Source organism: Tinamus guttatus, unplaced genomic scaffold (genome assembly GCF_059628265.1).
Source record: "Tinamus guttatus ecotype Peru unplaced genomic scaffold, ASM5962826v1 Tinamus_guttatus_pri_ptg000678l, whole genome shotgun sequence".
Lineage (NCBI taxonomy): Eukaryota > Metazoa > Chordata > Aves > Tinamiformes > Tinamidae > Tinamus > Tinamus guttatus.
Window position 1 is genome coordinate 48,441 of NW_028289212.1, and position 67,002 is coordinate 115,442.

General features: G+C 54.6%; 5 protein-coding genes and 5 non-coding genes across 12 annotated transcripts; 7 read left to right on the plus strand and 3 right to left on the minus strand.

Annotated features, from left to right (window-relative positions):
- Positions 1–5,884: 5,884 nt before the first annotated feature.
- Positions 5,885–18,375, plus strand: TRNAU1AP (tRNA selenocysteine 1 associated protein 1). Of its 2 annotated transcripts, XM_088536600.1 has the most exons (10): positions 5,885–5,976; positions 7,440–7,516; positions 7,629–7,726; positions 8,500–8,599; positions 11,212–11,264; positions 12,749–12,880; positions 15,342–15,461; positions 16,879–17,041; positions 17,568–17,601; positions 18,221–18,375. In XM_088536600.1, the coding sequence occupies exons 3-10, from the start codon at positions 7,641–7,643 to the stop codon at positions 18,355–18,357; spliced, it is 825 nt and encodes a 274-aa protein (XP_088392726.1). In that variant the 5' UTR covers positions 5,885–5,976; positions 7,440–7,516; positions 7,629–7,640; the 3' UTR covers positions 18,358–18,375. The 2 variants fall into 2 exon arrangements, with proteins under 2 accessions (XP_088392726.1, XP_088392725.1); XM_088536599.1 differs by lacking the exon at positions 7,440–7,516 and having other exon boundaries at positions 5,891–5,976.
- A 5,306-nt stretch (positions 18,376–23,681) lies between these two features.
- On the plus strand, positions 23,682–23,824 carry LOC148591888 (small nucleolar RNA SNORA16B/SNORA16A family). Its single transcript, XR_015914001.1, has one exon. It is a non-coding gene; the product is annotated as a small nucleolar RNA SNORA16B/SNORA16A family (small nucleolar RNA).
- Positions 23,825–24,121: 297 nt separating this feature from the next.
- On the plus strand, positions 24,122–24,251 carry LOC148591889 (small nucleolar RNA SNORA44). Its single transcript, XR_015914002.1, has one exon. It is a non-coding gene; the product is annotated as a small nucleolar RNA SNORA44 (small nucleolar RNA).
- Positions 24,252–24,451: 200 nt separating this feature from the next.
- On the plus strand, positions 24,452–24,587 carry LOC148591890 (small nucleolar RNA SNORA61). The gene has a single exon (XR_015914003.1). It is a non-coding gene; the product is annotated as a small nucleolar RNA SNORA61 (small nucleolar RNA).
- Positions 24,588–25,452: 865 nt separating this feature from the next.
- On the plus strand, positions 25,453–25,525 carry LOC148591891 (small nucleolar RNA SNORD99). Its single transcript, XR_015914000.1, has one exon. It is a non-coding gene; the product is annotated as a small nucleolar RNA SNORD99 (small nucleolar RNA).
- A 1,452-nt stretch (positions 25,526–26,977) lies between these two features.
- Positions 26,978–28,029, plus strand: LOC148591892 (ras-related protein Rab-39B-like). Its single transcript, XM_088536596.1, has 2 exons — positions 26,978–27,213; positions 27,621–28,029. The coding sequence occupies exons 1-2, from the start codon at positions 26,999–27,001 to the stop codon at positions 28,027–28,029; spliced, it is 624 nt and encodes a 207-aa protein (XP_088392722.1). The 5' UTR covers positions 26,978–26,998.
- Positions 28,030–28,622: 593 nt separating this feature from the next.
- TAF12 (TATA-box binding protein associated factor 12) lies at positions 28,623–33,082 on the minus strand. Of its 2 annotated transcripts, none has more exons than XM_088536595.1 (6): positions 33,064–33,082; positions 30,751–31,002; positions 30,355–30,432; positions 30,019–30,133; positions 29,831–29,919; positions 28,623–29,096 (listed from the first exon to the last, which is right to left on the minus strand). In XM_088536595.1, exons 2-6 carry the CDS (start codon positions 30,916–30,918, stop codon positions 29,061–29,063), a joined length of 486 nt encoding a protein of 161 aa, XP_088392721.1. In that variant the 5' UTR covers positions 30,919–31,002; positions 33,064–33,082; the 3' UTR covers positions 28,623–29,060. The 2 variants fall into 2 exon arrangements, with proteins under 2 accessions (XP_088392721.1, XP_088392720.1); XM_088536594.1 differs by lacking the exon at positions 33,064–33,082 and adding an exon at positions 32,286–32,423.
- A 439-nt stretch (positions 33,083–33,521) lies between these two features.
- LOC148591893 (U11 spliceosomal RNA) lies at positions 33,522–33,648 on the plus strand. The gene has a single exon (XR_015914004.1). It is a non-coding gene; the product is annotated as a U11 spliceosomal RNA (small nuclear RNA).
- Positions 33,649–34,294: 646 nt separating this feature from the next.
- LOC148591894 (discoidin, CUB and LCCL domain-containing protein 1-like) lies at positions 34,295–41,247 on the minus strand. The gene is made up of 13 exons (XM_088536597.1): positions 41,154–41,247; positions 38,584–38,805; positions 36,897–37,034; positions 36,749–36,800; positions 36,581–36,653; positions 36,386–36,519; positions 36,261–36,298; positions 35,989–36,183; positions 35,557–35,678; positions 35,257–35,455; positions 34,935–35,025; positions 34,817–34,854; positions 34,295–34,731 (listed from the first exon to the last, which is right to left on the minus strand). The coding sequence occupies exons 1-13, from the start codon at positions 41,245–41,247 to the stop codon at positions 34,295–34,297; spliced, it is 1,833 nt and encodes a 610-aa protein (XP_088392723.1).
- Positions 41,248–56,841: 15,594 nt separating this feature from the next.
- On the minus strand, positions 56,842–57,860 carry CITED4 (Cbp/p300 interacting transactivator with ED-rich tail 4). The gene has a single exon (XM_010220906.2). The coding sequence runs from the start codon at positions 57,820–57,822 to the stop codon at positions 57,208–57,210; it is 615 nt and encodes a 204-aa protein (XP_010219208.1). The 5' UTR covers positions 57,823–57,860; the 3' UTR covers positions 56,842–57,207.
- Between the last annotated feature and the right edge of the window lie 9,142 nt (positions 57,861–67,002).

Here is a 67,002-nt window from a genome sequence, read left to right on the forward strand (position 1 = left end):
AGGGGGCAGAGGGCAAGTTTTTATTCTCTTTTAAACTTAGGAGAAAACTCCTCAGGATTCCCAAGGTAATTCCTTGATCCGCGTTTCCTGGGATCAGAGAAGAAGTCTAAACGTTTGAGTGGCGGCAGCGACGTTTTCAGCACTCATCCACCACGGACGGGGCCGCTCTGGGTAAGCTGCAACCGAGAAACACAAGTGGCTACAGGTTCTCTGCTCACTCGGAGAATCCGTTCAACTAGTGTCTTTGGAGCAGAGCATCCTAGCCCCCAAATAAGTATAGCTCCACTAAATCCAAAGAATTTCAGGCATTTACAGCACTCCATATACCCAGATAGTCTCTGGTGAGCCTCACAGATTTTACACGTGGGCTGTCTGCATGCAGTGGATACTGGATAGCACAAATTCACAAATCCCCTGCTGGGAGAGGTGTAACTGTCCCCTTTCCCTTCCTCATTCACTAAGAAAGGTTTGGTTTTGAATTGTAAGGTTTAGATCCTTACAAAATGCTCTTGAAATTGTCTGTCTTAGTAATTATAACTCCGACAGTCTAATTCACAGCAATGGTCAGTTCTTTCTTTCCTTCTTTCTTTCTTTCCTTTCTCTAGAGTCAGTCCCAGTACCACATTGGAAACTTGAAATTGTTCTGGAGCCAACAGGAGGCATCAGCATTTCTGGAAGGCAGCTCACCTTTCCAATCCACTCCTATTTGCTGCCTCTCAATGTTACAGCACTTTCTTGCTGGTACCTGCTTAGTCTTCTTTAAAAGCTCCAACTGGTGACTCATATTCAGCTCGTGGTCCACGGAAGCCTCCGCATCCTCACGGCGATGCCGCTACTGAGCAATTCCCCACTGTTTTATTTGAACGCTCTTTTTCCCTGTCGTTGGGATAGCGGTCTGGGAGAGCCTAATCTCCCATCTCCACACTTGTGGGAAGAAATGTTCTAGCAGCAAGGGCTAATTCACCTACTCGCACGCTGCAGAGGGAGCGAGAAGTCGAGAGCTCTGCCGTGGTCCCTGAGGCGCCTCCTTGCTAGCTCTGCAGCAGCATCCGAGCAAGGATACGATTCAAAACTGCTCTAGAAATGAATTTTTCTGATCAGTGACAATTGTTCAAAATACTGAAGTTGCAATTGTTGGATTGCACAGCTCCCTCTCTTCCCCTCGTTCCCTGCCAGCTGCTGAGTCCATTTAAACAAGGCACTGGAAGGACCGACTGGTCCTTCCTGTACCCGAAATCAGACAGCATTGATCTAACCAGCCTGAAGCTCCTTTTTTCAGCAATATCAGAAGCATTCAGAAAGAGTCATCATCTTAACTGCTTTTAAAGTTACAAAATGAGTTTCCCAATTGATTAAAAAATAGACCTCAAGCCTATTTATTCATTTTACCTTAAAACAGCAGAGACAGTTGACTTTGTGCAGAATACAAACGTGCTGGCAGATGCCCCAAGAGCTGCTTTCAATCCAGTACCCCAAACCAGGCTTAATTCTGTCCCACGAGATGCTTATGGAGGATGTAAACAGACAAGCCCTGCCAGCTGGTGAATGATTACTGTGAACATCCGGAACACTCTTATTTGACTTATTGACATTTTCATAAATTCTCTGAGGCAGAATTCCCTGCAGTACCAAGGGAGAAAATAAGAAACAGACTTCTTGTTTTCTGACCCATTCCTGGTCGATGACATTCACAGTCCTTGATGGCCTTTGATAAATCTTGGCTTGGTGAAACTCAGTGGTCTATTATTTGATCCCTGTGTGAATGGATGAAGCCTGCAAAGAAATCCCCTCGGAGGAACGGGCAAGGACATCCCTCAGCAAAAATATGATGTGGTTACAAGCTCGGAAAGGAAAGGCATCAACTGATGGTGTGGGAACAGGAATGCAAAGCCAGCAAAGGGAGCACAGATGGGGAGAACCGACGGGCCTGGGAGTGGATTCCTCCAGGCCTGTTCACTCGTGGATGTGCCGGATTATCCAGGTTTTCTCCACGCTGGGCTCTGCACGTTGTTGCTCACCACCGTGGATGTGGGACGGCACTCAGAGCTCCACAGCTGGGAAATCCGAGCAGGACAGGCCTGCCAGAGAGCAGCCACAGACCCACGTCCCTATCACAGAATCATAGAATCACAGAATGCTTAAGGTTGGAAGGGACCTCTGGGGATCATCTAGTCCAACCCTCCTGCACACGCAGGGTCACCTAGAGCACGTGGCACAGGGCTGCGTCCAAGCGGGTTTGAAGATCTCCACAGAAGGAGACTCCACAACCTCTCTGGCCAGCCTGTTCCAGGGCTCTGGCACCCTCACTGTCAAGAAATGTTTCCTTAAGTTCCTGTGGAACTTTTGGTGCTTCAGTTTGTGGCCATTACCTCTAGTTCTGTCGGTGGCCACCAGTGAAAAGCGGCTGGCCCCATCCTCCTCACTGCCTCCCTTGACACTGCTCAGGTCCCCTCTCAGCCTTCTCTTCTCCAGCTGAACAGGCCCAGCTCCCTCAGCCTCTCCTCATAGGGCAGATGTTCCAGGCCCCTGATTATCCCACAAACAGGGTCTGGGCAAGAAGCTATTGCACACGTACATCTCCATAAGGAGCTTGTACCATCACTTCCTCCAAAAACACCAGTAATGAGAAAGTGAATTATTTTCACTTGCTGTGAGAGCAAGACAGGAACAGTAAGTTTTATCAGTAAATGAACAGAAAGTCAAGTCTACAACGATTTGTAAGTGTTAAATTGAAAAAAAAAAATCTTAGATCTATGGATCACTTCAAGCTGTGCTGTCTTCATCATATTTAAAAAAAATGGTTTTGATCAAATTCTAAGACATACCAAGTCATGCAATAATGGAAAACAGATTTCATTGCATATTTTCTCCTGGATTACTTAAATTACTTTCAGAGTCTCAGAAACCAGTCCAAGCCCAAGCTTTTGCTTTATGTATCTTCATTTTGTTATTTTATTTATTATTTTAATTATCCCTGGCCAAATTCATCCCTGATCTCAGTCCATTGGCTACAGTTGTCTTAAGACTGAAGATGGACTTGGCGCCTGCGAGCCTAACAATAGGAAAGGCTCTAACACAGTAATGCAGTATCAAAGGCAGAAAAGAGCTACTTGAATCTGTTTCAAGTGGAAGTTAAAAATAGAAATTTCAGATTAAAATCTCCCAGGCCAGATTCTCATGCTCAAATCCATTAATTTTAAACACTGAGATTGCTCAGGGCCTCCTCCTGGGAGGTTCTGAGTGACCCTTCACTCCAGTCAAAGTTCCTGAGAGTTGAAAGAGCTCTAAAGCTTGCAGGATTGGGCCAAAGGAGGAGGCAAGTCCCGGGAGGGTCCCCAGCTAGGCCCGTGCAGCAGCACTGCCACCCCTTTGGCTCTGACGCGGGGATCAGTAAGAGGTAATGGGCATTTATTCAGCGGTTTCCAGGACCAAATTGCCAAAGGAAATGGTCACTACGATTCCAGCAAAGGGGACAAGATATGCAGACATTTCAGCTGCTCAGTATTGATTGATACCTGCACACAGGACAGGGAAATTCCCACTTCTTCCCATTAAAGTTGCTGCATCTTTGCCAATATATTAATGTTTCAAAGAAAATAAACAGTTTCTCAGGTAATAATATTCTTCTGGCAGTGTTTTTGCTTTGTCACAAGGTTAGGTGCATAAACAGCAGTCATTTCAGAAATAGCACAGAACATAAAATTCTTACCTCCTGCTTGTCCAATGAGGTCCCATGATCCTGGCTTCTTTCTGCATTTTCATTGCCCAATATCCATCTCTATGGATTATCCCAGGAAAAAGCAAGTTCTGCATTACTCAGCTGGAAAGAAAAATGGAAAGGAGTTATTAAAGATGTTGGACTCGCTTCATCAAATAAGAAAGAAGAAACTACTGGCATTTAAAAGTCCTTTGAGTAGTTGCAAGGTAGTAACAGAGAGTGAGGGACAATTTTGTGGGTTCTGAAAAACAAAGTTCAGCACTAACCAGTGGACGAGTTACTAGGTTGCAAAAATCCCTCGGGAAAGGTTTCTCCCAGAAGGCAGGCTCAGTGCAATGGCCAAAGAGGGGGAGGCTACAAGGAGCCACTGACACCAAAGCACAAAAAAAAAAAAGAAGAAGAAGAAAAAAAAGCTATTTAACAGCTGCATGTCTTTGTTGTACAGTTATCAGCGGGGATTTCTCCAGCTGGGATACATCTAGGGAGAAAGTGAGAGAAAATATTGCTTTCCTGCTGCTCCAACTCTACTTCGTATATGGACAGTAGGCATCGGGTAGCAGCGTTGTCAAGTGCTCCCCTTCATCATTCTTGATCTGCAAGAACACTGGCTGCCTCACATTGCGAGCCCTGCTAACTGTCTTGATTTTATGCCAGATTTTGCAATGGTGCAGGGGAAGAGCTCAGAAACATGACCTGAGGGTGGCTTGGAGGCTCCAAAACTGGAAAGCAAACAAATCAAAGTGTAAACATGTTTTTAATCTCACGAGTCTTACATCACTCACGCTTTCTGAGGAGCAGATATCGTGGAGCACTTGATGCTGGTCAGACTGCAGGAGGAGGACAGATCCCATTCCTTCTCGGTTTGAAGATTAAGGATTTGCACAGTCTCCTGCAAAAATGTAGCAAGGGTCGATTTTCATTAGACATCTCATCTGCAGGGAAAGCCATCGAGATTAAGTTTTTCCCTATTCCTGGTTTCACATACTCCCTGGAACGAGGACGCTCTGGGGCAAGGCTGGAGGGAACAGTCACCCAGCGCTTCGCAGGGGGATCCGCTCCCCCGAGCCCCGGGGCTGCGCGGGGCGCGGAACCCGCGGCCCCGCCGCGCGGCCTCCTGCTGCCCCCTCACGGGCAGCGAGCGGCAGAGCAGCGGCACCGCGGCCCGGTTCGGCCCGGCCCCGCCACGAACGGCGCGGCTTCACGGCGCAGCCCCCGCCGCCTTGGGCAACGCCGAGGCCGCAGCGGTTTGCGGGAGCCCTGACGCCTGAGGTGGCCTCGGGGACGCCCCCTCTGCTCCGCTGGCGCCTGGAACTGTCACCTTCGCTGTCACGAACCCGGCAGAAGAAAACGGGCAAGAGGCAGAATGACACCGTGCCCGACCCACGCGTGGACGCAGTGGGGATGGGGAGGCTGCCCGGCTGCTCCTGAGCAGGATGGAGCAGAGATTATGGCTCCGTCATGGCAAATGTTGGGGATGTGCAACAAGTTTCCACTATTTCCATGCAACACCCAGTACAGCAGAGTCCTGTGTACCGCTCTGAGAATTATATAAATACGTTTATACAGGTCTTCATTTAAAAGCCTCCTGAATTTTTAAGCCAGTCCCACAGGGCGCAGGGGCCTACAGAGCCTCCAAAACCGCCGTCTCAGACAAGAAACCGACTTTTTCACTCAGGAAATCTGGGGTTTGTTTCATTTCTCTCCTCACATCTGAAGTGCCCCCGGCCTCCCTGCCCTTCACCCCTTGCCTCCTCCCCAACCCTTCCTCCTCGCCTGGGCTTCCATCCCCACTCCTGCCGCCCCATCCCTGGGGTCTCCACGCTCCTCCTGGAGCTTCAATCCCGGCTCTTGGTGTCCCCTCTCGCGGTCCCCACAACCCCCCACGGCCCCGCCTCCATCTTGTCCCCCTCTCATGCCCCGCCTCCATCTTGTCCCCCTTGTCCCCCTCCTCCATCTTGTCCCCCCTCTCCCCTCCTCCTCCATCTCGTCCCCCCGCGGGCTCCCCCGCTCCGCTCCCCTCCGCGCCGCTCGCTCCTCCCGCCGGCAGGGCGCGCTGCGGCGGCCCGGGCCCCGCCGGCGGCGGGGGCGCCGCTCTCTGCGCCCGGCCGGGCGCCGCGGAGGAGGCGGCGGGGGGAGCGCGGCGGCCGCGGCGGAGCGCGAGGCGGCGGCAGCGGCGGGGCCGAGGCGGGAGGCGAAGCCGCGGCCCCGCTGAGCCCGCCGCGGGGAGCAGCATGGCCGCCAGCCTGTGGATGGGGGACGTGAGTGTCCGGCCGGGAGCGGCGCGGGGCTTTGTGAGGCGGCGGCGGGGCGGCCTGGCCGGCGGGGCGGGAGGGCGGTGCGGCGGGGGGCGCTCCCTGACGGACGGACGGACTGACAGACTGACTGACAGGCACCCGCGCGCACCGCCTGACACCCGCACAGACACCCTCACCCGCCGCCTGACACCCTCTCACACACGTCGCGACACCCTCCGCCGCCCCGCGCCGGGTGACAGGTGCTGGCACGGGCGCCCTGGCGCTTCGCGGGCGGCTCCGCGGCTGCCGCTGCGGGCGGACACGCTCACCCGGCCGAGGGCCTCGCTGCCGCCCGCGCCCCCGGCCGCAGCCAGCGGCACCTGCACCCCAGGCTCGCACTCAGGTCCCCGTGCAGGAGCCTCCCGCCCATGGGTGCACTCACAGGAGGCACCCATGCACCCCGCAGCACCCGGGGCACGGCCGCGTGCGCCAGGCTCTTTCGCTGCCAGCCCAGGGATGCCCGTGCAGCGACGCTCCCCGGAGCATCCCCTGCTGCCTGCACGCTCGCACCGGGCTCTCTGCCCTCCGCGGCCGCACGCGGAGCACAGGACCACCCACGGCCTCGGGGGCCACCCTGCGCGTGACACATCTGCACAGAGCAGGGCCACCTGCTGCCCGTTGCACATCGCCAAAGGCAGGAGCGTTTCTGTTCTACACTCGCGCCTTTTGCACTTACTTGTGCAAAACGGTCACCTGAGCTCAGATGAATATATGTGCTGCTGCTCTACATCCTCTGACACACTGGGGGCTGTCGGTTATCACAGGGCATCTCTCCTACCTGCTGCCGGTCACACACATGTACATATACACGCGCGTGGAGCTGTTCCTGTTTCCCGCACACCTCTTCACCTGCTCCCTACCCCTCGTTCGTCCCTTTTCTCACTTGCAAACACGGCCACCCAGCCTTGCTTTGCCGACCACGTAGACACAGTGCTGCCCATCGCTCCGTGCATTGCAACTGAGCTTAATTTCAGTTCGTGCCACCCTTTGCTTTTTATTGCCTCCTTTTTCCCTCGGTGACTTCATTATCACTTTGGTCCAAGTTGCAGCGCTTTAGTCCACTTTTCAGCCCAGGAACCACAGCGTGCTGCCCTGCGCTCCACGTGCCCTGCTGCGCGCGGTGTCCCCTCCACCGGGCACACCGGGCACCACGACGCGCTCGACTGCCCGCTGACGGACTGTGGGTCGTGGTGACAGGCGCCCCCTTCCCGCGCCGCCCCGGGCTGAGCCCTGCTGAGCCCCCTCGCCCGTCCCCGGCGCTGGCCCCGGGCCCCGCTGGCGGGCGCGGGACGAGCTCGCCGGCTCTCGCCCCTGCTCCGTGTAGTGGCGCTCAGTTCGGTGCTGTTTGTCTCTGAGTGGCTTTTGTCCTTCTGTGAAAGCTCCCTGTTCTCTGAAATTCATGCTGTCTCTTGGGTTCCACTTTGCAGACTGTTGAGCCTGGTTCATGCATGCCTGCTGGTTTTGAGTGGCATCGACCCTCTTAAATGAGTCTTCTTTTTGAAGTGTAAGGGTAAAATCCTTCTCAATAATGTTTTAACTGCTTAGGGTGACATTGACACATATATTCTCCTTTTTGTAGTTGCCCAAGTCTAACTTTTTTTTTTTTGCTTTTGTAGCTGGAGCCATATATGGATGAAAACTTTGTTTCGAGAGCCTTTGCTACCATGGGAGAGCTTGTACTGAGTGTAAAAATCATTCGAAACAGGTTGACAGGGTAACTGTTTAAGTTTGTTCTGAGCTCATTCTAACCAGTGTGGCCTTGCATTTGGGTTGTTCCTTTTGCCCGTCGTTATGCTCCTGTCTGTATTAGAATGATTTTCTTTTTGAGCTTTTCATCATTGCTGCCAACAATATAGGTATATTGATGATAGCAATGGAAAGGACAGTTGCTGGCTCTTCAACCTCTCCCTCTCCACGGTTTGGCCCTCATCCTGCAGTGCTCCCGACTGGCATGTGTATGGCATACGATCCACCTGGGAATGACACGTCCTGGAGAGAGGGCTCCAGGGACGAGTCGCTGTTAATGGTTGCCTTGTGCAGCCGCGCGATGTTGGCGGAGCTGGAGTGTCTAACTTAACAAGAGCCATGTCTTTTGAGTTCATTGGGAATAAAGTGAGTGACTATATGCAGCGTAAAGTAGTTTCCTGTTCCTAAAAGTGCTGTAGTTGCAACTTTCAACTTTTAAAATTTGGGTGGGAAAATGTCTGTTTAATGAAATGGAGAATTAATGTATTTGTGAGCAGAAGTATCTTCTGTGTTCTTATGTTGACATAACTTATTGGTAAGTAGGGGTTATCACTTCAGTGGAGATCAAAGATTACTCTGCTAGCTTCTTTTTATAAGCTGATGTTTATACTTTGAAAAATAATTTGTTGTAAATGTCGCTACTGTAGAAAATTTCCTAACATTTATCTAAAAATGGAATAGTTGTTCTCAAATGTGTTTTAAATCTGAAATCCTTCTCTCTCCTCCCTTGTCTGTGTTCAGAATTCCAGCAGGCTATTGCTTTGTAGAATTTGCAGATCTAGCTACTGCAGAAAAATGTTTACACAAAATCAACGGAAAGCCTCTTCCTGGTGCTACACCGGTAAGTCCATCAGATCACCCTCTAAAGAAACCAAATTGGGAAGGGGTAGATAAAGTGAAGTCCATATTTTGCATAATGATTAAAACCAAGTTGACTAGGTAGCAAACTGAAATTCTTGTTTTCCTTAGAGTTAAGTTAATGGGCACGAAACTATTAATGATTTTCCTCAGAGTATTGTTAATTGTTAAAAAAGTATTAATTTCAATGTGAATGTACAGATGAAATCCAGATACAGATGTAAAGTATTTCTGAATCTTTCTGCTTTTACCGAAGTGGAAATGATGAGAAATGAGACAAAAACAAGGAAAAAAATGGCTTGAATATACCCATTACAGTCCATCTTGCTTCATTGCTAGTTCCATATTAATTGATTATGGATTGTATGTGAGGATATAAGTACAAGATGAACCTGATGTAAGTTCCTACTGGGCTTTGAGTGACTTGGATTTTCAAGAGAAGCTTGACCTGAAGCTTTGGATTATTCTTAGTCCTTAGCAAACAAGTTATTCAAGCCCACTTAGAGTGGAAGCAGCCCATTGTGCAACTGCCAGTACATGAGAGATGCTCTTAAATACCTAAAAAACACATGGGAATAAAAGAAGGGATAGTCATAGAGGCTAATTTTAGGGTGTTGATTTGAATGTGTAGCAGATTAAACTGGGACAGCTGACACGGCTGTGCATTGTGCACATTGACTGCAGTGGATGGGGTGACTGAGTGGGGCCAGAATGACCTTGGGGATAGTGGGACATGTGAGGGAAAAGACCCCTGCTTTTGGGGTGCTTAATACCCTGGGCTGGAAACAGGGGCTCGGGGTTGCTCCGTGAGCTGTGCAGTCACCTTTCCCACCAGGGTGGCATCCTCCATGCCCCCCAGAGGGGCAGATAAGAGGCGTGGGGGCATTTGCTTCACCTTTCAGTTTAATATGACCTTATACTGCAAGTCAGAGACCACTGTTAAGAGAAACTGCCCTCCTTAGGTGCCTTCTGTAGTCACGCAGGAGAGAGAGCAGCAGGGATGCTGTATTCACTGCAGTTAGTTTGGGGGAATAGCTGCCTTTATCCACAGCTGAATTCAAAATTCTAGATTGTGTAAAGAGCTGTTCTACATGATGCATGGAGCCACCATGAACTAGTGCACTCAGCAGGACGTTGTCCGGGTCATCCCTTACGTTCAGATACTTCTCTCTTGCTTGCAGAAAACTGGATATGGCTCACTCTTTATTTTTGAATACTGAATCAGCAAGAGGGAGGACAGAGTTGTGGTGATGTTACTGACTCTCTTTTACAGCAGTAGCTGTAAAAGTAGTCCCAGCACTCATATGAGCAGAAATGCTGTTCTCTCACTGATTTTAAATTCAAAATATTGCAGTGAAAAAAACCCAGATCCAGTAAAAGATGTGTGTGCTTCAAAGCTGAATCCAGAAACTTGTGTTAGGCGACTAAGTTTGTAAATGGTTGCAAAGCACTGAATGCAGGCATGCAAGGAGCATGGTTATAGTCTAGACTTAAGGCTTTGTTTCCCAAGAATTATTTGTGCTGTCACTGAGGGAGGAAAGTCTTCTCATCCACTGTAGTAAGGAAATTCCCCATCTCTAGGTTATGGACTCGCTGTGGTCTTGCTTTCTTTGGCCTAATTTCTCTTGAATTCTTCAGTGCTTTGTCACTACGTAACACAGAGGAAGGTTTGCTTTGGACAGCCTAGGGGAAGAGGGAGAAGTGTGAGTTTGGAGAACTCCAAACTGAGCAGGGAATCCAGTTCAGGGCTTCCACGGGCTGAAGCTTCCAGGGCTTCCAGGCTGAATGCTGAGGAGGGTGTTCTTGTAAAAGGGAGTAACCCTTTTCTTCCTCCTCTGTCATGTTTTAGAAGAAAACAGAGCTTGGCAGGGAGGCTGCTTGGGGCACTGTGTGTTATGAAATACCTGTGGGATTGAGAACCTCGGGATTTTGATGCAGAGATGAGTTGCTGCTTTGGTCCCGAGCAGACTTAGACAGGAGCTAGTGCCAGTAGCACAAGTCTGGGCTCTTGGGCAGCTTGTGAAAAATGAGGTGCAAAGTTTAGGGAGGCACCAGTGTCAAGCGACAGGAAAGTTAGTCTTCTGGGAATACTAATTTGAGATCCTAATTATGCCGAAAGTCCCACTGAGAGACACAAACTTCATTTTTGAGGATGTGACCAGATGAGTGTGTCATCCAGCACAAAGTATTCAGTGCTCTTGTAAATCACAAGTGTCCAAGTGCGTGTTCTACCATTCATTTAAAGACTTTAAAATTCGGAGAAGTCATTTAGTATTACTGATTAGAACCTCACTTCTTAAAAGTGTAGAACTTTGATGCTCTTAAGATTCACCTGTCTCCCTGGCTTTATAGACTGTTGAAGTAGAGTCCAAACCTTTTGGTGCAGGTTCTGAGCTACTTTTCATTGTTGTAGCTCTACTGAAGATACAACCGATAAAAATGTCCTTGTTTACTTTACTGCCTGGCCTGACAGCATTGGACATCTGTAAATATTAAGATATTTGTGTTAAATAAGCTCAGTATATTTTTTTTCCTAACTGCTTAGATTCACATGAGACTGTTTGAATATATGGATTCATTTTTGCCTTGTTTCAGGCAAAGCGATTTAAATTGAATTATGCAACGTATGGAAAACAGCCTGATAACAGGTAAACGCTTAATATTGACATATTAGTTTTGCCTGTTTAATGTCTGTTTATCAACTGCCTTGCCAAGAGTATTCCAAATGTGCAAACCCACAAGTGCGTCACGGCTGGATGAGCCCTGCAGCCAGCACATTGAGACAGGAGAGCTTTTAGGAGACACACGCAGCTCCAGCATGTGCCAGTTTGTCTAGCAGTGCCAAATAATCCCAGATTTAAGAAAACACATCAGGTAAATTGCCGTGGAGCACGGTGTAGGTGCTTGTGTTGCTGTAGATCTTTTTAGCCCTTCCTGAGCTCGTGGAGATGCATCCAGCCATGATACTGGGTGACACCATGGGTGTGTTTGGCCCCGTGGGTTCACCCCACGCACCTTTCCTGGCTGGAGCACACGGCAGGCAGCACAGGGGGGTGCTCTGATCGGCCTCTGGAAATGCCCAGGTTTTGCTCCTGACAGTGAAAGGTGCGTGAGGAGACAGTGGCTAAATGGAGCGCCTGGGTGGTGCGAATGCCTCTCCTAACCCTGCCCCAAAACGCTTGCACAGTTCAGTAATAACACGAGGAGGCTGGAGGCAACAAGCCCTGCAATTTGTTAGAGCAGGGTTAGTCATATCTCAACAATTACCCTTCTATTTTAGGTGATTCTTTTGTGAAACTTTTTCAAAAAACAGAAGACTGCTTTTTAGATTAGAGTCAAGGCATGACAGACAGGCCAATGTGAAGGACAGTGGAGGGTTTTGGTTTCCTGGTAGCTCATTCTTTCAGCAAGCTGTGCCCTGTGATGGTAACCAAACCCTTCCCATTTCCCCATGAGCTGTGGTGGAGCTGGGAGAAGAATTTAGACCTTCTGTCACTCTTATGCTTTGTTTTTTATGTGGCACAGCAGATTTGAGGCAGGAGTGTGTTTTAAGATATTCAAAATTTCTAGCATCGGAGTATCTAATTCTTATAATATCTTCTAAGATAACTATATTGCAGAGACCAAATCTATAAATGAGATACCAGACAGCAGACAATGCTTCTTTGTAAATTCAGAGCATTCCACATATGGAGATGCTGTCAAAGTATTTAAGTTTCACATTTATTTCTAAATATAGCGCTATTAAACTTTGCCTAAGAGAAATATATTTTTAAAATCAATTCAACTAATTTAATTTGAGAAATATTTCTTGCAACATTTGAAATACAGGTACGGTGCCATGTTCAGTATCCTGTAAGAAAAAAAAAAGAAATATCTTTAAATAAAAAGCAATATCAAACAGATTGGTATGGCTGCTTGAACTAATAGGAAAAGCAATGAAAACAGAAAACAAAAATTACCTTCATTTCAGTAACCTAAGCAATTTAACTGGAGGTGCTTTAAAGTATCCATTAAATGATCCTTTAGTGTTACTGCTATCTGAAGTCAAACGTTTGGGGTAAATGTTAGCTGTCACTCAGCACACTTTCTCTGTGATTATGCTTAAGAAGTTTTCTTTTGATTTCTTTAGTCCAGAATATTCCCTTTTTGTGGGAGACCTGACTCCTGATGTGGATGATGGCATGTTATATGAATTTTTTGTTAAAGTTTATCCATCATGTAGAGGTGGAAAAGTTGTTTTGGACCAGGCAGGAGTATCCAAGTAAGTCATCTTTTATGCCTTCCTTTCTTTCATCCCACCTGCAGCAACGTTGTTTGAGGGCAAATAAAGCATCTGTTACAAATGTGAGATTTTATCCCTTTCAAAGGACCATGTAATGCAGCAGGGGAAAAGTATTTTTCTCAGCTTACCGTTTTGTGGAACCTGTGGCCTCTAAATGCAACCTTCCTAGATACACATTATTTGGGGGTTTCAGTAGTTACTGTAGCATTCTGTTGCTTCCCTGACAGATTTATGGTCTTGATGGCTTCAGGACTGGTGAAAATGGTGGAAAGTGTCTTAAGTAATTTAGAAACGCTGGATCTCTGCACTTCCAGATAGTGCTGTGCTTTTACAATCTTTAGGCTATCGAGTATATTACCCTGTCAAAGTTTTATTACTTTTGGTTTCAGAGTAGTGCAAACAAAGCTGTGATTTGCTGTCAAGTGTTTACTAGCTGTCTTTTTCATCCACTGGAAATAGCTCACCAAAAACAGATATTAAAAGCTAGTCGTCTTGATGGCAAAACATTTTCTAAGCACAATAACAGAAAATGAAACTGCCTTTTCTCTGGAGAAGGACCAGTGGGTCAGCATCCTGGTTTTCAAAACAAAACATGCTTTCAGTGAAGCACAGTATTCCGATTTAATGCCTGCGTTGTGCTAAGACTGAAAATACGGCTGCAGATCTCCCTGCTTTCGCTAAGTCTCATCCTCCCCATGGCCCTGTCTGCTCAGGCTGGAGCCCAGCAGTGCCTGTTTTCATGGAGCTGCTTCAGCGCCGGCTGGTGGGTGACGAGGCTGGGCCATCGCGTGAGCCGTGGGGACAGGGCCTAAACACACAGCTAGGGAGAAAGCAATCTGGTGGCTCCGAATGCAGGGAGGGGACAGGGACTTCCAATCCTCTTGCTGGCACGGGCACAAGTGTCTTCTCTGGCGAGGCCAAGACATGTTGCAGGGATGTTTTTGTGGCTTGTGCAGTTACTCAGAGCAGAAGCAACTGCAGGTGTCTGTGCTGGTGCTCGTGGACGTGTCTAGCAAAGCCCTGCTCGAAGGGCCGCATGGCTCAGGTGGTGGCTCCAGAAGGGCTCCACCAGCCCCTTCTGCCTAGGCCCATGAGGCTGGTGCCTCATGCTGTGGTACTCCCAGGCTTGGAAGCTGCTGTAATCCTGCGTGCAGAAACGTAAAGCTGATCTACAAGTTGGCTGGCATTGGTTTAATTTGTCACTGTGCTCTTGCAGAGGCAAGTTAAACTGCCATAACAGTGTCCAGCCATGCAGAGTTTGGTTCTTGCTTAGTTGCTCCAGTTTATATATAGTTCACATATAGACAAATCTGAATTTTGATTTGGGCTTGCATATAGCTGGAATATATAATCTATATCAGTATATATTTTATATATACATACATAAATACAGACTCGACTAGCTTGCCGTGCAGCGCGTTACATTTCAAGGGCAGCAGCTGCTCTGCTCATGGACCTCCTCCGGTCCTGGGTGATTCCAGTTCCCAAAGAGCGTCTCTGTGCTGAAGAGTTCCCACAGAATAGATAATATGCTGTCAATTTACACCCTCGCTCTCGGCTCCCTCGCTTCCCCGCGTAGACAAGCCCTTTCCATCCCGTATTCCCTCGCCGTGCGGATTCCTTTTTCCCTCCCACACCTCAGCCTTTGATCTTTCTGCTGCGGGAGGCAGCCCATCCCATCCCGGGATCCTGGCACTGCTCTCTTGGATGCTCTGACTCACTGCAGCACCAAAATCCCACGCAAAGGACCTTTGGGGATGGGGGAAGCAACGTTAACTGCTGGATAACACGCGCCGCTGCTGGCACTGCTGGGAAGGATCCCCAAGCTGTGCAGGGCTTGTGGCACTGCAGTGCAGGTGCTGCTGTCCCAGCAAGCGGGAGCAGTTTCCAGGGTCGCTGCTGGGAAAGCTGCACGTGTTAGGTGTGACAGAAAGCCTGCTGGAATATCCTCCTGTTGAGAAAAGGATTTGTTTGGCAAGTTTTTCTCAGGTGATCTGCAGAAAAGCAGCGTTTCTTTTCGCAGGGGGACAGTTCTAGGTATAAATGATGGCCCCTCTCTTTTCAACCCTGTGCTGACTTGCAACTATTTAGCTTATCCTCCCAGTAGAGATTGAAGTTTTGTTTCAACCTCTTTCAGCATGTTTCGACCTGTCTTGTGCCAGCTCACCTAAGAGTTCCCTGGAACCCACTGGCACAAGATCTATTTTGCATTTCTGAAGCCCTTGAGAAGTAAGACTGACATGTAGACCTACATTATTCCAATGAAATAATGTCACTCCATCAGGGAATCATTTAAACTCCAGTAAAAGCTTGGACATGCCTGAAAATGTTTCATTTGTGGTAGAGCATTTTCAAAATAAGTTTCACTGTAAATATTTGGAAATAAAAAGATGGCATGGCTTTGGTGTTTGTTTGATAAAATGGTTCTGGATCTCTGCAGAGGTTACGGGTTCGTGAAATTCACGGATGAACTGGAACAGAAACGAGCCCTGACGGAGTGTCAAGGAGCCGTGGGCTTGGGCGCCAAACCCGTGCGCTTGAGTGTGGCTATACCGAAAGCGTGAGTATAAGAGCAGCCAGGTGTTCAAATCCCACGTGTTTCTAAGTATCTTGTTGTGGTTTGGATGCGTATCCTGGATGTTTCCATCACAGAGTGAGGGAACACCCACGAATATAATGGAATAGCCACAGTATCAGAATGCGGAGGAATCAAAAATTGATAACTTTAAATCAAGACCGTTTTACATTGTTTTAGTTATGCACAATGGTAAATGCACACAGCTGTACACACACTGTATTGAAATAAGATTACTTTTGAAGTGTATGTGCCTTTGCATTAAATTGGAATTGTCTAAATCTGCTTATTGACTTTTGGATAGCAACCTCAATTACCTTGCTAATACTATTACAATGTCTACTAAATATAAATCTTTTGGGGCAGGGATTAACTTTTTTTTCTGTGTTTGTTCAGAACCTGATACAATGAGATCCTGGTGTGACTTGGGGCTCGTAGCACTAGGGTAATACGAATAATAGAAATTACTCCCTATTTAATAATATTTAGAATTTCAGTGACCTCAGAAGGTGCGGGGGGAGGTTAAGGGAGAGAAAAGCAGGAAGAGGGGGTGTATTGTGGGGAGCAGACTGATGTGCCTCTCTTCCTGCTTCTCTTTAATTTCATCATTAGGTATAGCTTTGTGTATGAAATATTTTCATTTTCAAGCGATATTTGTCACCTCATTTCAAATCTAGATAATCAGGTGGGATTCCTAATCCTTTGGGAATGCTGCCGCTCTATGTCAATGAATGAGAATTTCACCAACTTACAGACGATTTAAAATCTTTTTTTTTATTTTTGATTTGTTGCTTTTGGCCTCAGAAGCCCTGTAAATTATGTGCACTGAAGGTTATCCAGTTCTGTGCAAATGGGGATGACAACTTGTTGCCTAGGCTGCTGTATAGTAATGGCAAAAGGGAGGAGATTTTGCCCATTATTAGTAACCCCCCATTCTTTTACAAGGCTCTAAGTCTATCTCTTCACATAAAGCAAAACTCAGCACCTTGTCTCGGGAGGCTGCAGAATACTTTCTTCATCTTAATTATCAGAAGGAAGAAAAGGCCCTAGAAGCCGGATCACTGGTTCAGGATTTTCTTAATTGAGGCTCGTACTGCCTAACTCTTTCCTACCCAAAGCCAGAAAATGATCCTATATTGCTCCTAAAGAGTGAAATAAGTTTTATTAATGACGAGGAAAGTGAATACAGGGAAAGGGTTTAAAATTAAAGCACCTCTTTCTTTCTGCAAATTATGCAAATGTTAAGAACAGCAGCAATAAACAGTTATTTTGAAGACTGAAATTTGCATGTTGGAATAAGCCTTGTTTATGTGCCATATAGAACCTTAAGCTATTTCATTTCACTGCTTTTTTGTAAGTGTTCTGCAGTATGTGTAACCTACTCTTGTTTTATTTTTTGAAGTAATCGTATGAAACCAGTGGAGTACAATCAGATGTACAACTATAATTATAACCAGTATTACCAACAATATCACAATTACTATGCCCAGTGGGGCTATGACCACAACACGGGCAGTTACAGCTACAGTTATCCCCAGTACGGATACACGCAGAGCACAATGCAGGTAGGACAGCACCGAGTGCTCCCACCTCAGGCCTATTTGCACAGAAACACAAAACGGGGTGTAAAAGGTGCTCGGCATATTCTGTGATATCTTATTTTTCGAGTTGTGAGGTTTTAATGTAGCTGCTTGCTGAGGAAGCAAAGCTGCTCTGCAGCCCCTGGCCTGTTTTGTTGCCTTTTCCATGGGCTGTTGCAGGGCCGGGGTGGGTGAGAGGCCTCCGGGCAGAGGGATCCTCTCCATGCAGGTAGCTGGGCAATGAACCTGCCTGCCAGGGAGGCTCCTGATCCCGAGCGTAGGGCAGAGCAGTCACTGCCTCCTGCCCCACAGGAATATCAAGATGTGCCTCTGTTGGCAGCTGGGTGGGATCTCCCCCTTGGAGTGTGGGCAGCGGCGCTCCGGGTTCAGTGTGAGGGCTGCTCTTGCCATCACGAGATGCAGAAGGCAGAGTGACAGGAGTCCTCAGCGGGTGATGCTCTGGGGAAAGACAAGTGTCTGTAGTCCTAAGGGGTTATTTTTTGTCTTGCAGCCGTATGAAGAAGTTGGTGAGGATGCATTGGAAGGTAGTTTTCTCCAACTACTTACTGCATTTGTCAATTCCCTTGCACCGATTAGAGCTGTTCTCAAATTGACCCTTAAATTCGATACAAAATATGTGTTTATCTTTAAATAAATCTAAGGCCGGAAAAAAAATGCAGGGCAGTATCACACTGCATCCGAACTGGGCACTTGCTGGGGCTGGTCTAAGCCTTGCTCAACCTGAAGCTAACTGCTTCACGAGCATTAGAGGATCTGGGGGCTTGTATTCATATGTCCTTAGCTCTGAAAATACAGATTTTAATCCTGTGGAGCACTCCAGCTATTCTCCTTTTTCTTTTTTCTTTTTCTCCCTTTTTTTTTCTGCTACAAAACCCAAGAATTCTGTGATTGCGCTAATCTGATAACCTAATCTTCAGATCATGGGGGTTATTAGGGGAGCTTTAAATCCTGCGCGTGGTTTGGTGAAGGAAACAAGTTGATTTTGCAGAGTGTGGGCCGGTAGTGGCACAATGTGCTCCGTGGCTGTTGCTGCCAGGCCCCGGGCTCCGCTTTTGTCTTAGGAAAACCCACGCGTTTGGGGGGATTCGGTTTTCCTGAAGCTCATTTGACCCGCGCCCCATTTGTCCCTCATCTTCCCTCTAGACCCGACGCCCCAGTTGGACATCCACGAAGCAAACAAGCAGTTTATGGAGCAGAGCGAAGAGCTCTACGACGCGCTCATGGAGTGTCACTGGCAGCCCCTGGACAGCGTTTCCTCAGAGATCCCGGCCGTGTTGTAGCCCCGCTGCTGCGGCCCTGCCTGGTGACGAGCCCGCCGGGGCGGCCGCTGGCCTGGCCCCGCGCTGCCCGCGGCGGCCCCTTCCACCCAGCCCTGCTCCTCGGAGCGCAGGAGGACCGGGGCGCTTCCTGGCCGCGACGGGTGTCGGAGGAGCATCATGGTAACCGATTCGTGGTGGAAGTTAGAACTGCAGCAGTTTTATTCCTTTTGTCTTGAACGAACTCTTAATACTCCTTGGGAATTGTAATTTATAGACTTTCAGCAAGATGGCACAGGGGAAAGACTCTACTCCAACGTACAATAAAAAAGTTGGTCTTTTGAGCAAAGTTACCCTTTGCATTTTGGTTCCTGCCCATCTCTCTGTTTTCCTGCCCATTTAACTGGCTTCAGCCATTTGATCCAACTCTCGTAAATGTGATTTTTTAAAAGTCAATGTCAGATACCACTAAAATGTCTCAAGCTTTCTAGTGACCGGGTAAGGTTGCTGTAACTTGAGCATGGGAATCATGTAGATAAAAGCTTGTGTTGGCTTAATCTAAGCTGTGATCTTGAGCTGGCAAGTTTATAGCTTGGTGTTTTTAAGCAATCTACTGGAAAAGCACTTTGGAGACAAGAAAGTGTTATAAATCTACAAAAGACCAATGCCTTCTGCATGGTGGTCTCTAGCACAGGCTGGTGTGCCTCCCATCTGTGGATGAGGAAATATTTCCCCATTGGTTAAGCAGTTTAAAACACTTTTACCAGCAACCTTGTCTGAATATGATTCTGTATATCTTACCTTTCCGTTGTGGGCAATTCTTGATGGTCTCATTAAGATACCAAGATTTCACAGTGTCTTCCACTGTCTTGTCAGAGTGAATATGGTGAAAATGAAGATTTTGCAGAAAAAAAAAAAAAAACGGGTCAGAGCAATCTAATCAATATATTGTGCAACAAATTGTTGCGAATCTGAAAAGCGGTTTTCTACTGGATGTTGTATAAGCTGGACGGACAAGCAATATATTTAAGCTAATATTATGTTGCATTAAAAGTGACAGCAAAAATAATAGCACTTATGTACATGTTATAAGCCCTTTTCAGGCTTTTGTGCCTTAAACTCTTTGAGAAATAGGAGCAGACAAAACTACCTGTAATAAATGTCTATCCAAGAAATAGTCTGGTAACTGAAATTGCTGCTGCAGAGCATTTAGTTGCCTCCCTGCCCATGTTGATGCAGAGATTTGCCACAAAGTTGGAATACTTTCATAAAGCCTACTTCTGTATGCCTTTGTTTGTGTCCGTAATTACGATCTGTTTGTCAGTCCGTGCTCTTTGTTATCAGCTGCGGTGATAAATGTGCTGGGAGTGTGAAGGCAACGGTGATCTCCGCGCGGGCTTAGCCCAGGGCTGGGCGAGCGGCAGGATAAATGCGGCTCCTGCGGTGTCGCCGGCGGGGACGGTTCCCTCCGGCCGCTCTTCGGGCCTTGCTGGCGCCCTGAGCAGCACCCTGGGCCCCGGTGACTCTGGCTCTCAGCGCGGGAGCGTTCGCTGCCGGGGCCGGCGGCGCCTCCAAGGCAGCAGAGAGCTGGCAGAGGGCACGGGTTTGGCCTCTCACGCGGCTGGGCAGGGGTGCTGAGCACTGAAACGATGCCCTGCTGCTTCACAAGCACCTGCTCAGCAGAGCTTTGCTTTGGAGCTGGTGTGAACTTTTTCTCCTGTTCTCTTGCTCAAGGCTCTATAGCTCGTCCTGTCGCGCTGCTGCAGCGTGCAGAGCAGTAAACCCTTCATCCTCCTTTCTTTCACATGCGTTTCCCTAACCCTCCCAATTTAGCTTGTAGCACAGCCCTCAGAGGAGGTGCCCTGGGGCTGTTTTACCTTCAGGAACGCAGCTGCTCTGGGAGCCCGGGCAGCCCTGCGGCCCGGTCGATGCCCACGCGCGCAGGGTGCCGGCGCAGAGGCTGGCACAGGGGACGTGCTGGTGCTGGCATCCAGGAGCCCCATGTAACCCGTGCATTTGCTTGCAGGAGAGGAGCTGCCGGAGGCGCCGGGCCGCGTTCCCGTTAGCCCGCGAGGCCGGTGACGATGGCGAGGAAGAGACAGCAGCTCCCTGCAGCAGCGCCGCGGATGCAGGGTAAGGACAGCTCCGGGCACTGGGAGAAGAAACGCGTTTCCCCAAAGCTGTTGGTCACATGGCGAGTTATTTTGGAGGGAAACGGGGTCACATACCTTCCTTCCACCCCCCCAAAAAAAATCAGGGAGTGAAAAAAGGTTCCACCCTACCAAGCTTAGTGAGAGAAGAAGCTTCCTCCTCAACATCACTCTGTAGAGGTCAATTTCCAGCCATCTTTACCACCTTTTGAGGCCGCTTTCTTAGAATCTGAGCCAAGGTTCTGTTGTTCATCTCTTGGCATTTTTTTTTTTTTGTATTACTTGTTTATTCGTCTTAATGTTCATTTTCAGCTCCTGGCCACTATTGCAGCACCTGGACTACAGAGGAGCCTTTTATGTGGAGCTGCAAAACATCCACTCACCTGGATCGGTAGGTTTTGTGTGTTGGAAGCCAAGTTAAACCAAGTGTGGGATTTTGTTTCTCTTGGATGGCTACAGGAAAGCCCTGATTAATTAGCATTTAGTGTAATGCAAGATGAAAGCCGAGGACTCTATGTAGTAAGGTAAATAATACTTTTATCTTTACAGGCTAAAGGCAAGAAATTTCAGGGCAGATGATATCACAATTACGTGCTGCTTGGAAAACTGCATCAAAATCTGTAATTTAGATTATGAAGTGCTCTGCCTCTCAGCATGCAACGCTTGCTAGTGATTACAAAACATCTTAAAGAGTCTCACTATTATCCTTGACTGTGATGTGATGATTCAATTTAGATTATTGTGTTTGAATTGCATGGACTCTCAGATTGCAATTTGAGCTATAGAGACTGAAAATGATTAGCCAGCGATGGGGTTGAAAATAAGTAGGCATTACGTGGCGATTTCCAAACTAGTCTGCAAGACTGTGTGGTGCCCTGTTGCCATTAATCTCTGTTTAATTAACAGTTTGTTGGTTTGGGTGAGTAGTGGCCTGGGAAAAACTCTGAAAACTGCCAGTGGGCTAAGGAAGGAATTGGAAAAACACGTTTTTGAAAACAAAAAATGGGCTGGAGCAGTGCAGCCCCGTGTGGGAGGTAAGGGCTGTGATGGGGGCCTGCAGTGATGTTCTTCGTGCCCCTGTACAGGGAGTTTCTCTCGTCTCCCACACTTGGACCAGATAAGTTTGGAGCCTCCCTAGATGCCACCCCGCACGCTCCAAGCTCTGCTTGGAGCCTTTGGGTTTTCCTCTGAAGCCCTTTTGAGGAACCGAGATGTTTTGTTCTGATTCTGCATACTCAGTTTCTCATTAGCAGCTTGTTAATCCTCAGCTTCTGCTAAACAAGATTTGAGAGGAACTTTTAACTTCCAGGCTTGCTATCTCCAAAACATCTTGTTACAGCCTACTGGATGCTCCAGTTTCTGCGTTTAACTTGGGATTTGCTTTGACGTGGAGCTAATTCTACAACAGCATAGGATGTGAACTGCAAATGCAACAGCTACACTGACAAAAAAAAGCAATAAAGTTAGTTCAGGAAAAGTCACCCTGACAAACTTCCTTTACCTTTTTTCTGGCCCCAGACTTCTCTTTGGAAGGTAGCTCCGTCTGCTTCCAGGCTGCTATGCTTTTCTGCCTTAGCAGCTCTTCTCAGACAAAATGGTTTTCACAAGAGCAATGAGATTTGGTAGGAAGGGTTTTGTGGTAGCACATTCTCAGCTTTGCTCCGCTAACAGGAGGCTTCTCCTGGTAGATAAGGCGGCGAAAACGACGCCAGGAGCATCGGCGTCGGGAGCCGTGGGGATCAGCGGAGGCGGCGGCTCAGGGTGTTGCCTTTTTGTTTCTTTCTCTTCACAAATCGGTTTTATCGAGCGCTTCCCTGTGGTGCCACCGTCAGAGCCGCTGCCTCCTCCCCCCTGTCCTGGGCCGGGATCGGGCGCCGGCAGCGCTCTGCGTCCTGCCTTGCCGTGCGGGAGCCTGGCTGCGAGGCTGCGCTCTGCTCACGCACCGCACACGCACTGCGGGGTTTTCCTTGCTTCCTTACGGAGCTCTGGGGCTCTCCCTCATTGGCGCTGGGATGAGCTTTGGTTTTCAGGATTGTCATTGTGGGGTTTCCCCATTTATCACTTAGAAGATTCTCTTCCCAAACGCTTGGTGTTATCAAGGTCTTCAGAATCTTTTTTTTTCTTTTTCCTCTTTTGCTGCAATAAGCTCACAGGTCCTGTGATGCTCTGGGGTCTGGCGGGGAGGTTTCTGTGCTCACTCTGACGGTGGTACCATGCCAGGGAGAATTAGTCCATCTGGGAATGGCACAGGAATGGCGCGGCAGCTGCAGAGCTCACGCAGCAGGCGGACGAGCCGTCCCCGCCACGTTTGCCAAGGACTGTTTTTAGAAGAGGTTGGTCATGCAAGATTTGAGACTCGTTTTCAGACTTGTTGCTGCTTTAAATGAGCGCCAGGTTTTTCTTCATAGGTGATCTGGCAACTTTGTGGTGGAATAACCAGATGAGAGGGGGATTCCTAAGCAGGAGCACCCAAGACTTGCTGGTATTGCTTGGCACAGGTTAAAGTTAACTGTTGTTTTCTCCTTTGGCCCCTTCTCCAGGGCAGGAAGCAGACATTTGTGCTTGAGTCTCAGATCCAGGATTTCATCCTCACTTCTCCTTGTGGCCACGGCTTCAGCGTTGGTATCTGCTTCAGGAGCCCCTTCCCATTGGCCAGCAGGTGCTCTCCTTTTAACTGCTCTCCCCTAATTAATTAGACTGGGGTATGACAGAGATATTGTTCGGGCAGGGAGGGCAGGGCAGGGTCTCCTGCTGTGATGGGGGAACAACTAAAGAGGGGAACAACCAGGGAAAACCTGGGGTGCTTTGGAGGGAGATCCCAGCTCTTCCTGCTGCAGGGGAGGGTGGCGCGTGGGGGGTGTCTTTGGGATTGGGATCACTCCGATCCCGTGGCTGGGGGCGGCGAACTACAACTCCCAGAAGGCTCTGCGGGAGGGCGCCTCCACGGGAGCCAATCAGCGCCCGCGCTGCCGGGCTATAAAGAGGCGGCGGGCGGGTAGCCTCGCCCTCTGCTCGTGATGGCGGCGGCGGCGCGGGTGGGTAACGGCGGCGCGGGGAATCCGCCGCCATCCGCCGAGCCCGGGGGTCCCGCCGCCGCCCGGCCCCGCCGCATCGCTGCCCGGGCGGCCCCGCGGGCGGGCGGCGGCGCTTTCGGGAGGCCCCGATGGGCCGCGAGGGGGCGGCGGGGGCGGTTGGCGGGGGAGGCCCTGTCGAAGCTGCGCCCGCTCCGCCGCGTAGCTGGCGCAGTCAAAGAGGAGCCGAGAGCGAGCGGTTTTCCCTGACGGTCGCCGCGCAGTTTGTGCTGCCGTAACTGCCTGGCAACATCCCGGGAAAAGACACGGCGCTGGGAAGGGGCGGCCGCGCCGCTGTCCCGTCCCCCTACCCGTGTCTAAAACGTTCTTCTCTCTGGAAGCAGCTGCATCGCGGTGAAGCCGCCCGGGCTCCTGTCGGCGAGGACGGCGATCCCGACCAGCCAGGGCCACAGCAGGTGAGCGCTGCGATGGAGGCGCCTCGTTTGTCCCCCCTGTCCCCAGCGTCGTTAGCCCAGGGCATAGCTGGGGGTCGGATCTCCCTCCACGCCAACAAACAGCCCTGCAGCTGCCCTGCTCCCCGGGCAGCCCCAGTGCGGCGGGCTCAGCCCGCGTGTTCATCCAAGAGCGGCGGCTCCCGAAGCAGCCCCCGCTCTCCAACAACACGCGAGAGCAACCGGAGGGTCTTTGACTGCCGGGCCGCTTCTGCCCGTCACTGTCACTCGCCCCTCCTATATGTTTGCAGGGACATAAATTACTGTGTTGGCCCTTTAGAGCGCTGGTTTGTGCAGGGGGGTGCTGGGGATGTGTCCGTGCAGGCTGTTGTGACCGTGTTGCTGTGACATGTTGCAGGTTTGCTTGACTGTGAGGTGCTTGCCTAGTGCTGCGATGCCGCCTGCAAGGTGAGAACGGAGGCGCTTGCCGGAGCAGAGGCGCTTTCCCCTCCAGATCCCTTTCCCATCAGATCTGAATACCGATCTCGTGGTCGAAAAAGGAGGAAGAGCAAAACGCAGCCTGGCCCGGGCCTCTCTGCTCGTGCGGCCGTGCTCTGAGGAGGGCCAGGTTGCAGACACGGCGCGTTAGGTCTGAGCGTGCGGCTTTGAGGAGGCTGGAGCGGGAGGGAAAACCTGCTAGCTGGGAAGGAGCCGAGTGCGTTTGGGAACTGTGGCTTGGCAATGGAAGTGTGCAGGTGGAGACTGAAAAAAATAATGAGAAATGTGCATGTACCCAAGGGAAAAATAACAATATTGATCAGTGTGTAAGTCCGGGGGCTCACCAAGATCCTAGCGAGTGGGTTTTATTCAGAGACCAGGAGCAAGAAGGCAAAGCAGGTTTAACGCATAGATTAGCTGGGAGGGAGGAACGAAGGGTTGGGATTAGAACTGCTGCGTGCCCGCAGCTTTTAAGAAAGGGGGAATGGGGAGGAAACAAGGATGGTGTGTGGCTTGGCAATTTTGCTAAAACGAGATGAATTGTACAAAACGAAAACCATCCTCTTGTGAGTTTTGTTACATCGATTGCTCCTTCAGGTCACCTGGAGTGACTGTGTGTGATTTCTCTTTCAGGAGCCACTTGCTTAGTGGAGAAGGCTGAGAGCTCAAGACATTGATCCCCTGCTTCTGTGGAGAGAATCAAGTTGATGCTCCAAAAGGCCCGGATTGCACGTGGGAAAACTGCGGCTCAAACTGTGAGTGCCCCTGGAAAGAGCCCTGAGGTTGGTTCCTTGTCTTGGTGGGTGGCATCTTGGCTGTCCCTGAGCACAAGGAGCGGTGTCAGGAGCTCCTGTTCAGCACTTTCCTAAGCAGCCACTGGCTGATCCTTAGCTGGAATTTGCAGTGGGACAGGGCTCTCCGGGTGGGAATGATGAAGGTCCCTAGTAGGGTTTGTAGCTGGGCTGCCTGGTATCCCCTGGTTGGTGGGAGGAGTCACAGCACAGCCAGCCTGGTCAGTGATGACACCTCTTTCCTTGGAGACTGCTGGATGAATCCTGCGGATATGGGGCTGAGGCCAGGCAGCAGAAATCTGAAATCAGGGAGAATCCCTGGGAGTGGGAATGCCAGGGAATTACCCCTTAGTGTGGGTGAAAATGGGCGCCGTTCAAGTCAAACTGCTCTTCATTCAGACTCTCCTTTTTCCTTTCAGGTCGAACGGGAAGGTGGAGCTGAGATGAGCAGCTCCTGGGTAACCAGTTCCTAGGGGAGGCCACGGGCAGGCCCTGGTGCTCCAGGGCCCCCGAGCCCTTCTCCTGCGGTTCTGCAGCAGCAGCGCGGAAGCAGCGCCCCTGTTGTGGAGCTCGGGGAAGAGGCTGCACTTAAAATGTTCGGAGGATGAATAAAGCGCTTGACACTGGCTGCGGCCCCTCTGTCGTGGTCTTTGTTGGGATGAGCCCTGGCTTTGCCCTCATTAACGGGAGCAGTTGGGCTGGGCTGGAGCTGCCACTTGGGCTGGTTCCCCACGGGGTGGAGCCGGTTGCTCGTGGCTCAAGGCTGCCCCCAGGGACTGACAAACTTGTTACGTGGGTGATGTGCAGAGCTAGGGCTGGTGTGGGGAGGGAGATGGGAGCGGCCTGGCAAAGCCGGCGGGGCGAGGGGAAAACGAACCAGGGATGGAAAGAGGGAGGCTGTGAGAGCAGCTGCATCTACAGGAGACTGGGAGCAGCTGTGTCTTCCCCCTTTGCTTCCTGGGAGAGCGGAAGGCTTGGGAATCACTTTCCTGCATGGGCGAGGAGAGGAGGGAGATGTCGCGTCCTGCAGTGTGGGGACATGCAGGGGCCACAGGCGAGGGGACAGCGGTGCTTGCAGAGGGACAGGGTGGCCGTGGGGGCCTGGGGCTTTTCCTCCCTGATGGCATCAGGCTCCATCTGGGGAACATGGAGGATGAAAGAGGCTCCAAGGGGCAGCTCCGTTGCCTGGTCCCAGCAGAGCGTGGCCATGTTCCCCCGTGTCTTCACTGTCACCAAGGGCACCTCCTCCAAGGACGTCCCTGTGCAGCACCGCGAGGCGGCTCCTGGCCACGTGCCCTTTGTGCTGGTGGCCATGAGCGCGACGAGGCGGCCACCCCGCTGGCCGCAGCCATGGCAGAGACGTCGGCGCTGCCCTGGGAGACATGGCCAGTGCTGGGCTCAGCGGGAGCCCCGAGCGCTGCCGGTGTGGGTGGGATGAGCAGCCGGGACACGGATAGGGGTGACCAAGCTGGAGGGATTCGTTTCGCTCCGGGGCTCTTCCTCACCCATGCTGGACGAGGCTGCTCCAAAGCCCATCTGCCACCCAGGGGGAGACAGGTGCAAACTCAGCCTCGACCCTCAAATATAGAAAAAAAAAAAAAAAAACAGCAACAAAAAAACCGCATCTATTTAACAAACCCGACGGGTTCCCGCCCCGAATCAAGGCTGTGCCCGCGAGATGCCGCCGCGCGGCGCCCTGCTGCGCCCAGCGCCCGCGGCAGCACCGCCCCGGCGTGCCGGGACGCGCGGCGCCGGCCGGGCCCATGGAGGCCGCCTGGCACTACCAGTTCCGTGTGATCATGCTGGGGGACTCCACGGTGGGCAAGTCCTCGCTGCTGCGGCGCTACACGCAGGGCGTCTTCCTGGAGGCCCCCGACCAGACGGTGGGGGTGGATTTCTACGTGCGCCACGTGCAGCTCCAGCCGGGGCTCCGCGTCAAGCTGCAGTTCTGGGACACGGCCGGGCAGGAGCGTTTCAGGTGGGTCCGGAGCCCACGGCAGCGGGCGGAGACGGGGTGTCGGGGCGGCTGCTCCGAGGGCTCCACGCGAGTTAGGGGTGGGTAGTGGGATCCCAACCCGAGGGGCATCCAGAGCCGTGATCCTCCTCCTCCATGTGAGCCCAGCACCCTCAGTCTCAGCCCTCCTCCTGGAGGGGCTGCAGGACCCTAACCACCCTCCTTGGGTCTGTGCTGGATTGGGGGGGGGACCCGGGATGTGCCCATGGGACCTGGGGTGTCCTCATGGGAGCCGAGTGGAGCCGCCTCCCGCCTGGGGCTGCCAGCAGACCCGAGCCACCTGCAGCCGCCACCACCCCAGGGACAGCGCCGGTCCCCTGGGAGCCCCCGCCGTGCGCTGCTCACCGGCCTCTACCCCCACGGCTGCCCAGGTCGGTGACTCGCTCCTATTACCGCAACGCGGCCGGCGCGATGCTGCTCTTCGACATCACCAACCGCGCGTCCTTCGAGAGCGTGCGGCACTGGCACCGCGACGTCACGGACACCGTGCGGCCGGCCCGCCTCGTCTTCCTGCTCGTGGGGCACAAGAGCGACCTGGCGGGCGAGCGGCGCGTGGCCCGCGCCGAGGCCGAGCGGCTGGCGGCCGCGCTGGGCACGTCCTACGTGGAGACGTCGGCCAAGGACGCCAGCAACGTGGCGTCGGCCTTCCGCATGCTGGCGCTCGCCATCCTCGAGGCGCTGCGCGCGGCGCGGCCGGGCGCCGCCGGGGCCGGCGTCAAGGGCAGCCTCCCGCTGCCGCCGCCCGCGGAGGAGCAGCCGCCCAAGCGCTGCGCGTGCTAGCGCGGCCGGGGGCGCGGGGAGCGACAGCGGCGCCGCATTAAAGAGCCTGCGCTCACCGTGCCCGGCCCGCGTCTTCCTGGGGCGGCAGCGGCAGGGAAGGGGCGTCGCGGCCGTCGGGACGGGCGCTTGGGAGCTCCCCCGCTGCAAGGGGGCCCGCGGGGCCCTGCGGCCGTGCCAGGAGGTGCCCCCCGCGCCCAGCCCCACCGCTCCATGCGGCAGCGCCGCTCCTGGCTCCTCGGGGAAGGAGAGGCCGCGCGGGTTCCTAAACCGCTTCCGCGGTGTCTCACTGGCTGTGGCAGCCCCGGGGATCTGAGAGCCCCGAGCAGACAGGGTGGAGGAGCGGGCGCCCGCTGCCCCCATTAACTCCCCCGGGCACGGAGCCGCCCGCGCCTCCTCCCCACGCAGCTCCCAGCAACGTCGCCCCTTCTCACCCGCTTGAGCCCTGTTAGTGCGGCCGGGAAGCCGCCAAACCCTCCCGCTCCCTCCCGGAGCCCTCCGACGCGATGCACAAAACCCCAGGTCTCCCCCGGCTGCTCCTCTCCCTCGCGGCTTCTCTCCCTGTCCCTTGCACAGCACGAGACCAGGCCCTATCCTTAGCTTAATAATTTCTTTATTCATGTAAAACAAACTCAAGTATTTATATAAACACTGACATTACAAAGTACTGGAACAGGTAGGGGCGGGAAGGAGGAAACAAAAACCTCTACAGATGCTGCTAATACTGTCCCACACAAGATCAAATGCTCTGTCCCTTGGATAATCACTGATACGATAAACCACTTCCAAGTCACAAATAAAAAGTCTTTGTTTTGAGATACGTTGCACTCTTAGTGAGGATGAGGAAAGGGGCGTAGAACGTTTTTGGCAGATCTCCCCATTAAGTCAGATATTGCTGCACCATTAATAAAAAATATATGCTTCTCTGTAAGCATTAAAAAAAAATATCCCATGGATGGCATCGCGGAGGCGTCGGCGGAGAGGCAGATAGATCCCAAAATGCACTGGCGTCATCTCCCGGCTCTTCCCAGCGCTTATTTCTTGGTAGTTTTGCGGATCAACGCCATTCTCTGCGACAAGAAAAACACGGGAAGCCAAGAGCCTCGGCAAGGGAACTGTGAAACGAGCTTGGAAACCCCCCCTGCGGGAACAGGGCTGAGGAGACGGGATCTCGGCTCCCCTCGGGATGCTGCCTGACTCGCTCCAACACCGGCCCTTCGAGTTCATTGAAATCCCAGTGCGCTTGGAGCCAGCCAAGCAGCACCTGGAGTCTCCCTGGCACCTCCAGCCTGCAGCGACCGCGTAAAACTCCAGCTGCAGGTGAGGGGCACGAGGACTGAACCGTGCGTCGAATCCAGCCCGCCCCACGGCCTTCGCCGCTGACTTCATGTTCGAGTAGCAGCAGCCCAACACACTGGAAGAAAAACTAAGGGAAAACAGAGCTGCTCTGCTCCAGTCTCCAGCTGAAATTCCAGGACAGCTGTCTCTCTCCCTGCACCTTCCCAGGCCTCTAAGCCTCTTGCAGCTGTTTCTCTTCCTAGGGTGGCAAGGGCGGCGTGGAGGCCCCCGGTTCCTGGCGCGCGCCCCCACTGAACCCAGCGTTCCTGGACACGGCTCTCCCGCTGCGCCGGGATCTGCACAACCGCAGCCCCCTGCGGGGACGTGCGAGGGGACCCTCAAAGGGGATTCAATTCCAAAGCCCCGGGAAGAGAGCATGCAAATTCATGTGGTGCCAGCAGCACCAGAACCTCTGCCCCTGTTATCCTTCTACCTACTCTAGGTGTTACTCCCAAGGGCTCCTTACCTGTTTGTGAGCTTCTGTAGTGCAGGCTTTTTTGTAGGGCCTGATTTCTTCAGAACCGAAGCCCGGGATCCACATGTTCCACTGGCGCTCTGGGAGGGAGGGCAGCAGTGAGGGAAGCTCCCCGGCCGCGTTCGCCCTGGCTGCACGGGGGGGTCCCGGCTCTCCCCGGAGGGGAAGTGGCCACTCACCGAGATGCAGCTGGACGTCTTTCACTTCCAGAGTGTTGGACTTGCGGTGCCGCGCGAGCTGGCACGCCGCCGTCACCACGCTCTCGATGAAGTCGTCGGCGATCTGCAGCAGCATCTGCCACGGGGCGAGGACGGGCGGCAGCGCCGTGAGCAGCGAGCACCGCCCCGCGCCCCGCGCCGCGCTCGGGGCCGGCGCGCAGCGGCGCCGGCTGCGCTTTGAAGCCCCTCCTGAACAGCGGGTGTCCGAGGGCGGCAGCAGGGCAGGAACCAACCCCTCCTGCTTTGCCAAGGGGGCCCTGCTCCGGGAAGCCCTGCGGCAGCTCCTGGGGTACCTACTTCCTCCACGTCCTCATCCAGCTGCTCGTTCGGATCCACCTCGCGCACCAGGTCCTGCAGTTTCTTCTTGGTTAACACCTGTGTGCGGGGAAGGAAAGAAGAACTCACAGCCCTGCCTCAGCAAAGCAGCTGCCCCAGCAGAGCTGCAGGAGAGCCCGGACCTCTGCCGAGCCCACGTGGCACAGGTGAGCACAGCAGGTCACGTTGCAGTGGGATCAGCTCTCGAGCGGCTATTTCCAAGCATCCCTGGCAGCTTTGACCGGAGAGCAGATCCCAGCTACTCCATGAAGACGATGGCTCGCTCAGAACAGAGCTCGACCCTCTGTTATTAAGTATTTCCCAACGATTCCAAGGAGAGGAGTCAACCCAGAGGCCCCGCAGGAGGGATGGGGTTACCTGGTTGCTCTCGGGGCTGAGCCGCCCTCCTCCGCTCGGCGTCCCCGGCATCTTGGCCACCACGGTGCTGTTGGCCATGGAGCTCTGCGGCGGAGTGCTGGCTGGTTCCGGCTTTATGGAGGAGAAGTTGGAGAGGTTGATCAAGGTAGAGGGGCCAAACTGGTTCATAATCTGTTGGGCTTTAGCTTTTAGATCATAAAGCTTCTCTAGGTCTTGCTTCTTCTTGGGGTTGTGGGGACCCAAGCCAATCAACTGGAAAAGAAAGCCACGGTCAGCAACGGGAGAAGGGAACTCCAAGGGATGAGAGAGGACACGGAGCTTTGTATGGATCAGGTCTCTCCGGACACAGCAGGAGGGGAGGAGGATTGTTTAGGAAAGGGGAAACATTCCCTGGAAAACGGAGTTTGCCATAAGAAGCGCAAGGGCCGCGCACGGCGCCCACAGGCAGCGGCCGCCCCTTCCTCCTGCCCCTTCCTCCTGCTGCGGAGCGAAGCCCCCGCGCGTCCCTCTCCCCGGCGCTGCCCGGCTGAGCCTTCGCTTCGGGCAGCGCCGCATTCCCAGCCCGGCTCCATTGCGGAGCAGCGTCTGCCCCGGCGCCGCCGCGGGGCTCCCAGCCTGGAGACAGCACCACGAGGCGGCGGCGGCCCCGGGACAGCCCCGTGCGCTGGAAGCCGCAGCGGGCGCAGGGGGCTGCGGCCGCCCTGCCCATGGCGGGACCCTCCGCGTTCCCGGGCAGCCCGCGGCACCGTGCGAATCCCGCGGCGCCCGGCAGAGGCTCCAGAGCCGCATTCGGGCGGGCTCTGCTGCTCCGTGCGCTGCAGCCGGCTCGGGGAAGGGCAGCCGCCCCAGCCCGGGCCGCGCTCCATCCCTGGCCAGCCCAGCGCCAAGGACAGGACGGGCAGCGCCAGCCACGGCCTCGAGGGACAACCCCCTCCGGCAGCCCCTCCGCAGCGCAGCCGCCTCCTCCTCGCACCGACCCGGCCCCGTCCCGCACGGGAGAGCCCGGCGGGTTCAACCCGACCCGCAGAGCGTCTGTCGCCGCTGGGACAAGCGGCCGTGTTCCCCTCACGGAGCAAACTTGTTAGTCTGGATTAATCCACAGCAAAAGCAACGAGCCAGGAACCACACGGACACACTCAGCACGGGGCCGTTTTAGTGCTTGGTTCCAACGTGAGCCCACGCGCCAACGCGGGAAGGTTTTCTACGCGGGATGCCCTTCAAGTTGACCAGATGCTATGCTGGAAAATGCTCCTGCTGGCCCCAGGCCCCCTCGGTTTCGTGCTGAAGCACTGCCTGACCTGCAGCCGCTCCCCTGCTCCCAACCCTGGAGCGCAGGGACTCCCACTGCCATGCAGGGCTGCCAACGCCAGGCGACGCTCCGGAACCTCGTGCACTTCGTTAGCACGACACAGTTTTGCTCGTTTATTTGGCCATCTTATCGCATCCTGGCAGGTGCTTTTAAGATCGCCAGGCACAAAACTAACGGGATCTGCAGGATCCCAGGCCGCTCCTGGCAAGGTCACTCATTTACTTACTGCTATCTGAGTGTCTAGATCTTTAATTACAGCAGTGACCGCCGTGGGCCCGGCGAGCGGAGAGGCCATTTCCCGGGAGCTTCCAGCAAGCCAGCGTTAACCTACTCTCTCCTCCTCCTCTTCCGAGCAGCTCCCATTCCTACAGGAATACCAGATATTTCACATGTGACCCAGTAAATCACAGGGGTGGTTTCACCGGGTGCCACATCACATGGGGGACATAAGAGGCCACTACCACTATTTTAAGCCTAGGCGGGAACCCAGTGTGTGTTGCCAGAGGATCCCTCAGGGGATCCCAACGGGGGATTTTGGCAAAACGTCGTTTTGACGCCAGAAGACGGAGGGTTTCTTGGTACCGGCCACAAGCGCTGGCGTTTGCGCTAAGCTGCTCCCTTCCACGGCGGCAACGGCTCCGGTGGCCTCGGTTAGTGCCGCCGGCTCTCGGTGCCGCCGCTTCGTTTCGGCGCTGGCGGCCCTCGGGCGCGGGGCTGCTCGAACGAGCCCTCCCTTTCCCGCCGAGCCCCGCCGGGAACCGGCCCCGGCGCCAAGAGCCCCCCGCGGAGCGGAGCGGGGCCCGGCGGGACCCCAACGCGCCCGGGGCCTCCGCGGGAGCAGCCGCCTCCGCTCGCCCCGCTGCCCAAACGGCCCCGCGGGCTCCCGCGCGCCGGGCGGCTCCGCCCCGGGCCCGCGTCCCCGACAGCCCCTGCGGGCCGCGGCTCCCGGGCGGGCAGCGGTTCCGGTTCCGGTCCCGCCCGGTGCCGGTTCCGGCCGCTCGCACCTCGCCATGTCCCGCAGGGTCCCCGACCGCCGCCCCGCTGTCTCCGCGCGCGGCACGAGCCCTTCCGGGGCACCGTCCCGCCCCAGCCCCGCCCCGGAAGCGGGGGCCTCCGCGCAACGGCCGCGCATGCGCCTGGGCCCTCCGGCCCTCCCCCCCCCCGCGCGTTCCCGCCCACGCTGGGAGGTTCTGCGCGTGCGCAGGCGGGACCACGGGGGGCGGTGCTGCGGGGAGGGTGTCCCAGTATGCCCCGCGTGATTTGCATATCGCTGCAGTGGGAGAAAAAATGGTATTTGGGGGCAAAAAGCGGCAGAAACGGCGGAGGAGACGGGGGGAGCGCGGGTGGGGGGAAGCGCCCAGGGCGAGCGGGACGACAGCGGCGGGGGCAGGGCGGCGGGCCTCGCCGTGAGCTGGGCAGCGGATGGCGGCGGGGCGGCGGCGGCGGCGCGAGCGGAGCGTTTAAAAAGGGCTTCTGCCGTGCGTGGCACGGGGGGGCTGCGGCCGCCCCCGCGGAATCGACATCAAGAGATTTCGGAAGCACAATTTTTGCGGCGAGGGCCGCCGGTAACCGCTTGTTCTGGCGCCCCACACCCCGGTTCAACGATAACGTAGGAAGCGGCGCCCGAAGCTCCCATGGGAACGTGGGCACCGCCGGCGCCTCCCGCTGCGGGGAGTTCGTGCTGGGGCCGGTCATAGCTGCGGAGAGTACCCCCTACTGGGAGGCCGTAGGCGCCGCAGATAAACCCACTGGTGCGGATCTATAGACACCACAGGGATGCCACAAATGCCTACTGGTGTGGAGGTATCGTTGTCACAGATACTCGCGGATGTGGATCTATAGGTGCCGCAAATACCTACTGATGTGGATCTATAGATGTGGCAAATACCCACTGATAGGGATCTATAGATGCTGTGAATACCCACCAATGGGGATCGATAGATGCTGCAAATCCCTACTGGTGTATATGTATAGGTGCCACATAGATGCCACAAATACCTGCTGATGGCTGCCCAGAGTTCCATCACAAGCCAAACCTCCTGCGTGTTCCCAGCGCTCGGCTGCCGCCAGGGTGTTTGCAGCACCGGCGTGTGCTGAGTGATGGAAAGCCGTGAGGGAAACGCTATATACATACATAATATATATTTAAATAGGGTTGCTCTGTAGAAACCTTCCTTCGAGACGCTGGGGAAGGCGAGGGCCGGGGCGCAGGCGCGTCCCCGCGCCGGGGCAGCCTCACGACACCTCGTGGTAGACGTGCGCGAGGGCCTTGTCCCCGCGCGGCGCGGGCGCCTCGTAGCCGGGCGGCACCGCGGGGCCCTCGGGCCGGCGCTCGGCGTCGCCGAAGGGCATTGCGTACTCGGGCTCGGGCGGCAGCGGCTCCGCGTACTCGTGCGCCCGGCCCGGCACAGCGTAGTGACCCGCGGGCAGCGCGTAGCCCTCGTCCGGCGGCGGCACCGCAAAGGCGCATGGGGCCGCCCGGGCGCTGCCCGGCCGCGCGTCGGGCTCTGCGTACTCTGCAAGGCGGCTGTCGGGCTCCGTGCGGGGCTCGCGGCACCGCTGCCCGCGCACAGGGCCCCCTTTACCTGGGGATGGATCCGGGTTGGCACCAGGGAAGGCGGCGGGCAGGTTCCGCAGGGAACACGCTGGGCTCGGCTGCGCCTGGGGGAGCCCTGCGCCACGGGGACGCTGCTGTCACCCGCCCTGTCCCACCATGGGGTCCCCTCGAGGCGCGGGTGGCACCGAGCCCTCGGTTACCTTTCAGCGGGCCGCAGCCCGGCTCGGCCGGCGCCTTCCTGCCTCGGAGAGAGCGACGCGGAGCTGCAGCAGCCGCTGGCTCCGCGCGGCCACGGCGGCCCCCCGCGCCGGCACCCACCTTCTGCAGCGGCACAGGAGCGCCAGCAGCAGCAGCCCCGAGGAGAGCAGCACGGCGCCGCCGAGGAGCAGCATGAGCAGCAGCGCGGAGCCTGCGCGGGCGACGCGGCGGTGTCGGCACCAGCACCGGCCCCGCGGGCGGCCCGGCCCCCTGCGGCCCCGCGCACCCACCTGCCTTCTGTGGGTCCACGGTGATGCCAGGGCCGGGCACGCGCGTGGCCGGGCCGCCCGCGGGGCCGGGGGTGCCGGGCGCTGCGGGCAGAGCGGGCGCCGTGAGCGGGCGGCGGTGGCGCCACGCGGAGTCCCCGCACCGCGGGTCTCACCGTAGGGCCGCGGGGTCCCCGCGCTGCGGGTCTCACCGTAGGGCCGCGGTGCCCGCGTCACCTCGCAGCCCAGCAGGGCCACCTTGAGGGCGGCGCGCCCGTGCCAGCGCCGCGGCGTCACGCGCACGTAGCGCGCCACCACGGCCGGGATGAGGGCGTTGGACACCTCCTGCACGCCGTCCGAGTTGCCCTCGAAGAGCTGCCGGCGACGGGGTGACACAGCGCATGGCAGGACGGGGCCACGCGGTGCCACCACCACCACCGGGGCGTCCCCTGGGGCTGTCCCCCCCCGGCACCCACCTTGTCCTCCTGCCCGCCGCTGCCCCGGTACCCCCGCCAGTTCTTTCCGTCCCGGCTGGAGGAGACGCTGTAGGACGTCACGTAGTAGTCATGGCCCTCCGAGGAGCCCGTGGTGACGATCCCTGCCGGGGAGGGGGGACACAGCACCATGAGCCAGAGTGCACCCGCTGGGGGGGACACTGGGCACCCAGCGGAGCCGATGGCCCCCGGCGCATCCTGCGTCCCTCCTCCCCGCTCCGGCCGCACAAAGTGCCCATTTTCCTGGCCGCAATTAGCCGGCGCCGCAGGGACAAAGCTCCCCTTTCCGGCGCGCTGCAGCCCAACAAAGGCGCTCGCTGGCCCCGGCGCCCGCTCCTTCCTCCCGGGACGCTGCCAACGCGCGAGGAGCAGCCGGGGCGGTGGAGCGGGGCCGCTCGCCCGTGTCCCCTCTACCTGTGACGTTGCGGCGGGCGCCCAGGTCCAGCTGTAGCCAAGCGGCCGCAGCGCCCGGCTCGGCGGCCCACGAGCGCCCGGGGGTGCCCAGAGCCGCCCGCGCCGCCCCCCAGGCCCGGCGCTGCCCCAGCGCGTCCTCCTCGAGCCACGAGGACGAGGCGTCGAAGGCTGCCACGTCCAGGACGTCAGCGCAGGCTGCGGGGACAGGGGGGTCAGCGCTGCCGACGGCCACCGCGGCGCCGGGCACGATCTGGGGGGGGACAGGGCGCTACCTCTGTGGAAGACCAGGCGCTTCTCGGAGAGGGAGCCCCTGCGGAAGGGGGTGCGGACGGTGTCACCTGCTGTCCCCCCCCGCGGTGTCCCCCCGCCGCGGTGCCCCCCCCGCAGCCCCGCGCACCTCTTGGAGCGGAGCCCGTTGGCGACGGCCGCCTCGTAGAGCGTGACGCCCTTGCGCCGCCACAGGGCCACCTGGCCGCCCCGCTCGTCGGCGATGACGCCGGCGTGCACGGCCGCCTTGCACAGCGCCGACGTCTGCGGGCGGCCGTGAGGGCGCGGGCGGCACCCGGGGGTGCCCCCGTCCCCCGTCACTCACATCTCGGTAGCCCTGGCGCGCGTTGCCCCAGATGTCCCCGGCGATGTCCTTGCAGCCCGCGGGGCAGTACACGCTGCACGGGACACCGCGACGGGGCAGGGGACATGGGGGGGCGGTCAGATGGGTGCTGTCCCCCTTGGCACCGTGTCCCCACGTGGCCGGCCTCACCTGACGTGCTCCTGCGTGTAGTGGGTGCCCTTCACCAAGCAGGAGACCAGGTCTGCAGGGCAGGGACACGGCGGGGGGTCAGGGACCGCATGGGACCCGGCGCCCCGGTGGCCCCGGGGGGTCCCAGCTGCCGCAGGGGGTCCCTCACCCGGGTGCTCGGAGGTGGCGTAGGACAGCAGGACGCCCCGGCCCGAGCGGTGGCTGCTGCTGTTGAACAGGACGGTCATGGCGCTCGCGTTGGTGACGAGGAGCGGGGCCGCGGGCCCAGCGCCGCGGCAGTACGGCCCTGCGGGGACAGGGACACGGTGACAGCCTGGGGGATGGGGACATGGCACACAGTGATGGCCCTGCGGGACAGGGACATGGTGACAGCGACACAGTGACAGCCCTGTGGGGACGGGGACGGGGACAGGGACATGGCATGTGGTGATGACCCTGCGGGACAGGGACACCATGACAGCCCTGCAGGGATGGGGACACAGTGACAGCCCTGCAGGGAGGGGGACACAGCACGCGGCACCCCCATCCGCCCCCCCCCCCCCTTTTCTGGGAGCCACCGAAGCTGCTCTCAATCCCCCGGCGCCACGATCCGTTTAATCCAAATTAATTTGTGGTCTCCATCTCCCTGATTAAGGCATGAGCTTAGCAGGCTGGCGGGGGGGCCTGGGGACAGGCCTGTCCCCACGGGGCGCTAGAGGGTGTCCCTGGCTCCGTGGCACGGCCGTCACCGAGGCCTCTGGGCTTCCAGCAAACACCACAGGGCCCTGGGACGGGGAGCAGCCACGGGGCCCCTCGTCCCTGTCACCCCATCTCAGCACCCCCCAAATCCTGCTCAGCCCCCCGAGGTCACCCAGAGCAGCGTCTCCTTATCCCCAGCCTTGTCCTTGTCTGTGCCAGTGTCCCTAGCCTGGCCCCAGGTTGTCCCCATGTCCCCAGACCAGGCCCCATGTCCCTGTGTCCCCAACCTGGTCTCCATGTCCCCAGCTTATTCCCCATATCCCTGTATCCTCAGACTTGTTGCAGTTTGTCCCTGCGTCTCCAGCCTGGTCCCAGTGTCCCCATGTCCCTAGACTGGTCCCAGGTGTCCCCAGGTGTCCCCAGGTGTCCCAGAGCATCCCCCATGTGTGGGTCCTCACGTCCCCATGTCCCCAGCCTCGTGTCCCAGCCCCAGCCCTGGGGGCGAGCGGGGCCTGCCCAGACATGGAGGCCTCGGGAATGCGCTGGCTGCAGGAGCCCCTGGCGCGGCCCCGGCACGGCGGGACACAGGCCGGGAACGGGAAAAAGCGACATCCTGGAGAGGGGGCTGCCCCCCGCGCCCTCCAGACAAGCGCTGCCGAGCAGCCCCCGCGCACATTCCTGCCCCCCGGAGCCGCGCGGGCGCCGTGGGTGAGTCAGAGGCGGCGAATCCCCTCGGAGAGCAGCTGGGATCCCTCAAGGGCTGGGAGGGAGCGGGACCCTCGGCACGTCACCGCGCAGGGGACGGCAGCGCCGGCCGTGCCGGAGCCGGGGGTGACGCTGGCGGCGCTCCCGGCACAGCCGGAGTCCCGGCGCAAAGCCGCCTGCTCTGCCGGGAACGTGCTCCGTGTCCTGAGCGCCGCTCCACGTCCCCCCAGCACCCGGCTCCTTCCGCTCCCCCACACTCCCAGGGCTGCCAAATCCCTCCGGAGTCCAGTTCAACCGCTGCGGGAAAATCCCAGGGCAGCAACTTGCTTAATCAACAGCTGCATCTGCTCCCATCTGGGATGCCCCGGCGCACGATATCCCCCCCCACCTCGGCTCCGCAGCGGCTACAAAGTGGGATTTTCCCGCTCTTCTGCCTTGGTTTTCCCCCTTACCGTAGGTGATGCCGCGGTCGGGCTCGGAGAGCAGCAGGGAGCCGGCGGCGCAGCCCTCGGCCGCCTCCAGGTCCACGTCTCCGAAGGCCAGGAGCAGCGCGGCGCCCAGCGGCGCGCGCAGCCGCCAGCGGCACCGCGTGTGGTTGGGGTAGGTGCCCGGGTAGTTCTTGGAGCTCAGGGTGCCGCTCTGCGGTGTCAGCACCGTGTGGCCGCAGCCGTCGCCTGCCGGGAAAGGAGCGGGGATGAGGGGCAGCCGGGATGCGGGAAGATCCCGGCGGCGCCGCTCGCCCGAGCTGTGCCTTGCTTTCTCCAATGTGGTTTCCCTAGTGGAAAAGCATCAGCATGGGTGGATGGGGATGTTCCCCCTGATCCGTCCCCCTTGGGCATCCCGGCACCCATGAGTCCTCCCTCCACATCCCGCCACCGATAAGACCCTGGAAAGTCATTGCAGAGTGCCAGGCTGTGGGGAGCAGCAGGGATTTCCCACCGGATCCAGTTAACCAAAAGCAGCAATTTGGCCCCAAAGAGGCCTTTGTGCCAGCGGCGATTCAGTATCCGAGTGCTTTCTCTCTGCCGCCTCCTCCCTGGCTCTCCCGCGGCCGGAAAGAAAAAAGTCATGGAAGGCCGTTGCTCCGCGCTGCCCGCCCCTGCCTTGGCTCCCTCGCTGTCTCCGGGAGACGGCACACAAAAAATCCCAGCATGGAAAATCCGGCCGGGAGAAGAAGGGAGGCCGGAGGTGGAAAATCCCGGCCCCCCGCATTGCTGGCAGCCGCTGCCTCATGGGGTGGCCGAGGGCCGGTTTGCACGTTGGGGAGGAGAAACTGAGACAGGGACCCTGGAGCAGCCTGGCCGCATCTGCACTGGGAACCGGAGCAGCCGGGAAAATCTGCCCCCCAGGTGCTGCTGCCCGAGGAGGGGAGAGGTGGGAGCGTTTTGAGGTTGATCTTCTGGCCAGGGCAGCTGGAGCCGGCGGGATCTGCAAGGAAACCCAGCAGGGAAGCCAACCTGCCCCCCAGAGCCCCAGCACTGCCATTCCCGGGGCTCCTCCAAAAAGCCAAGGGCATTGAAGGGCCTGAACCCCTTTTCCTGGCATTCCTTGCCCAGCATGGGATGGAGTCGTCTCTGCTCCGAGCTGCAAACAGGGCTGAGATCCCCACTCAGCACCCGAGCTGGACACTCGGGATCTCATCCATCCCCTGAGGATGGGGATCCCTGTCCCCCTCCATGCACAAAGGGGGTTGGCAGAGGGAACGTCCCGCTCGGCTCCTCTTGCGGCCGTGCCGAGCGGCATCCACATCCGCTCTGCACATCGCGCGGGTGATTCCGGACAGAGGATTGTTTGTTTTCTCACAGGAAGCAGGAAAGACAAAACAGGGCAGATGCTCCGGGAGAAGCCCAGTGCGCCGGCACGCTCCCGCCCTGTGGATCTCTGGTGGAAAAACTGCAAGAAGTCTCCTGGTAGCTCCTGATAGACGCTGTTCAGCGGAGCAGCTGCTCCCAAAAACGTGACGGGAGAACGTGGTACTATCCCATGGGTGTTCCCCCGTGCCTCAGTTTCCCCTGCCAGGAAGCACAGCGAGGCTTTTCCCCTCCCCCGTCCCAGCCTCCTCTCTCTGGGATGAGAAACCCCAGGGAAGAGCCGGTCCCGGTTGGCGACATGACCTTCCCACGTCTCGGAGGCGAGATTTGGCTGAACATCCACATGTTGCTCCAGGCTTGCAGCATTCCCAAGCCCAGCACGGCCGGCGGGTGCAGAGGGCTCGTGCAAATCTCCACAGACAGAGCCCGCTGTGGGATTGTTCCAGCCGGGACGGAGCCGACCCCAGGGCGGGTGTCCATATTCAAGCCTGGAGCCGGCGACTGGAGTCCGCCCGGGACCGTGGGAGCAGCTGGAGGGGCCGGGGTCGCTGCCTGGGACGGACGGCAGGAAAGCGGCCAGGCCAGCGACGCCTTCACTTCCTTCCCGGTGACTGATCCCAGGGTCATCACCATTTCCCTGTTTCACTTCCAATTCCCGCTTTCCTTCAGGAACATCACCGGCAGCCCCGGGGCAGTGGCCTGGGGGTGCTGGGGCAGCTAGTGGTGGTGTCCCCGTCCCCACGCTGCTATCGCGGAGGAGAGGGGATGGGGACACATGTCCTCGCTCTTCCATCTCCCGGCCCTGCTCGAAGCCCACGGGGACGTGTCCCCCAGCGCGACTGTCCCCTCCCGCGGGGCGGAGGGCACCGGGACGCGGCTGGGAGGGGGAACTGGCGCCAGGACTGGGGCAAGACACGGTGCTGGGACCGGGGGACGGCGGGGACAGCGGGGAGCCCGTCCCGGGGCGATCCCGATCCGGGGCGATCCCGGGGACAGCGGGGAGCCCGTCCAAGAGGATCCCGGTCCGGGGCGAACCCGGGGACAGCGGGGAGCCCGTCCCGGGGCGATCCCGATCCGGGGCGATCCCCGGCGCAGCGGGCAGAGCTCCCGGCGCGGTCCCAGCCCATCCCGGGCTGGGGAGAAGGGAGCAGGGTGCCCGCGGGGACCCTGCGGAGCTCCCGGTGTCCCGGGCCAGGGGCTGCCGCACTCACCGTCCTGTCCGCCGGCCGCCCGCAGCGCCAGCGGGCCCAGCAGGAGGCAGCGGCGGAGCAGGACGAGCACGAGCGGCGCCGCCGCCGCCCGCATCCTCCCGCCGCGCCGCCGCCGCCGGCCCCGCCGCGCCCGCCCCCGCCCGCCCCGCCGCCGCCATTGGCTGCCCGCGCCCGGCCCTGCGCCGCCATTGGCCCGCCGCGCTGTCACTCAGGCGCCGCGAGGGTCGCGGGCTGCAGCCGCTGCCCGGGGGCCCCGCGGGTCCCTCCCGCGGGCTCGGGGACACGGAGCCCCCGAGACGCGGCTGGGGACAGACCCCCCCTCTCCCCCCCCGCCGTGTCCCCTCTCGTGGCGCGGGGACACGGGGGGAGGCGGGGGGCGCAGATCCACCCCCCTCCCGTGTCCCCTCTCCACGTAGGGCCATGGGCGGGACGCAAGTGTCCGCCCCCCATGTCCCACCCCGCCCCAAGGGACCCTGGGGACTGTGGCCCCCGGTGACATCTGTCACCCTCAGTATCTCCCAGCGCCACCGTGTGGCACTAACTTTTCCCGGGATGGGGATTCCTGCTCACGTGGGGATGTCCACGCGCTCCCGTGGCTCCTCCGAACATGCCAGGGCGATGCCAGCGTGGCCGCTAGGAGGGAGAAGCAGTTGCCCAGCCGAGGGTGGACAAGGGATCTGGATCTGAATCCGGAATCAGCGATGAGAAACAAATTTTAGTAAACCTGAGCGAAAACCCAACCCCACAGCAGCTCTGTGCATCTCTGGGATGCTGGCCCTGCTAGAGCCACGGGCTTGGGGTGCTGCATCGTGCCCTGGGGGTGCAGCAAATGTCACCATGCTGGGCACTGACCATGCAGTCGGCGAAGATGTGGCACTGCAGTGACACGAAGCCTGTGGCCTCACAGCAGAGTCCATGGTGGAGGAAGGGGCTGGTGGGGACCTCAGGAGCTCTGTGGCCTTGGACACAGGCTGGGTACTGTCCTGAGCGCTCCCCATGGTGCTGGCGGCAGCTTGGGGCTGCACTTCCAGGCCTGGCACCCGCAGGATGGGCTGGGATCGGAGGTCGGGTGCCCTCTGACATGGACACCCGTCACTTGTGCATCACCAGTGCCACTTGTGGGTCACAGCGGCCTGGGCACTGATATCAGCCAGGAGCTCCAGGCCAGGTCCCACATCTCCTTAGGTGATGGAGAAGGTAGAAGGTGCCGAGTGCGTCTGCTCCATGGTTGCAGCCCGTGACCTGGAGCAGCCCTTTGGCATCTTCAAGTTTTGTGGTGGTGACAGCTCAGAGTCTGTGCTTTGAGCCCTGTCGCAGCCATGCACCACCAGAGACAGACAAGCGCCAATGCCCCCCCAGGAGCATCCGGCTCCAGTTGCCCAGGGGACACTGGCGGGTGGAGATGGAGCTGGAGAGGCGCCAGGCGCTGCTGCTCACTGGGCAGCCGGGCTTCCCTGGAGCTGCCCCGGTGGCTGGTGGGGCTACCTGAGCACATGGAGCTGGACTGGGTGCCAGGCAAGACACCAGCCCAGCAGCTCCAGGGGACATGGCAGAGGGGCCTGAATCATAGAATCATAGAATCATAGAATGCTTAGGGTTGGAAGGGACCTCTAGAGATCATCTAGTCCAACCCCCCTGCATACGCAGGGACACCTAGAGCATGTGGCACAGGACTGCATCCAAGCGGGTTTTGAAGATCTCCAGAGAAGGAGACTCCACAACCTCTCTGGGCAGCCTGTTCCAGTGCTCTGTCACCCTCACTGTTAAGAAATTTTTCCTTAAGTTCCTATGGAATTTTTGGTGTTTCAGTTTCTGGCCATTTCCTCTAGTCCTATCAGTGGCCACCACTGAAAAGAGACCATCCCCGTCCTCTGCACTCCCTCCCTTGAGGTATTTATATACACTGATTAGATCCCCTCTCAGCCTTCTCTTCTCCAGGCTGAACAGGCCCAGCTCCCTCAGCCTCTCCTCATAGGGCAGATGTTCCAGGCCCCTGATCATCCTCGTAGCCCTGCACTGGACTCTCTCCAGCAGCTCCACATCCCTCTTGTCCTGTGGAGCCCAGAACTGGACACAATACTCCAGATGTGGCCTCACCAGGGCTGAGTAGAGGGGCAGGATCACCTCCCTCGACCTGCTGGAGACGCTCTTCTTAATGCAGCCCAGGATTCCAGTGGCCTTCTTGGCCACGAGGGCACACTGCTGCCTCATGGTCAACTTGTCATCCACCATGACACCCAGGTCTTTCTCTGCAGAGCTGCTCTCCAGAAGGTCGGTCCCCAGCCTGTACTGGTGTCTGGGGTTATTCCTCCCCAGGTGCAGGACCTTGCACTTGGCCTTGTTGAATTGCATGAGGTTTTTCACCGCCCAGTTGTCCAGTCTGTCCAGGTCCCTCTGGATGGCAGCGCAGCCCTCTGGGGTATCGGCTACTCCTCCCAGTTTTGTGTCATCAGCAAACTTGCTGAGGGAGCACTCTGTGCTGAGGGAGCACTCCGTGAATGGCGGCTGTGGGACCTGGGCACATTCCGCGTGGCTGAGAAAGTGTCCCCGGCCGCAGAGCCTCCCAGCAAGCGCAGCCTGTGCCGGGCAGCGGCACCACTGCTTGCGGCTGGGCCTTGCACGTTCCGTGCAGCGCCGGCTTTCCGCTCCTGCTCCAGCAAGAGGAGGTGCCGGGACACCAGGACACCCGAGGAGGCTGTGGATGAGACGGCCGTGGAGCAGGAGCAGGACGAGAGTGGCACCAGTGCCTGCAGCCCGGCCGGCGCCTGGGACCTGGTGAGCGAGGGCAGCCCCGGCACGAGCTCTCAGAGGCCGCAGCCAGGACACCCTCCCGCAGCCGCTGTCCACATCCCTTCCCTCCACGGCCGCTCTCCGGCCTCCCTCACACATTCCCTTTCCCACCTCGTTCCCCAAGGTCGAGGAGAGTCTCAATGCGGGGGTCCCCAGTGCGAAGGCACCCAAGGCGCATCCTCAGGACGAAGAGGAGCCCTAGACGGGTAAGCGCCGAGTTGCCCAGATCGCAGGGACGGGGCTGGCAGGACAGGATGTGCCGGGGTTGGGCTGAGCACTCACTCGCTCTCTCCTCTCCCCCATCTTGTGCCCGGTCGCTGTGATGCAGCAGAGCCTCTCGCAGCAGAAGGGCAGCCCCACAAGCCCAGTTATGACAAGGTCGTCTAGGCGGCTGCTGCTACACGTGCAAATACGTGTGGGACTTGGCCACTTACACAGACCTGGCCATCTCTTGGGGTAGGCAGGGCAGGGCCAGGGTGAGGGCTGGAGCCCAGTGGGAGCGGGACAGGCAACAGGGGCTCTCGGGGGGAAAGAGGGGCTGCACGAGCAGGGCCCACGTCGGAGCCCTCTGTGTCCTGCAGGGCTGTGTCAGGGGCGCCCCAACCAGCAGGGCTGTCCTGGGGGTTGGAGCTCTCTTCTCACCATCTACCTTTTCCTTCCAGAAATGGAGCGCGCCAGGAGCTCCACGCGTTTGCTGGTCGCCTCAGGAGGAGCAGCGGTGCAGGGGTGAGCGGCTGGAGACATTCGGGGAGCCCCTGAGCGCAGCTCTCGCCGGCGCGTTCGCTCTCAGCAGGGGGAGGTTTCTCGTCTCCAGCCCCCCGAGCTGCCTGCAGAGCTGGGGGTGGCCATGAAGGAAGGCCCCGGAGCCCAGGCCGCGCAGCTGGAGAGCCCGCAGGGAGGAGAGCCGCCCGGGCAGCCTCTCGCCCGCAGCCGCCGCGTGGGGCTCCTGCTCGCATGGGGACCAGCGCAGCCTCCGCGGCGCCGGGGGCAGCGGCGCTGGGCACAGGCGGCAGCGCCACCATCGCCCCCTCCCCGAGCCTCTGCTCCAGCTGCGCGCAGCCTCACGCTCCGTCCCTCGCCCTGCGCCAGGCCCTGGGCCAGGGGCTGCTCATGGACCAGCAGCTGCTGGGGAAGAGGGAGCCGCAGTGCCAGGAGGCCGGGAGGCAGCTGGCAAAGACCAGGGATTCCCTGTGTTTGGGGGCTGGGCGCTCCCCCAGTTCCGGCTCTTCCTTTCCTCACCGTCCTTGCTCTTCCTGGGGAATCCTCACTGAGCTCCTCACTCTTGTGCTCTGGCAGCAGAGGGAGAAGGCCGAGCTCTTCCTGCGCTCTGAGGAGGAGGAAGAGCCCATGGAGGAAGGGGCTCCCGATGCCTCTGGCCCTGGTGGCCGCGACCACTGGGGAATGGCACAGGGCAGAGGGAGAGAGCAGAGCTGTTCTGCCCGGCGCTGCGCAGCCCTGCGGGACCAGGGCTGGCCTGGGTGGCCGCCAAGCCCGTGGCAGATCCTGCCGTTTGCAGTGCCGAGGGCTGGGGCAGCGCAGGGCACGTGGGCAGAGCGCTCGTCCTGCTGCCCCCTGAGCTCTTCTCCTCTGCTCCTCTCCCTCCTCGCAGCCTGTGGAGCAAGTGGCAGCATCTGTGCGGGTGGCCAGGAGGAGGTTTCCTGCCCGGTGGCAGGAACCATCAAGCTGAACCTCCCAGTGAAGCTCCAGGCGGGAGGGAAGGGGAGATGGCGACCTGACCAGAAGCCCAGTGCCAGTCTGGCCAGCAAACCAAGCCTTGGAAAGAAGCCTGGGGCCGATGGCTGAGGTGGAGGCACAAGGGCAGGTCGCCTTGAGGGCTGTGCCCTGGTCTTCCCCCTTCTCCATGGACCGTGTGAGAAGTTGGAGCAATAAAGACATAAAGAAGTGCATAACCCAACGCAGGGCTCTGCATGTCCTGTATCCATCCTCACTCCTTCCCTGCTGGCACCTCTCATGGTGGCACTGCCACCTGGTGGCACTATCAATGGGGACCTGAGGGGACCAAGCCAGCTGGGGAGGCGCTGGACAGCCCTGGTCTCCCTGCCCTCTCCCCGGTGCAGCCGAATTCCGGCGCCGGCAGGAGCTCTGCTCCCTGCACAGCTAAGAGTTCAGCTCCCTATGGGAATGGGTGACAGGCCACGGTGACATCAGCGAGCAACACGGGGGCACTGAGCTCTTCTACCGCAGCGCTGAGCCCAGCTGGCAGCCTCGGGGAGCCCATTGGAGCCCTGCTTTCATTCGTGCCAGCTGGGGCTCTGAGGCCAAACAGTTGGCTTTTCCGAAGACTCTGGAGCAAGGGAATGTGGCAGCCTCCTCTACCACAAAGACACAGCACAGCTGCATATCCATGTGCTCTGCCCCCCACTTGGCACCAGCCACAAGATGCTAAGAAAATGGAGCGAGGGCAGCCAGGATGGTGGCTGCAAGGCAGATTTGGACATGTCCCCAGCAGGTCCAGCCTCAACGGTGGTCCGCAACCTCTGGGGAATAGCCCAGACTGTTTCTGCTCCTTGTTCAGTCCTATTTTCATGCCTTGGTGGCTATTTCACAGCCCCGAGGGCTGGCTGGGCTGCAGCTCAGCACGCTCTGCTCCAACTGGGAAGGCTGCAGAAATGCTGCTGAGCTGCTCAGGGTGTCTTTCCTCAACACGTGGAGTGCTGGTGTGGAAGCAGAGCTGAGGGGATGCAAATGGGACATGGGGAACTCAAGGGACTGCTGGGGGCCTTAACCCCACTCCGGTGTCGGTAGAAATCGTAGAGATGTCACCACTGTTACACCAAGCCTCTGCATTTGGAGAAAATGACAGGGCCCTGGCACAGGCTGCCCGGAGAGGCTGTGGAGGCTCCTTCTCTGGAGATCTTCACACCCGCCTGGATGCCACCCTGTGCCCCTGCTCTGGGTGTCCCTGTTGGAGCAGGGGGTTGGACTGGATGATCCCTAGAGGTTCCTGCCATCCTCGACCATTCTGGGATTCTGCGGACGTGGCTCCCGGGTGGTGAACGGACCAGCACCAACTTCCTAGAAGTACCCCCGTATCCACCCCGTCCGCACCTCGTGCCCCGGTGCCGCGGCCGGACCGGGCTGTGATCCCGGCCCGGGGCCGCCGGGGGGCAGCAGCTCCCCGCTGCAGGCCCGGGGCTCCGGGACCTTCCCGCCTCGGCCCTGCTCGGAGCAGGAGCTGCGGGATCCCTCCCTTTGCTCCGAGCTCCGTTGTTGCTGCCTGCACGCTACAGAACAGACTGTTTTCAAGTGCGCGTTTTCGCCAGCTCAGGCGACTTGTGAAAGTGCTGTGAGGTCCTTTAATGGAAGGCCATTGCTCTGGGAACAGCAGCCCTGTTACATCTCTTCATGGACCACACGTAACTTAAGTCAGCAGAGCAGAAACGAAGCAACAGATTGAACACTCTGTTGTGACAAGTCTCCCTTCTGCTGGTGGCCTTGTGGCAACTGCAGCAAATGCTTCTGTGCAGGGCACGGAGCGGGGTCCCCTGCCTGCCTTCCTGCTCCGAATGCACGAGGTTACCGAGCACACGGAGGCAGATGCAGGGGACTGCACACTGCAAGGATGAGGAGCATTTTTTTTTTTCCAGCATCGAAAGCTGTTTATTCTTTACAATGTCCTGACACTAGAACGGAAAGTGCCTTTTCCTGAAACCAGCTATTTATAAACAGGCTGCTGCTGACGAGCCTCGCCTTGCGAGGGGGCAGGGATGCTCACAGCTTTCCTTTCGTTGCCTTGAATTCACCCACAAATCCTTTGGCCAGGAGAGAATAGAGCGGATCCTGCTGACCATCTGCTGGGGCATGCTAAAGCAGCAACAGCTTTTAATAACTCCTTGGAGTTACCAGGCTCCGCTGAATATCTAATTCAGCACTTCTGTTCTGCAGAAGGTGCTGTTCCCAGCACTTGATTGTTGCAAAGGCTTTTCTTGTGTTTAGGAGAAATGAGTTGAGTCCTGCTTTTAGTGCACGAAACACAGTTACGCAGGGCCTGATCTTTGGGGTGTGAGGACGCAACGGAGCAGCAGCTTTAGCAGTGTCCTTCCGAGCTGCTCAACAGCATGGAGCTTTTTTTGTTTTTTTTTTGGCCTCACACATTTGAGGTGGGATTGATGTGCTCTGAGATGTCTAAAACATCGCCTTCAAGCTAGCCCTCCTTACCTGGCCTTCCTATCCCTTCAAAGCAGAGAAATAGGCACCTTCAGATATGCCCTTGATGAACTGCCTCTGAGGATGTTGCTGATGTGCTGGTATGCTGGGCAGCACGCTGCCTACCTCCTGCTGTCCCGCTGCAGCAGGGCCAGTGGCTCTGCCCCAGCTCTTTGCCTCCTCTTCCTCTGGGGACACCAAGACCATCATTTGAACCCCATCAGAAACTCCCAGGAAGCGGAGCATGGTTTGCTCTTGGCACTGCTTACAGCATTGTAGCGTCAGCCAGATTTTACCATTGGTAGTGATGGTGCTTGTGGCTTTTGGTATGCATCTTCTGCAGGAGCAGTATGGAAGAATAGAAGTATGAAATAAAACCCTCTGTCCCCTTCTAATGTTTCTCTTGGTCCCACCTTAAAGAAGGAAAGTTTTGCAGGGCGATCTGGTAAGGATGGGGCACAGAGCGCACAGCTCCCAGCCGTGCTGAGACAGACATCAGGTTGTAACTCCATGCACCAAACACAGCTGGAGCAGCGAGGACAGACACACATTGCTAGGACTAAATAGAAGACCCTAGAAATAGAAAAAAAAATCAGGGAAAAAAATGGAAAGATTAGAAAACTCTTGAGGTTTCTTCATCACCTCAGTATTTCTCTGGTCACAGGCTAGTCATGGGCTCAGCTTGCAGAATTCCCTGGAAATGGGAACTCAAGAGATATTTCTGGCAAATTGGAAAATAAATAATCTCCCACCCAGAGGCTGCAGTGTGCAACACTGCCCTTTGCACGCTGAAAGGCCCCCGCGCTTCTGAACTGCGCACACGTAAGTGACAACAGAATTTGGCTGACTTGTCCAGACTTTTCTCAACTCACTTCAACGTCCTGCAACCGTCTTTGGTATTTACAGTTGAAACAGGAAAAGCGGGACTTGGTCCATACCTTGGTGGCAATTATGAAGCAACCCAACGGCAGCCTGTGTGTAACCAGCATCTGAACAGCACCAGCCACTTCTTAAGTGTTGTAATATGCCATGTACTGCTACGCGACTCAGAACAGACCTTCAATATAGAAATATTGCAGAGAGGAAGACCACAGAAAAGCTTACTGGGTTTTCTAATCCCCACTCTTATTAAAAGCATGAGGACCAGATCCCCTCAGTGTCTCCAGCAGGTCGAGGGAGGGGATCCTGCCCCTCTACTCAGCCCTGGTGAGGCCGCATCTGGAGTATTGTGTCCAGTTCTGGGCTCCACAGTACAAGAGGGATGTGGAGCTGCTGGAGAGAGTCCAGCGCAGGGCTACGAGGATGATCAGGGGCCTGGAACATGTGCCCTATGAGGAGAGGCTGAGGGAGCTGGGCCTGTTCAGCCTGGAGAAGAGAAGGCTGAGAGGGGACCTGAGCAGTGTCTAGAAGTACCTCAAGGGAGGCAGTGAGGAGGATGGTGCTGGCCTCTTTTCACTGGTGGCCACCGACAGCACTAGAGGAAACGGCCAGAAACTGAAGCATCCAATGTTCCACAGAAACTTAAGGAAACATTTCTTACCAGTGAGGGTGACAGAGCCCTGGAACAGGCTGCCCAGAGAGGTTGTGGAGTCTCCTTCTCTGGAGATCTTCAAACCCGCTTGGACGCAGTCCTGTGCCACGTGCTCTAGGTGTCCCTGCGTGTGCAGGGGGGTTGGACTAGATGATCTCTAGAGGTCCCTTCCAATGATTCTATGATTCCCCCCTTCTTTCCCCTCTTCAGGGCCAAGGCTGGTCTAGGATCAGATGCTTGCAAAAGTAGTCACTTGCAAAACTTTTACTATGAGCTTAGTCCTTTGCTTCTGCAATATAACTGGGATTTGGCAAACAACCCCTTTCCCTAATCCTCATTCATCCAGGTACACATGGAAGCTCCTGGGAATACCTACTTTACAAGGGGTTTCAGCAAGCTGGGACTATTCCCCATGAGTGTTGCACAGTGGCACCTGGGAGTCTCCAGCTGCTTGTTCTGCTTTGGAGACAGGTGCTCAACCAGCCCAGTTGCTCTTCTTCAGTGTGATGTCCTTCCTTGTGGTCCAGAGACCTGAGAACAGACAGAAGCACGGACACAAAAGAGAAATGAAACAGCGAGGCGGTGGTTAGTGCTTTCAGAGCCTCATCCGCGTGCCCGGCACTGAGCCCTGGGCTGGCTCCTGTGGATCCAACAGGACACGCAGATGAGCTCTGGCAGACTATGACCAAGCTCCCCCCCATCTAAGGCACTCCTGCCCTGCACAAACACTGCTGGAGATGGGGCAGATGGAGTGCACTGCACTTGGCCCCGGGTCCTGGGTGGCACGGGGATACTTGCTATGCTGTATCAGTGACGTATGTCACCTCTTCTCTATGTCACCCAGGGACACTGCCATTTACATAGTAGCTCCTACCTGGAGGGCCCACGTTCTGCCAAGTGCCTGATCTCCTCTGTTGCAACTCCAAATTTATTTTAGTACATGGTTAATCATGAAGAGGTAAATCCAAACCTATTTCTCACACTGTTTACCCAGGACAGTTCTATTCCTGGCTCTTTGCCCTGCCCCTGGGCATCGCAACTTAAATCCAGCCATGGCCACTCAGAGAGGCAGCCAGGAGGAGGGAAGAAATGGAGCAGGTTGCTTTGGAAGGCAATATTAAGTGCTGAGACTTGTTTGAGTATAGAAAAAACCTTCACTTGTGGCACTTCCATCAATGGAAGAGGTCATGAAAGGGAAGAGAATGTCATTGTCCTGAGGTTACCACTGGATGATGGCAGCTGAGCCTGAAGGAAGATATTCCTGGGTGCCCAGGGATCAAAAACTCTGTGCCAGGGTCTTTCTCTCCACAGGGTGAGGGGAAGTGATACTTTATGGTTTGATTGTAGGAAATTCTCCCTTTTCATTAGCAGAGAACTCTGCTATGAGTCTGTTCATTCATAGGTGATTTGCTCACTTGTTCATGTTGGCATGTTGAACATGTGGTTTCATCTCTGTTCTCTTACAGAGAGAGTAAGATGATGAGCTGGGCAATTTAGGATAGAAAATACTGTTTGAAATTCCTAATGTTTGGAAATTTAGTGTTGAAACTGGACTCACTGTATAAATCTGTTACACAGACTTATTGAATGTGTTAAAAAATATTCCTGATGGACCAGAAAGTCCACAGCTGGAAATACCCTACCTGATCCAGGTGTGCTCTGGAAAGAGACTGAACATTACAATGCAAAATAAATGGAAAAGGAGTTACCATTGCAGATGATCTGTTAATGGCAGTATCTGTGGCTGAGGTTGCAGGCCTCTGTGTTGGGTTAGTGTTAAAGAACTTTCTTTATCCTTCTTCCTGGGGCACAAAGGTCAGGGTGAGCTGGGCTCGAACCTCACTCTGAAACTGCCACTCAGCAAGTTCGCCTGCAGACAAAGTTGGGGGACTTCTGAGCTGATCCTGAGTAATCTGCAAGAGATTCTGTATGTTTAAACTGCCAAGGCTCTCTGACGAATGGGACGAAGCGTTACGTGTCTCCTCTTACACTGGTTGGCAGCACCAGGAGGAGGACAGAATTGTAGCTCCCCACTGGGGCCTTCTCCATCACAGATGGAGTGGGGGCCCATCCCTGTGGGCATCTGGAAGCAGAGTTTTGTTATCCTCTATTCTAATCTCAGTATCAAGCCCAGAATATCCGATGTTCAGAGGTTCATGGACTACATGGCTAAAGAAGCATAGACCAAAAAAGGACTTCTGCGGCTGCTTGGAAACCAGCCTTCTTGGGAACTGCTTCTGGCCTCGGAAGCTGTTTCTTATCCATGTCTTGGAGCAGGATATTGACTCTTCTACCAGGCTGGTAACAATCTCCTTCCCAGAGACGCCCTCACAGAGGAGCAGTTTGTGACCTGAGGATCCAGACCAGGGAATAATGCAGATGCTTTCAGCATTCACATAAACAGGCTTAATCCAGGTTGCTGCTTTGGGCAACCAAAGAAAACATTCACTTTGGCACATCAGATGACCACTAGTCCCCTTGGGGACAGGGTGCAACCTTACACTGAGCCAAAGCAATTCTGTCCTGCTGCAGCAGTCATGAGGTTCTGTCTCATTTGATTGCCACTAGCAGCTTTCATCCTATTCAGTGATATTTCCCAGGTTTACTCTCCAGTATTGAGGGATCTGTAGATTAAAAAAAACCTTCCTGAGTCAGAAATAGGACCTTTTTTGATGGATTTTTTTTCTCCATGACTTTATGTGCTGTTTGAAGCAATGTATCTCTAGCACATCTTATTTCACGAGAGCACAGCCGAGACCTGTACTGGGTCAGGCTAATACTGTGTAGAGTCATACCCTACCACCAACACTGCCCCCAGAGGATAAATGTGGAAGAATATAGTCACAGGATAACCATGCATGCTATTTCCTTGCCCATTTTTCCAGCCCTTATTCATTTGTTGCTCTGGGACCTCCTAAGCCATGCATAATTTCCATGTACTTACAAACCTTTCATGGATTTCTTTTGCAGGGACTCACCTGGCCTTGCTTTGAATCCACTGCAACCTTATGTATCAACAGCATCCTGAAGAGGAGAGTCCTACAGCTCAACTATCCAGTGTAGGAAAACCCACCTCCTTTAATAACCTTTGTACCTGCAACTTGATGGCTTCCTTTGATGTGAAGAGCAGTGAACAATCATATCCCTTCTCAACTTCTTTCTGACCAAAAAGTTCTGGTCTGCCATGCCTCGTACAGATGCTGCCCAGGCCTTTGATCATCCTTCTTGCTCTGCTCTGAACCTTTTCCAGTTCCATCCTGTCCTTTCTGAGCCAGGGAGACTGCAAGACCGGCAGAGCACACAGTGTGCAAGTTGCAGGTGAACCAGTCATAGCAATGACACACACAACGATGGTCTCCGCTATTGAGTTCCCTACTCAATTTTTAACAGTAAATTCACTTTTTGATCATAGAGGAGAGTTTATATAATCCCCAAGAGGACTCGTCATGAGAAAGCTCACACAGTGAGCTCACACATATTGGATAAAGAAATGCCTCTATTCACATGGGTTTGAAAGTGGCCCCTGCTACGTACCTTACAGAGATGGATGTCTTCCATTGCCCCGGGGGGAAAAAAAAAATCATTTGTTATTTCTCTTCCCCTTTCACTTATTTTGTAAACCTCTACTACTTCATCTTTTCTCTTCCCGACTGAAGATTCCTAGTCTGTTTTGTGTCTTTTTAATAGACATTTATCTGCCTCAGTTATTCCAATTTTCTCTATAGGTTCTCTATATTTTCATTATTACTTTCTCCTTCTTTTTTTTTTTTTTTTTTTTTTTTAAGATGAACAGAACAGTTTGAGAGTTCTCTACTATTGGAGGTACACAAGATGAAGCTCATGTGGGATTTATACTAGTACTCATGGTTTGATTCCATTTACCATTTCTCTCCTAATAATTCTTAATCTTCCCTTTGTTTTTTTGGCTCCTGATGAACAGCAAGTTGTATTTTCATAGGGAAACAAAACTCATATTAAAATTCACTATGACTCTAAAAATCTTTCCTGAGTGCTAGTAACTTAGAGAACCTCATAGCTGTGTAGAGAACACCATAGCTATGTAGAGAACACTCTGCCTTTCAGTACTTTCCTCAATCACATACTTTCAGAGACTGCCCCAAGAGCCATTTTCCCAAGTGAAAATACCAAACAAATCAACAAACAGCAACCCCCCCTCAAACATTCGGATTATAGCAGAGGGTCACCTGTGTCGGGGACCGGGTGGTTGCATCCCAACCATCCTATCTGGACTAGGCAGTAGAGTGGATGAATCCTCCTTCCTCCCCAATACATGAATCACACTCCTGTTATGCCAAAGGAAAGATGCTTTCTAGCAGCCCCACACTAAAAGCAGCTGTCTGTAAAACTCTCCATATGACAAATTCACACAATGCTGGAAGAGCACACCCTGCATAGAGGATGTTTTTGTCCTCAAAACCACCATACCAACTGGCTCTGTCATTCTGCATCATTTGCAGTTGTGCAACACCAGCTGCTTTGGAGCAGCCCCTTGCCTGTTGCTGGATGAAGAGGTCAGTGTCAACTAGATGTGAAAAGCAGAGCTCAGCACTGTTGTCTCTTTGGTCTCTTGGATGACTTCAATCAACTAATTTGTAGACAGGGCCTCCCTGTTGTGCCCCCTTACACTTCTGTGGGCTTAGCAGCACCAGCCACCTTCCCAGAGAACCTGGATGAGCAGATTCCACTGCAAAGCAGAGGGGAGAGGGAGAACTAGAGCAATCCAAGCTACCCATACTACCAGCTCATACTGCAGTGACAGGTCCTCTCTTCCTATTGCAAGGCATACAGAGAAGAAAACAGGGAGAGGGGTAGCCCAAGCAGAGTTTAAATCAAGAAGCCATCAGAAAGCTGATGAAAACAGGGACTCAGTCTAACTTAGCCAGAAGCAGCAGCGCCACAGCAGAATAAGAGCTTCTGCTCTGGCTTATCTAAGTAGTCATACAGGCTGACCAGTTTATGTGTATTCTGGAAAATGCACAGGTAACTAACATACTTTAGGAGATCATTCCTGCTCTGATGTTTTAGTTTGTATGAAAGTTGACATTGAAATAATCTTAACTGAGACTGTTAAGACACATCCTCAAGACAGCTCTGATAGAGAGCCTCCTGTTAGTCTAAATCTGGTTTGACTTAAACTGAAAGTACTTTCCCTGGGTGCTCCACAGCCCTCCAAGCACAAATGCCAAGAGCTTACAGAGAAATGTGCTCCTGCTTCAGGAAACTACTTGAAACTGAAAGTTGGGTTGGACACAGGATTCTCCACTGATAACTGGGACACTGTAGGCCATAGTGGTGTTATCACACACTCTACCCACAACTGTAACTAATAGAGCAATTGCTCCCATTATTTTGGGTTTCAGCTACTTTTACTGAGAAATAAATCCAGTTGTTGACTCCTAAATGCTTATCCAACCCTCCAATATTCTGCTTGTTCTCTGCCTCTTCCACTTCTCAAACAGCCCATCACCAAAGAGCCAACAGCCCCAGCAGGGCTCTCCCATTAATGGGCAGCACAAATCCTGTAAGAAAAAAACATTTATTTTCAATCACCTGTCCAGAAGGCACAAGCATAGCCACTAGAAAAAACTTTCTGCAAGGATGGGGCAGGCCTTTAACACTTGCTACCAAGCTGTGCAAGGAACAAGGTACCATCAAGTAATCCAAAACAAGAAGTTATTCAGCCACCTCAACAGCAGCATCCAGAGCCCCATTGCTTCTGACAGGATACAGGAGAGTTTCTTAACCACGCAGGAGTTCATTGCTGGGAACCTTCTGGAAAAGAGAAGAGGCCAAGCTCCAAAAGTAGAGGATCCTAAATGGAGATTGATTTGATCTCTGGCACATTTGAGGTACAGAAGGCTGCAGTGAAGCACCCCTAGCAGGGCTGCAACTCAACTGTCAGAGCACTTGGCCAGATAGAAGCATAATTCACCAGCCACTTTTCTGAGAGTCTCGAGTTGCTCGCATGAAGGTTGTGCATCCTGCCAGCAGCTGCAGCCACTCTGCAATAGGGCAGCACCATCAGAATCAGGAATTCACCCTTGGTTCAGGGAAGTCTCATTCTCCCAGTCACATACTTTGTGGAATTTCATATGCTCCTATACTGCAGTCATACTCTTCAGTCCAAGCATTAAGCAACAAGCACAACGTTTACAGTCTAGATGAGAAGGAAGGCACTAGTGCCTGGATCCACAGCCCGCTGATGGGAATGAAGCCACTTCTCCCTAGTGTTTGACACCACACTGCACCTGTGCCAGATACAAGCACTAGACACATGCACACGGGAGATGTTTCAGCTTTTATTTGAAAATTCATCTGTACATTCTTACTTGGTTGTGGAGTGACAGCTGTCGGGAGCTGTCAGCAGCAGGGGGCAGCAGCAACTAGAAGTTAACAGGAGCTTTCCACAGAGCCTGGAAACAAGAGACAGCGGAGGAAACAAAACCCCACCAGCTTCTGCATTCAACCTTTTCCGAGTAGGAGAAATTAGGAATCGAGTCATCTTTATCACATTCCGAAGGGTGTTGGATTTACACAGTCTTATGTATTCAGCATAAAGATCTTGGGTTGAAGTGACTATCTGCCGAGCAGCTTGAAAACTATCCCAGGCTCTTTTTAAAGCCAGTATCTTAAAGCTGCAGTACTCTCCATGCATCATTCCCAGCAATCCCAAAGCCAAATAACAAAAGGAGCCCTTGCAAATAAATAATCATAGGAAAAAATAAATAAGATTAGATCTGGAATATACAGTTACATAGTCTTTATTTGGTTTCAGAGGTGGAAAAAAAGTGGAGCTAGACTGCAGCTTTAAGCCTTGTGCCGGAATCACTCTCATACTCATATTTTACAGGTGATTTGCTGTACAAGTTGGAAATTCAAAGTTGTACAGAGATGAACATTTAGGCACCTATGTACACCCTTCCTCAAGGCATACTTCATTTTTCTCATCTAGTAGAAAACAGCCAACTGGAGGGGAAGTGCCCCCTTTCCAAGCTGAACAGACAAGACTGAGGACCTATTTACTGTCACAGTAAAGAGTCCCAACAAATATGTAACCCCACCCGTGTTTGCAAGGGGGGAAAGTAGTTCAAACCATGCACCAGGGAGACAATCCTCTCAGGGAATCCTTTAGCTTTGCTGGCAACACAGAAGCCTTGAGCAAATCCAGCTATTGGCAGGGCTGAAGGCTGCCCGTCACCTGGTGCACCCAAAGCAGGGTCATGGAAAGTTACAAGTCCATTTTTTTCTACTTAAGCCAGAAGTCCTGTTAATGTAATTTAAAGGCAGCTCTGCAGGAAGAGCTCTTGATCTGCACTGCTTGGGGTACACATCCCCTCCCCAGGAAATCCCCAATTAAAAAACAAACAAAACAAAAAACACACAGAAGAAAAGCAATCCAGTGCAAGCCAGTGTCCGATGATTGTCTCTTTGGGGAAGGTCAGGAATCCAGGACAGGGCAAGACAGGGGAAGGGAGGACGGCAGATGGAGAAGGAAGTTAAAACAAACTCAAAACCACCGAGACACAAGGAGGAGCCCAAAGCACCTCAACAGCTGATGGCACTGGGCTGCTGTTTGCTAACAAAGTCTGAAATGAAGTCAAACTCATTCTGTCCCAAGAAGAGCTCTGGCAACTCCTGAATCCGGTCCAACCCCAGTTCCAGAACAAGGGATGTCAAGACTTCCTCATCTATGAGATCTGTGTCCATAACGTTCAAGGTCAGCGCTGGCGAGGGCATATGCTGCATGCCCGGGTGCTGGCTCGGCCCCACTCTGTATTGCTGGGCACTGGCTCCCATGGGCCCATTGCTCATACCCAGCGGGTGGCCCTGGTACTGGGTGTTGAGTTTTTGTAGATGCATGCTGGCCATGAGCTGCTGGGTGCCCACCGGCCCCATGTACTGCTGCTGCTGACTTGGGCCATTGAACATCATCGCGTTCTGCATCTGGTGGTGACCCATCTGTCCACTGAGGTTGGGTCTTGGCCTCATCGTGCCATCCATGCCAGCCCCTCCATAGGGCATCATCTGGCCGGCAGTAGGCAGTGTCCTCAGCACATGCTGCCCGTGCTGCGGGGGTCCCTGCAGCCCGCTCACCCCCATGCGGTAGCTCTGCAGCCCGGTACCACCGTGGCTCATGGACATCATCATGTGCTCAGCCATGGCTCCAGGCCCCTGCAAGGCGACACACGGCTCAGGGCAAGGCAAGCAGCGCTTTCCCGCTCCATCCCGAGGGAGTTCCCATAGGGCGCCCCGGCGCCGCCCGCCCCGCGGCCCCAAGCGCCGCGCAGCAGCCGCGGCTCCGGGCGGCCGCGCGCCCGCCCCGCTCTCGCGGACAAAGCTCGTCGCGGCGCGCAGCGCGGCGCCCCAGCGCGCCCCCCCGGGGCCGCGGCAGGGAGCCGGGCTCTGCCCGCGCGGCTACGCACCGATCCGGGGCTCCGCGGGCAGCGGCTCCTGCGGCTCCGCGCTGCCTCCCGCTCCGCTCCGCTCGCCGAGCGCGGGGCCCCGCGCCCCGGCCTTATAGCGGCGCGGGCAGGGGCGGGCACCGCGCCCGGCCCCCGCCGCCCATTGGAGCCCGGCGCGGCCCGGCCCGGCCCCGCCGCTCTTGCCCGGCCCCCGACGGGGCGGGCGGGCGGCACAATGGACTGCACGTTTCCTCGCCGTACGGCCCGGCCCGGCTCGGCTCGGCCCGGCTGCTGTCTGGGCTCTCACATCGCGACATCCCTCGTTGTCACCACGAGGCGCGATTTCAGAGATCGAGCGGGGCAAGTTGCCCCCACCGCTTCTTTCGGCACTGAAGTGGACTAAGCCCCATTGACTGGGCTTTTTGGGCTGGGTGTTCTGCCCTTGCATTGGGGATGGCAGCTCTTCCAATAGGCGGCTGGGAAAGGTGGGTGTGCTGCAGAGCCCCCAGCACAGCAACCCCCAGGTGCTTGCAAACACTCCTGCCAGGAGCCATTCAGAGCAAACCCTGCTCGTGTGCATGATGCCAAGGTCCTGCTGCCTGGCACCACCATCCAGCCATCCACCAAAGCCATGTGCACACAGTCCTGCTTTTGCAGAGCGGTGTTGATGGGGACATGAAGGGGCTGAGTAGATGTTGGAAGCAAGGCACAGCAGGTGGCCAGCGATGAGATGCTGCCTGCTGCTCAGTAAAACCCTACCAGCTGAAATAACCGCGGTTAGTTACTTAGTGGCATCAGCTAGATGTTCTAGTTATTCTCCTGGTGGCATCCTCCTAGCAGGGATGTGCTGACATTGTCTGAAACCAGCTGGCAGCAATGTGAATGCTACAGACAGAAATGTGCTGTTATACTGTTAGAATTTTGTTTGTAGCAATATCTCTCTTCTGGGCATGCAGTTTTGGCTCAGTGGGTCACAGCACAACCCAAATGCTCACCCACTGAGCCATGCTAGTAGAATTATTTAACTGTAGGCCTAGACTATAACAAAATGTTAGTGGTCTCTACAGGGCATGGTACTTTCCAATAGCATTCAAGAGCACAAAGGTAATTTTCCCCCTTTATTTCTTGTTTTGAAAAAACATCAAGATTTTTTTCTTTCCTAATGATATTAGTTTTGCATGGTTACCCTCTTGGAAGATGGGTGATGGCAAATTTAAACTCGCCTCCCCAACTTCACCTTTGTGTGCTTTCCTATGACACCTTTAACTTCAGTGTTACAGATCATGGCTCCGATAATAACAGACAGATCTTTTCTGGATTCTTGGAACGGGCTAGATATGGAGCTAGCATGGAGCATGGAGCTAGGAAGTGCCAAGAGAGTGTTTCAAAGGTTGCCAGAAGTTGTTTGTTGCTAACTGTATTACCTGAGAAATAAACAGGTAATACAGTAAATACCATCACAAAGAGATAAAAGCTAGACACAAGCATCCTGTGTGAACACGTAACCACACAGCACTGCCCTGCAGGGTTATGTATATGGAATATCTCCCTGTCAAAACACCTTAAACCATAAGTTCAGAGCAGATAATGTCTAAAAGCCACCAGCTCCTAGATGCAGGCAGCCAGGAATGGAAAGTGGCTTCTCTGAAGTAGGACAGAGCACAGAGATATTAACTTCCAGGACGTGTTGGGAGCTGCTGTGTTTGTGCCACCTTCTGCTTTGTTAAGTGGCTGGGGTTGTTTTCAGGTGTTGGTGAGCCTCTAACTGATGAATCAGTTGGTTAATTGTTCGGAGTAATTACGTAATGATTGTTTTTTAACTCTAGAGATTTTGACAAATACATTTTTTACTGCTAATAAACACATGCTCACGTACATATGAGAGCCTGTCTGAGAATTCACATGTAGATGCACGCCCAGATGAGGAACAAATACTAAGGGGAGTGACTGCCATCGTCTTTATAGATGCATCCAGGTATAGCAGTAGTGACATTTGATTTATCAGGGATCAGCAAAGACTTGTTTTCTGTTTTTTGTGATGCTCATGTGGAAGGGGAGCAGGACTGGGAAAGCATTGACCAGACCTGGTAGCATCACTCTTGATGGCTTTTCTGGCCCAGACCATGCCATGGTACCCTGTTATGCTCAATATATAACCTCAAATATTAAGGATTCAAACTGCTGCTTTTGTATTTACAAAGCACTTTGCATGTCTTAACCTAACTTCAAGTTTGGAAAGCCTCTCCTCTATCTCCCCATGCACTGTCATTCCTAATCGTCCTACAGATAAACTGGCCTTTTTGGGAAACAGATAATCTGCCTGTGTATCAGATCCAGTCTTACGGTTGCCAGCTGGTCATTCGTAACTTAAGTCACCGCACAAGCCACCTCCAGGAGTGTGTGTCATTCACAGCTTCCTGACATGGGACTTCCCTAGCCTGGTGGTATTGGTATCATCAGCACTGTGTTATCAGGGGTGGGTTATACAGGCTGGGAATTAATCAGATTGTTCCTCCAGAGACGCCAGTTTGGCTCCACAAGAGTAGGATCTGGTAACACCATCTGAGTGTCTCTCACAGGTCAACACACCCTTGTGGTGGTCATCAGCTTGGGGATCTGATTGCCAGCACCTCACAAACCTTTCTTTTCCCTCCTTGGTGGATGCTTGCAGCCTGATTTACAGCTCACCTGTGTTATCTATATTTTTGTTTATGCAGAATGTTCCCTCCCCGTATTTTATCCCGGATCATCATCCATAGCTCCTGTGGTGTTACTGTGGTAATTCTGCATGTCCCCAAGGCCTTTCAGGGACAAGAGGTGGCACACAAAGGAGCATTTTGTAGGCAGAAAGGAGAACACTGTCATCCTGGAACATTTTGCATATACTGGTTCTTGCCAACTCCAGTAGCTGATCTACAGTCCAATAAGTCTTTGTGTTATTTTTTTTTAACAATCTGAGAGCTTTAATTTTGGAAAAAGACTGAGCATATTTATACAGACCTTGGTAGATCATGGAGGGTAGTGATGGATAGAGATGGGTGGAGGATATTTTGGGGAATTTCCTCTGACCAAGTGGTTCCTCCTGTGCATTCCAGGCTACAACCCACCCACTGTTGTGAGTTGTAATGTACCTTTGCATGGGGATTACAGAACAATTTCAGTAGCCATAAGGACTATGTATTTTGGTGCAGCAGGGGAAGATCTGAGTAGTCCCTTGATTCAAAGACTTAGAGGAGCCTTCCTTTGCGGGACAAATGTCTAAAAGAAGCCTTGATCTTGAAGGTCTTTTCCAACCATTATGATTCCGAGGTCCCCTTCAATTCCCAACTCACTGAAAGACAAAAGCAGAGAGTAGAAATGCATAGTGGAAGGCTGGAAGTCTGCAAAAGTGTGACCTAAATTGGGATTCACATACAGCTGTATTCACTTTGCCACAATTCCATCTCTAACTGTGGCCTGATGCAGGGCAGCAGTGTATACAGAGCACCTCCGTATCAGCTTGAATTTCTTGTCACTCTCATCTGAATCACAAACACTATCTGAGAGATAATTTCTCCTAAAAAATGGTGAATCCTAGGCACCTGGCAAGCTGTATTGCACCTCTCCCTGCACTGATCAAGTGTCGGAGTTTTTCTACCTAATATTTGACTACACTGGGATATCAAATTTAATCAAATATTCACTGTTCATTGTTAGAATTCTCTATTCTGTATCTTGAAAGGATCCTAGTGAATCTCTTCAGCACATGTAACGCTTTCAAGCAGATTCATTTATTGGCAATCTGGAGGTGAGAAAGGGATGCAGTCTGCTGTCATTTTTCTGTTAGTTTAAGGACAATCATAGTGGTTTGAAAAACCCTGCTTAAAGGCTGAGAAGTCCAGCAGAGGCAATGATGCTATAAAATTGAACCAGGAGCAAATTCTGATGGAGTGTCTCCAATTTGGCTTTGAATAACTGTCAACAAGCCAAGCTGTGGAAGTTAAATTACATATTAAGCTCCTTGACACATAGTGCAACTCTGTCTTACATGAATCTGTGACAAAGCGTGGGAGGGAATACAAGCCAACATCTTAGACACTTGTTACCAAACCTATTTATTGTCCAGATGGATCAGAGGAAGACAAGCACTATTCCCTGGACAGGACATGGGGAATCTGAGACCACATGCAAACTCTGCATGACTGTGACAATCCTGAAAGCACTCAAAAATGTCTTTAAAACATCTTAATTTCAATTAGTATAAAGTTAAGACTAATCAGATTTTAAAAAATGATGAAAGGCATTTCTCCCTCTCCCCCACCTGCACCTGTGCTATCAGCAGGGCACGAGCTGAGCATAACCTGCTCTGGGACCTGTCACAGCAGCACGTGGTTGATCCAGGCGCCCAGGGCTTTGCAGCAGGAGATGTAAGCTTCTCCAGGGAAGATGTCCAGGTAGGGTGAATGCTGCTCTTGCCCCACATACAGTTTGCAGGGGAGGACTTAGCCTGGCAGGTACAGCCACTGCTTTGTTCCTTCTCTCTGTGGTGTGGTGCATTTCACATTATTTCTTTAAATTTGAAAGAAAAACAGAAAAGAAGATTGGACAAAAGTGGAGAGCCTAAGAGAGAGCACTGGTTCCTCTCCATTACAAGTTGCATTAACAGTGTCTGTCTGTCAGGTGGGTGAGCAAACATGCAGCAAGATGGAACTTGGAACCATGGTCCTCTCCCAGCTCCTCTGTGATACAAGAGTCCTTCGGGAGAGCTGGGTTATCCTGTGACTCCTCACTGGCATTTAGATGGAGATGCTTCATAAGAAGTGAGAGGTGTAAACCAGAGATTAGCAGTGCAAATGGCCCAGGAAAGTGGGGAGACGAGCAAATTGCTCTCTGACGAGCCTGGCTGGATGCGGCTTAGCTGAGGTTGTGACTGTTCTGCAGCTGGTGTCCAGCTCTGGGAGAGCAGGGCTCTTCTTTAATCCTGGTGGGATTTAGGAACAAAGATGCCAAGGCGGAAGGTGGTGCCTTCGCTCAGCTCTGCTGGGGATGGAGACCTGCTGGGGATGGAGACCTGCGCACACATCCAGGAGGGATTCCTGCCTGCACCGCCGCTCGTGCAGGACCCCTCAGCAGGGCATCTCGCCACGAGGGCTGCTCGGCAAGGCAAAGATGCCAAAGATGCCGGAGACTGGAGGAGGGTACAGCAGGGTTCAGTGCTCCTTCTGAAGAGGCAGCTGTAGAGCAGGCCAGCAGCTGACCCCAGCACCAGAGCGCTCTAACCGCCCTGTTGCCTTTCCCAGCTTATAAACAACATCTTATTTTTTTCCTCTTGGGTAATTCACTGTGGGGGCAGATAACATCGCTGGAATTTTTCCAGTGTCCTTTGCAAGCACCTCCTGTTTTGGACTTTGGCTGAGACACACACGAATGAGACATGAGCTTCCTCAATTGCTTTCTCTTGTTTGCTTTCTTCTGGGCATGCAGTGCACCCCTTGCACTGGCCGCTTCCTGCTCTGCTCCCAGCTCCTCGGCAGCAGCTTGTTTTCCGTCCCTGGGACGATGGCAGGGAAGCAAACCTGTCACATGAACGAAGCTCCATGGATGTTGCTTTGGCCTCCTGCTTTGCAGCTGCACTTGGCAGCTTCGGTGCTGCTTTTTGGGAATTTCTCTTCTCACTGATGCCCTGAGTCCTGGTCTTGCTCAGTGCCTGGGGCTCTCACAAGGACTCTTGGGAAATGGCTTGGCCCAGTGCTGCTCCCCCTGCACTTGTGTCTCAGCTTGGGTTTAGACCCATGCTATGGCAGGTGTTGATCCCACGTTGGGGTTAAATGGCCCAAAGGAGGCTGGTGGCTGCGTCCCCTGAGCCCTCCAGGACCAGACTCCAAGACAGAAGCCTGAATAAACCCATCTCCACTTCTTACAAGTGCTCCTCACTGCCTGTGGTACTGTTGAGGGAACATGGAGAGTGCCTTGGTGTTGGACGAGCTCCACGCTTATCTTGGTTTCTCCAGCAGGCTGTGAGGCTGTAAGGTTTGCACAGCCCCAGTCCCATCCTGCATGGAGCGTATCCCTTCCTGACTGCCTGTGCCAGTCCCTTGCAGGCACCATTCACCTGGCAAAACCCAGGGTGAGGAGATTAGCTCTTTCCTGGTCATGCTAGGTACCCTGGCATGGAAGCACCGGATCCCTTTCTCTGCACAAGGCAGACCAGAAGAATCATTTCTTCTCATGCCAGGGACCTCCAGGACTTTTCCAGGTTAAGAAGCTGCTTTGCCCAGGACCTGCCCTTGTTTCTGCCTGTGCACACCTTGTGGGGGTTTCCACCTGAAGGGCAGATTGCCCCTCCCATAAGGTGCCACTTGTGACTGTTCTCCAGGGCATGGAGTCAGAGAGTTTTATGTTGTTTCCTGTTATTTCTTGGAGCCTGCATTGATGTCCTCTCAGGGCAGATTAACCGAAGCTGGTTTCTCCAGTCTAGCGAAGTTTCCTATGAAAATGTCTTGCATTTGGAGGTTTGGCTTAGTCAGTGCCTTGTTGGTGAGACCTTGGTGGGGAGTGTAGCACAGTATTCATTTTTCATTACCTTCAGAAGTAACTATTGGTGTTTTTCTGGCTTCTCTCTCCTTCATGTTATGCAACTTCCTTTCCAAATGGTGGTGATCACTGTGTTGCTGTAGTGGTGATGCTCTTCCTGGTATTTCCAGAACCTCATGGCTATGACGGTATTATCCCATCTTCTTAACGCATCTCTCATGTCCCTGAGTAGGCTAGGATGTAGAAATGCTTTTTTGCCTTCCAACTGGCCTGAGCATTGGGAATGGAAAACGATGAGGTCTCAAGCGAGTCACAGTGGGAGCAGGGAGAAGACCTGGGAAGATGTGAACTGGGCTGGGCGCCGACTGCTCCTGTTTGCATGGGAGAGGAGCAGGGTGTGTGACTCAGGGCAACTGAAAGTAGTATCCTGTGAAAGCCACCTAGAATCCAGGTCGCTGGGACCTGTTTGTCAGGTTCCTATTTTTGTTATCCATCAGCTCAGTATTCCTGAAAACAAATCGTGTTGTTGTCAACTAATTGGCAGCACACGGTGACAGAGTGTGGAAGGTGTTTTTTGTTGAATACACCCTGCATTTATTTCTATCTGGATTTTTTTTTTCTGCTGTGGCTAATAATACAAGCAATTACACTGATCCTGTGCTTGCCTCTGGCAGGACCTGTTCCTGTGAGGCCCTGCCATTGGGAAACATCCCTGGTACAGTGTGGGGACCTGGTTTTGACCAACCTCATCCAAAGCCATGGCAGACCCTTAAAGATGCTATGGGCAGATAGGACTTTGCACGAGGCTGCAGCTTTGTGCGGGAGGCTCCTCTGTCTTGTGGGGTTCTGAGTGAACAGCAGCTCCGGGCTGAACCTGTGTAAAACTGGGGTTTTCTCTGGGCCCCGTGAAAAAGCCCCTGAGGTTTTGTGTTCAAGCTGAGTCCCCTCACATATCAGGGAATGAACCGGGAGGCTCTGCTGAACCCTGGCTTGGGCTGTGGGCTCTCTGGGCTGGCACTGGGACAGGACAGGACAGCACCGAGCAGAAGATTTACAGCTGTATCTGAGCTGAGAAACTCCTAAAATTGGAGTAAGGATGCTGGTAAGGTGAAGGAGGGGAATATTTGACAACAGCCTGAATCACCACTTTTGGGGAGAAGATGTCAGGGTGGTCCTTGCTATTTCCTTAGCCTGCGAAAGTTCCTTCCTGGAGCTGGACAAGACATTTCTACCTAGACCAAACTTCAGTATAAAGAAACTGCTAGCTAAACCAGGGTTTTCAGATATTTTTCTTTTTAATGTAAAAAAATAAAAATTATATATATATATAAATATTTTAGGAAATAAAGAAACATTGCATGACCTGTTCTCTTTTTTAACATGGTAAAAACTTACAGGGAAAGGTACCTCCTTCTGATCTCAAAAGTAAAGAAGAAAATGTCTGTTGGCATTTGTGGCGAAAGATGCAGAACTGTGCATATCTCGCTGAGCAGCTGTTCTGCTGCTGCTTGCTGGATTTTGGCAATCTTGTCATGTGAGCAGGGTGGCAATGTCAATAAACTCAAGCAGCACCGCTGGCCTGTTCCAGAGGATGTGTGCCAGATGCCCAGAGGTCAGCTAAAGAAAAGGGACTTGCAGCCAGTTTTCATGTGAAGATGTTTTTTTTATTTTCACATGGAGCAAATAGAGTGGATACTTAAGTGAGTAAAGTTATCCATTTGCTGGGAACAATCCAAAAAGATGCATTGCTCTAAAATGAATGTTTCTGCCTAAACTGAAGCTGAAATTCATAGGAGCTATTGGCACATGTGATATTAGGAAAACTGTTCATATTGCTGCTGCCATTGCTGGGATTAAATTGCAATTGCCCTTTTTGAGGAACACTGATTGCTAAAGGCATCTGTTGTGTAAGGGACAAGCTGGTGAAAGTAGCAGAGCACCAGGCAGAGAGAGAAGCTTTTCCCTGGTTTTCTATAGGCGATGCTGTGGGCATTTGGAAGGAGTTTTTAGTTCTTCCTCTGCATTGTGTTCTTTCAGTCCTGGGCCCCAGGAGATGTGTTATTGGGATAGTTAATACTTGTGGGTAAGGAGTAGGATAGAGGAGGAGTGGGAGCAGCTGGCAGTTAATCCAAAGCAGGATAAAGAGGTCCCTGGTTTGATGTAGGATGCAGAACTAGGTATCATGAAATTGTATTAAGAAAAGGAAAATGAGAAACAAACTTTGTGGCAAGTCTCCTGTCTGGAAGAGCTATTTGGAACAGGAAGGTATCCCACTGGAAGGTGGGGGAGTCCAATTGAGTCATGGGTGTCTTTTCACTCAGGAGTTGCAGCAGTGTCCAAGGCGCTGGTGCGTGTGGGGGTGAGCTTGCAAAGGGGGCAGGTAGGCAGGAGGAAACCTTCCTTTTCCTGCCTTCTCCAACTGCTC

Bases quoted from the DNA above. Each gene is read 5' to 3' on its own strand.
- TRNAU1AP (XM_088536599.1), top strand. From the start codon at position 5,950: ATGGCCGCCAGCCTGTGGATGGGGGAC. The intron at 11,265-12,748 runs GTAAACGCTTAA...TGATTTCTTTAG, and splicing joins GGAAAACAGCCTGATAACAG to TCCAGAATATTCCCTTTTTG. The intron at 17,602-18,220 runs GTAGTTTTCTCC...TCTTCCCTCTAG, and splicing joins TGGTGAGGATGCATTGGAAG to ACCCGACGCCCCAGTTGGAC.
- LOC148591892 (XM_088536596.1), top strand. From the start codon at position 26,999: ATGGAGGCCGCCTGGCACTACCAGTTCCGTGTGATCATGCTGGGGGAC. The intron at 27,214-27,620 runs GTGGGTCCGGAG...ACGGCTGCCCAG, and splicing joins GCCGGGCAGGAGCGTTTCAG to GTCGGTGACTCGCTCCTATT.
- TAF12 (XM_088536594.1), bottom strand. From the start codon at position 32,354: ATGGCCTCTCCGCTCGCCGGGCCCACGGCGGTCACTGCTGTAATTAAA. The intron at 30,433-30,750 runs GTAACCCCATCC...CCCCGCACACAG, and splicing joins TCAGCCCCGAGAGCAACCAG to GTGTTAACCAAGAAGAAACT. The intron at 30,134-30,354 runs GTAGGTACCCCA...GCCCCGTGGCAG, and splicing joins TGGATGAGGACGTGGAGGAA to ATGCTGCTGCAGATCGCCGA.
- LOC148591894 (XM_088536597.1), bottom strand. From the start codon at position 41,247: ATGCGGGCGGCGGCGGCGCCGCTCGTGCTCGTCCTGCTCCGCCGCTGC. The intron at 37,035-38,583 runs GTAAGGGGGAAA...CTGTCCCCGCAG, and splicing joins CGACCGCGGCATCACCTACG to GGCCGTACTGCCGCGGCGCT. The intron at 34,855-34,934 runs GTGGGTGCCGGC...TCTCCGAGGCAG, and splicing joins CTCCTGTGCCGCTGCAGAAG to GAAGGCGCCGGCCGAGCCGG.
- CITED4 (XM_010220906.2), bottom strand. From the start codon at position 57,822: ATGGCTGAGCACATGATGATGTCCATGAGCCACGGTGGTACCGGGCTG.